We start from the raw sequence: 72,089 nt of genomic DNA, 5'->3' as shown, positions 1-72,089 counted from the left end.
CTCACGTGGCTCATATTGCCAAATTAATTTGTGTTTAATCAAATTTTCACATAGCAAATCTGGAGCCTATTTAATACTGGAACCCAGCAGCTCATTATTACCCCGGGGGGGCGGCTCGCAAGTTAATCCAGCCATTCTTAACGTATCAAAGTTTGTACAAGACAAAACACAAAATGGGATTCACTTTCCACTCTGCCAGATCACACCCGTCACACATGCTATTTTGCTTGTTGCCAACTTCAATAGCTTGAGGATGAATACCAGTTCTTACTTGTGCAACTCTGACTTGTAGATAGCACTGTAACATAGCAATTAGAACAAATACAAATAGATGCATAAAGTAATTTGGATCATTAAGGACCTCAAACTGTGGGCTGAAAAATGTGATATACTTGGCCTGAGCAGATTATATAATTTGGTTCTATTTGTATCTTCCTCCTGCTGCACTTAACAAGATGGATGGAATTTAGCTTTAGGAGTTTAAATTTGTACTGTGACTCCTAACAAACATCCCCTCGTAATTAATCTAGTTTGCAGCTGGTCACGGAGGCGTACTCATGACACTGCTATGAAGTTTCTGCACCAAACCTCCGTAGGAACACAGATACAGTGGTACATTTCTGCAGCAGTTCGTGAGGAGGAATCTTTCTTTGGTTTTAGAGAGATTAGAAAAGATAAACCGTCTCATTTACTTTGATTTACTCTCTCATCTACTCGGGACACGGCTTTTACAGGCCAAAAATCATTTGCCGTCATCCGCTGCCAATAATCTGTCGGTTGCTTTCCCCGTGTTCTGTCACATTCAGCAGGCCTTTCTGAAGGACCCGATGATGGATGGGAGCAAACAGCACAAATGGACAAAATGCCTCATGCTACAGTCTGTTTCTAGTAAAAGTTTTACGAGCGTGTCCTCTCCCTCATTGATGTTTTGTCAAGTGACTCAACGCGCAAAAAGCAGCCATCAATCTTGTGACACCTATGGAAGGAAGTGTCTTGGCCTCCGAAGCTGACAGGTTGACACATACGCAAAAAAATGGGAAAATCACAGTGGAGATTGATGCTACGCAGATTACATTTTATGAGCGGTCTGGGAAATATCGTTTGCGTTCTTCGTTCTTCGGAAAAAAAACAAAAAAACACACACAATAAACTGAGCCACATCTGTATTTTTTGTTATGACAGCGTTGTGTTACATGAACATCTCGAGGAAAAATGGAAACAAACCAGCAACTCCAGAGATTAAAATGAATCGTTTTTTTTTTTTTTAAACAAACATTTCAGTTAAGAAAGTCACATTATCTACATTTGCGTGGAAGTCTGTCACCACTCATTCAATATAGGGTTGTTGAACAAAGCGGAACATTTGATCCCGGTGCAGCTTCTGTTGGTGCCGATTATAAAGTAGTGGTGCCAACGACTGTTTCCTGGTCGGTTAGTGCCAGACAGGAATGCCTCATCGGAGGAATTCAAGGAACTTTTCCTGCTTTTCTTGAGCTGGCAGTGTTCAAAAGCTTCCCATGTGTGTCTAAGTCTTATTCCAAATGAGTGGGAAGCTTTATATTAACACAGAAGGGTGGATCAGAAGGCCTACATAGCCATGCTCTCACCACACAGCAATTCAGACTTTAAGTGTAACAACACATCAATGTTTCACTGCAGTCTAATGGGGGAAAAGCCTTAAGAGTCCAGTGAGTCTAAGTCCCCAGTTAACAGTGGTTGATGACATGCAGAATATTTGACTTTGTTGCTCCCCTGCTGTCCCTGAGCTTTGTCCCTCCACCTCCTCCCTCAATGAGAGCTTGTTAATTCTTGCAGGCTGGTTCCACATTGCCACACCATCAATCCGGCACAAAAACAGTAAGGCATTGTTCGATCTGCGGGACAGTTCGGACGTCTGTGTGTGGGCTAGTCTGCCTGGTACCCTCTCTTTTTAATAACATTTGCAAATTATCAGCAACTTTTTACAACCAAGGCACATTGCGGTCATTAGTCTTTTGTGTTGTAGCCTCTAAAGAAGGGACGCTATGACGTTGCCTTAATGGCCAAACTGTAGCCATGGCATTTGCCAGGTGCTTTGTCAGGCTCCGTTGCCACATTGTGGTGAACATAAATGTCAAACAATAGTCCTTTTTGAGTCACATCCCCAGAACTGTAAACCTATGAATCACTGTGGCTTTTTCTTGTTCTTCGAGGCGTTGTTTGGGTACAAGGAATTTAAGCCTTGGCAGTTCATTTTTGAACAAAAGCTGACGCTTCAGATTAGGTCTGCGTTACCATTTGTGCTCATCACAGTGTTACCCTCCAGACGCACACCCGAACCCTCGTCATTGCTTGATAATAGGAATCTTGTCTCCACCTGTTTATCTTTGCTCCATCACTTGATTTGCTTTCAGTCTGGTATGCACAGTGCGGCGTTGTGCACGCAGCAAGCCAGGCAATCGGGACACAGCTTCTATCCAGCAGATGCCAAGACTAATTCACACTCAGAGATGTCAGCACTAAATCTTATTTGCTGCTTGTTATTCTAATGACACATGGCCACGCCTTTTTGGCTTCTTTTCAGAGACTTGCAGTATGTATAAGCAGTCCACCGAAATGAAGACATAAGTTGGTCATACATAGATTTATTAGCATGCAGCCTACATATAAATTATCCAAACTAATGCTACAGCCATTTCAAATGTCCATATGTGTTTCACATGTTCTGGCTCAAATGAAGTTGTTACGAAAAATACTCAGTAAGTCTTGTCTGTGTATACAAAGTCTGATAAAACATATTCCTCTACATCACAGAGCTCCATTATTGTCCAAAAACCTGAATGAGCCACACTGTCAGTCTCAAATATACTGTTCTGCTGCCATAGATACCAACAAGAGCACCAATTTGTCTTAATTCCCAGCTGAAAACAGAGAAAACTGTAGGATAGAGAACAGAGTTTCACAGAATACTTTTCTGGTCTGTTTTAAATCCCTTAACACGGGCCGTAGGAGTGTTAAATGGTTCGCCCGTCTATCTGCGTTTAAGTTTGTACTCATTGGAAAGCTCAACTCACCAATGAAGTCTCATTGTAACTCAACAATCAGTAACACAATAGCTGTCTGGTTATGTTGGCAAAGGTGCTAATCTTCCATGTTTTCTCCATTATAAATCCATCAAGCATGTACACATAGGTGGTATGTTGCTCTCAGGATGACTTGGCCAATTAGGACCTTCCATGTCATGTCACATCCATGTCACAGCTGACAACAACAAGAGTTTGCAATGAAAGGAAGCGCCTTGTTCTCTTCTTTTGCTCAGATCGAGCCAGTTGCAACCAATTATACGGATGACTGGCGCTTCGTACAGCCAATGAAATTCAGAAAATGAGGATATGCTGCTTCAGAGGGCAATTTATAGCTAAATAAAGGAATTCAGTGCCAATAGGGCTTTTACACTGGGTTTTTGAAATGATAAGTACGTAGTATATGGCCTCGATATAAACATATAGTATTAGTCAAAATATGAATACTGATGGTCAAAGTATAGATTGCCTAAATATAGATATTTATCTAGATAAAGATAATAATTGGCCTTAGATTGGCGAATGAAACTTCTTCTTCTTCAAACTTCCTCCTCAAACCTGCTCAAGCTTTTGTTACTCAATGTCAGTGGCACTTACACTGATTCTGACTGCAGGGGATAAAAAGACCAAAAACCAAAAGAGACCAAAACATGCATGCACTCTAAATGTTTTAAAACCAGGTTTCCGTTTACTTTAGGTACGCCTTAGATAGGCAAATTTCACAGGAATGGAAAGATTTATATTGATTATGACAGTTAGGATGATTTACTGTACTCGCAGCTGAGTGCAACAGAGTTGTACATACATACACTTATTAGCATGCAGACTACATATAAATTCACCCAACAATGACTGCAGTCATGTAAAATATGGGTATGTGTTTCACATGTTCAGATCAGCCCAAGTTCCATCTTACCAAGAGTATACTGATACCATTATAGACAACTGCACAGAAGATACCCTTCAGACTGAACGGAATAGTGGTAAGCCTAAATATCTACAAAATAAGCTTGTGAACCAATGTTTGCCGCAGAGAATATCCAGAACCGTGATCAAAGTGAGCTGGAACAAGGCCACAGAAGGAGACTGTAGAAGAAATGCTGGCACTCGTGGCCCATGTTGTGGTCTGGAATCTCAATGAGCATAATGCAGGAAGCTTCTTTTTATGTGTGACTCCAATGCTTATACGTTTCTCAAGTATCGATTCAAGTGTGATTCGCATCCAGTCCACTTACAAATTTTCATATTTATGCCTGGGCGCAGTCTGCTCTGCCCGAGTTCAAACACAGACCTACGCAGAAACTATTTCAAGCGCCTGCCAGTATTCGAGAAGTAATGGCTAAAATGACATGGTTTGACGGGTCTTCTTTTCTTTATTGCCAAGAAGAATTTGTCTAACAGTCGTTTTTTTTTGCGTGTGATTGCTGCAGAATGAACTAAAACATGTTTGCTTTATAAATCTCAAAAGGAAATGATGGTACTTGGCCACATTTCTTTGAGGCAGTTTCCCCGAGGGAGGAGATGGGAGAATGCCCAACTTCAAGGCAAGACAACACGGCTTCTCGGCCCGCTTCGACGGGATGCAGATGCATGCTCTCCTAAAACAATACCGAGATGCATCCAGCTTCATCTAGCGCGATGAAGAAAAACGAAGCTTTTTCTCTGAAGCTCTGGTTGGTGAGTATTCTTCAGAGAATGTTGTAGTACATATTTCCACTCAGTGTTTCCATTACGAGCTCTGATGACGAACAGTGGTACAAGGGTGTCGGTGTTGTCATCTGCTTGGCAGCGGCAAAGACCGGGCCTTATCGCCACGCTACTTTGCCTCTGCGTTGTCCAAATATCCATTCCTGACTGGCGACATCCTTGTTGTTTTTCACTCTATCGTGATGTTTCGTGCTAGTCCCTCTTCCTCATCTCCTATGCAGTGTCTGCACTCGTCATCGAACCCACAGGGAGTATCAGGCTTCTAACCTCATTGAGGTGTAACTTCTCCCCGAACCAAGAGAATCGCGCTTCCGTCAGTAGGAAACAAAAGTGTTGGAGACATAAACAAAAGAGCCGTTAGGAGAACTGTTGCTGTAAATTGAGCCCTTAGATCATAGTAGAATTAGTTGACGGCACTGTTTTCTCTGCACTGACCCGGAGCCCAGAAATTGCAACCATCCTCAGAGTTTTTAACTTTATTTGATTTCGAAACAATTCATCTGTCACTTACATGTTACAGTTTCATCATTCATGCCTGCCTGGTTAACTAACTCTCTAACCCCTTTCCAAAAGCCAATGTGAACATAATGCTTTGAAAACTCTTTCCAGAACTTTTCTGTTTGCAGAACTACTGTCTTTTCAAAACAAAAGTGATCCCTTCAGATAGCAGCAGGCTTGTTATACTCAGAATGTTTTCAACAAATGTTTTAAGCAAAACTACGACATTGATTTCATCCTGTTTTCCTGTTGCAACTGCAGCTGCTGTTAAAGGATAAGTCTGACACGACTGTATATTTATTGGTTTTTAACAAATCTAGCAAAAAGTTCTAAACCTGCATTAAACTCATTCTACTAACAAGCACTGCAAAGCCTGATAAAGTTTAAATAAAAGCACACCAGTGAGCCCCACATTGCACTGGGTGACTTTGTTCTTTATGTGGAATTAGAAACCGCAGGGCATATGTTCATAGAAACAATGTCCTGCTGCCGTGCTTGCTAGAGCACCATATATGTATTAATCCATGGCTGAAAATAGTCCCCAACAAATGCAGTATTTATTTTGTTTGTGAAACTTTTGCTAAAAACAGTGCCCAGCCCCAATATATTTCACCTTTTTTTAAACTTGTATTTAAAGATTCAGGTCTTCAGTGGGAGCCAGTGGGCTCAGGACACAGGGAAGCTGCATAATTAAGGTGCATTTTGTTTTTAGTTGTCTAAACATGGATTTGATCTTTCTTTGGGTTTTGTTGACAACAACATAAATCAAGAACAGCGCCAGTCTTATCATTTCAGGTTAGCAGGGCTGCAAGGCCACGGACCATGATGCATCTCTGCTGTCTCACTGTGGTTTGTCACGGCACAATGTGGCCCTGAATCTGTTGGCGAAGGTTATACAAAAACAAAAAACAATGTAGGATACTAACGGTGCTGAGAACATTTACAGAGCCGATCTGCTGCCATAGAGACCAACAGGGGCACCAAATTAGTTTTAATCCCTGTTGGAAAATTGAGAAAACTATAGAATAGAGATTGTTGTTTTAAAGACTTTAGACTTTTTAAAAATGCAATTATATTGGAGTGTATATCAATCACAAAAGCAGGTACAATCAACACCAACAACAATTAAACAACAATTTACTGGCACTTCATAAATAGCCAGATTTACAGCCAAGTCAACAAATTCAGTGAAAGTAGGTATATTACGAACAGTTTGAAATTATAAATATAGTAAGTCTTCTCAATATAAAGATACAGTATATGCCGAAATATCGGTATAGATACCCAAGATACGAAAAAAGATGGCCTAAAAATAGATTCCCTGCGTATAAATACAGATATTAATCTGGATAAATATTGTAAATAGACATTTTTTTGGAGAACTGTACTTATGTACAGTATGTCCAGCAACATAAGTGCAGCAACATAAGTGTAATATTCATTCTATATGGTTAGCAACTGAACTTGGTCTAGGGTCTGGCTTCATGCTGTGGTCACATTGTGTTTTCCAGCTAATAAGGCCCAGATAAAAAAGACAGGACATTTACCCAGGAGACCACTTCTCGTTCCCTGTGTGAAACTGGAAGTGAACAGGGACGGACTTTAACTTACATAATGTACTTCAGGTATGTCACGTACATAGCAGTAACATACTTCCATGTCTAAACCTGAGCGAACTGCAACCGCTTCACAACACTGAGAACAAGACGATAAAGGGACAGTGCACCTGTCACTGGTTCTCTGTGCTTTCAGGAGTCATATACAATCGACCTATTCAGTAGTTAAGGTATGAGAATTGTTGAGTAGTTAAAGTACAGTTGCACACTTGGGCGTCAAAAGGGAAGAGTGGTCAGACCTCCGCTGCAGTGCTTCTGGCTTTGCTTCATCAAGCACTTGGCTGGTTCTGTGAATGGGAAGCCGGTGATCCTTCACCGACTTCCCATTCACAAAAACAACCAAGTATTTGTGAATGGGAAACGGGTGAAGGATTACAATTCTGTTATTGTGTAGTTTGGACTCCCATTGGTTGAGTGTACTCCATTTTCATTGTTTCTAATTGTCAAAATGATTGCCGTGGAAACCCATTTTCTTGACGATTGCTTTGTCTGATAAACATAATGGCAATTCATTGTTTCAGCATGCAACTGTCACTTTGACCCTGAACGCAAACTGAAAGAAAAACCGCAGTACCTATAGACTGGATTTAATCTGAAATATTACTATTACTACTGAAGTCAGTAATGATTTTTGAAAGTACCAACTGTGTTGCACTGAACCAGTGTCCATGAATCTGTCAAGGTGTCTGACAGTCAGTATATTAAAAACCAAATTATAACGGGGAAAAAACAGAGAGAAAAAAGGAAACCTTTGTCTTATATTTTGGATGGTTATGTTCCCGCTATCTGAATACAATGTGTATCATGTTCTCTCCTTTTGTGGCGTCATTGTGACATTCAGCTCCACACAATGAAAGACTGCTTTGCACAGACACATTTGCTCTCAGACGCAGAAACCAGACCCTGGAATGTCTGACCTGGTGAAAGGAACAATAGACAGAAAATGAGCCAAAGTATTGTATTTGACTGATAGTTCTGCTATTAATAAACCATTTTTTTCCCAAACCTGCAGCACTTGTCTATTTCAATAGACAATAAATGTGTCAATAAACATGATTTCCTATTCTAGGTCTGTTCATGTGTAACTGTAGTTGGCGTCTCAGTGAAGCCTGCAATGTGAGGGAAAGCAGTGAGACCCATATGGAAAAAGGCAGTGAGGTCTGTGGCATCATGTTTTAGCTTTTCATGGTGAAATGGTACAAGAGCATTATCAGATTGAGATTGCCATCCATCCCAAGCCGTTCCCTTTCACACTGGCCCCTACACCCCCCGCCCACTATCAGCTTTACTGCCATCAACCATCCATTCCTTTCCCTTAACTGAGATGCAGAAAGGGCCAATGTTTTCAGCGATGTGTTGGCTTATCGTCACGCCTTTATCAGTCTATCCTAACAACATGGCGAAAAGATGGCATCCAGAGCGTGTTTTAGCCTGTTCTTTACATTTTACTAGAAATGAGAGGGAAGTGCACGTTAACTGTCCTGTCCATAGAAAATGTGATTCAAAGAATGAATCCTCGTGGTTATTTAATTTAATTTGTCCAATGACGTCATTATCTGGTGAATTCCCACTGTCAAACAGAGACAACGTAAAAAGTTGGTGAAACGAGGTGTCCTCTGGACTGAATATCTGCTTCTAGCTGCTGATGGCGTCCTGCTACCCTGCTAGCTGGCGTGACTCGCGGTATCAGGCTCTGTCTTTGTTCCCACAAGTATGAAGGTTGAAAGCGTGTTTAATATTAACCAGGCGATCTACAAGCTCTGATTGGACACTTATGTTCTCCTGGTGCTGCTATGCTGGCACACAACAAAGCACTTCATCTCCCAAAGCTAAGTGTGTCCACGCTTTGTTTCTCTTGCTGAAGTCGCATTAGCTTATCACAGTTCGATCATATTGAACGGGAAAGCTGTTGAGCTTGGCGATTAGCTTTTTCTCCGCTTTGAAGCACTTCTATGAGGTTGAGTTGGGGGAATGCTTTCAGTTCTCGAGGAATTAAGATCAGACGCAATAGCTGTCTGCGGGTTGTCGCTCCCTTTAGTCAGAGGACATCTGCATTAAGTTGGACCTTTCTCAACATCTGCAGTTCGCACCGCAGGGCAGCTTTAACTTTTGTGGCTGGATTTAGTTCACGACATTAATAATTCCGTCCCAGAAATAAATGTTTACTGTACATTTACCTTCATGGTGACCTTGTTAAAACTCTCATTAAAAATGTCACTGTATGGTTTTCCCTGAGATGATGCACTTTAGTTTGTGGTTTAACCTCTCAGATGGATGCTGTTAACCAGATGAAGATACTTCAGATAATGTTGGGTATACTGACAGTCAATGGTGGCACCAGCCAAATAAGAGAACAATAGTGGGATTTTGAAAAAGGAAAGGACCACATAAGAATAATAGCAGTTAAGTAATGGATAACACACCCCTCTAGTTAATAACCTCTGGTGAGGTTTGTTAAAAGGATTTAACCTCCAGATGCAGCATTGCAACTGCTCAGTGTTAAGTGTTTGCACGCTGCAGTTTTACTGCGCGACTCCCAGGTGTGAATGCATATATAGTTGTATCAATGATGAATAAAGCAGGATGTTGTTGGAAAGCACCATGCATGCTCAGCAAGCCATCACAACCAGAGTCTTTTTTAACAAATTCAATCAGGAGAATTTGGATCAGCCTTGTAAAACTTTTACTGCACGCATCACATCATCCAAAAGCGACCCAGTAAGAATGTGGACTAGATCCAGACAACCATGAAGGTTTTGGTTACTGTGAAAAGAGAAAGAGAAATAAAATACACACCCCTCCCCCCGTGCGCATTTTAGAGCTATTGTTGATCAAAACTCGATCCCAGCCTGAGGGAAAACCAATCAGATTATTCATGAGGCAATCTCTGCGAGTATCATTAACACGTCATCGCGATATGTCTCCCCTCTTGCTGCTATCATTATGGCTAATGAGATTAGCATCACTGTGTCATTACCTCAGAGTACCTGTACATCATTACACTCGATGAAATACTTTATGAAACTCCCGACACATGGAACATCTTACCATACAGACGCCCATAGCAAAGACAGTGGAATATGCTTATACTTAGCAGGCGTGCAGAACTGATATTACCTCATGCTGGCTTTCTCACACGCAAAGAAAAACACGCAATAGTCTCTCACACAGACACACATACCTCCAGAAACACACTGATTTGAACTGTTTTCTTTCATTGTTACTTGTATATATATTTGTTTCCTGTGGAGAGCATACTGTCCACGAGAAACTGACGATGAAATAAACTTTATTTAAACCATTAACATATCTTGAGTTGTTTTATATGTTCGTGCCACATTGCAATATGCAATGCTGTTTCACTGGACTACTGAAAAAAGACTTAATGAAACTGATGGAAACACGCAACTATGGGATGTTTATGAAGTTTGACAGGAAACTCCATGCTTAAAATCATTTGTGACATTTGATTAGGCTCCATGTGGCTTGATTTGCCATGGTCCTGAATGCGTGGAAAGGGAAAGTAAAACTGGTTGAAGGTTTTCTTGTTATTTCTGCTATAATTGCTGAGGAAAAATACATATATTCCTATTTTTCATGCTCTCTGCATGAAGCAGCCAACTCGTCAACCATTGTGGGGTCATTTTAAAAAGGAGAAATCCTCTAAAAAGAAATCCAGCACCCACTAAAATGTGACTGTTTGAGGATTACTAAAAACACAACAAAGTAACTTTGTAGAAAAAGGCGGTTTTATCCTGACTGACAAAGGCGGAGAGAAGTCAGCGTGTCAGCACTTTTTGTTAGAGTGGCTCATCACATCTTGTTGTGGCTTGCCAACATCGCAGCGCCTGAGGTGCTGTGAGCCTGTCACGAGAGGCGCAGATAGTGGCTCACATGTGTAACTGGATCTGCATGGCACAGAGTCTGCAAGCGCTGCTGCTGCTGGGTAAAAACATGCGTCTGCAACGGCATGTTTGTGAAGAACCAGGAAAGTTTGAACAGGTTCAGCAGGTCAGCTCAAAGCCTAAAATACCATGAAACCGACCCCTACCTGTTAATTATGATAAATGTGTAATTCATTTTAGCCTGAACATGTGTTTGCTTGTGCGAATTATGTATACAGGATGACAGCAAGTGTGTTTGGCTTTTTTTCTAACCGGGCACAAGAAAAGGTGAACGCTTTCTATGTACTTGTGTTTCGACTTTTACCAGTAAACCAAAGTTTTGTGTTCTGTGAGGGGTAATTATATGTCAATATCTGGTAAAATATTAGTTTGTCGACTTGAGCTCTGTATCAACCTAAGTATAGCACATAGAAACATATGTTCCATGTATAAAAAAAAAAACAGTAAAGCTTCATTTGTTCACTTTCAGGACCGGTTTAAAGATTGCATTGAATGTCTTTTCTTACGTAAACCTCATTCCACTGACTGAGGTACCCACAGACCCCACTTTTTGTCACGCCTAGCAGATGCTTTAGTCTATCATTCCAATTTTTCATATGACTCAATATCATTGCTTTCTGTTTCTGTCTTAATGAGTGCATTTTTAAAAAATACCAATTTATTAGAGTCCTGTGGGATCCCAGTCAAAAGCATCCAATGAGCTTTTGCAGTTTTAGTAAATGGAACCGTTTATGGAGCTCATGTTTGCCATGGGTCCTAAATTGAAGTATCACACTCTGTCAGGTTGGTCGCTCTGTCAGTCAGTCATTCTGAAGGAGACAGATGCAGCAGGCACAGATTGCCTCACATGCTCTAAATACTGCTTTTCCTAAGGTAATATGAGGTTCAGTCAGAAATATATATGTTTATGCTGCTGGTCTCTTCCTGACTCAGATCAATTGTGGTAACACTCTTAAAGGTTTCTCTCACTATCCAACCCGGTCCAAACTTGACCCCCTGTGTCACTCAGCCCTCAGGTATGTCACTAATTCTAGCTTCAAGGTCCATCACTGTACCTTTTATGGCATGTTGGGATGATCATCCCTCACTTTGCGTCGGCTACACTGGTACATCTATAAAATTATCTCAGGCAAACTTCTGACTCACTTAAGCCAAAAGTTTTTATTTTTGCAAAGCAGTCATAATCCCAGACAAACAAACTGTTTCAGTTTAAAGTTGTAAAAGTAAACTTGGGCTGGCAAAGCAAGTCTTTGGTCCTGGAAATATCTGCAGGCCAAACTTGAAATTGGGACCTTTAAACGATTTTGGTAGCTAGCGCTCGGATTTTAAATACAGTATGTTGGTTGGATGAGAGATAAATGTGCAGCAAATAAAAAGAAACCTTACTTTTCTCCACCATGCTGGCAGAAAAATGCAGCACATTTGACTTTGCAGGACATAGCTGCTGTATATCTTCCGGCCCTCCATTTCCCAAAACGGTGGTTTAATGGTGCGTTCCGGCAGTCCTCACCGACTCATAAAGTTAGGAAAACATCACATGACAACGTTTAGCAGGGGTTTGCGTCTAGGTGGTCATCGGTCACTGGTAAATACATCACATTAACTGGACCAATTAAAATGCCACTGCAAGAGATAAATAACGTGAGACACACCTGTAACAGCAGCCTGGATATGCTGTTAAACGAATAGACGTTACAGACATTAACCTGAAACACTGACAGTTGTCTGTCAAACTCTGGCATCACACAACTTGTCTTCGGTTACCACTGGTATTTAACACTTTTACCAGCTGTTGAGCACACTCCCAGTAAGCTGGAATGACACTTCTTTGGTTGACAACCTCCCGAACGCACCATCAGATGGTGACTTGTTCTTGGCTCAGGATGACACACTTCCTAAATCCTCTAATTAAAACGTGCCCTGTGGAGTTTTCTTTTAAATGAACAAAAGCTAACTTTGCATTCAATGTTGCTCACCAAAACGCATTATGTGTATCCTTGGGGTCTAAAAAACGTGGTGAATGCTTTTTGTTTCTCCTAAAACATTTGCAAAGCCAATTTTTTAAGTATTTTAAATCCACGATTACTTGTTAGCCTAATCTCTGCTGGCACATGGCAGCATATCTTGGCATGTTACCGTCACCTGTTGATCACTGGCATAGTGTGAAACCATTGGCAGAAACGGGTATCTTGTCATCCGTGCTCAGGCATGCGTTTCGTTGTGCACGTGCACGGGATTAACAAAACTCACCCAGAGAAAAACAACTCCGTAGAACTAATAGAGGTCAAAAACTCCGCAGGGAACCTTTAAGTTCAGACATGCTGCTTTATCCCACAAACATTTGCATCCCTTAAAAGTAGGCTGCCATTTAATGGGATGTGGCTGCAGAATTACAAAAAAAAAGTAAATGTAGTTCAAAGTCAAACTCAATGAAAAAGAAATAATGTTAAAATAATGGTTAAAGTTTCTCTACATGTATTGATTAAACCCCTAAAAACTCATCTCTGTTCATCAAAATTACATATTTGGAAGTTTTTTTTATGGCTTAAAATGGCTTAGATGTAACTTTACACTTCATTTAGTACGTGTGGATCTATAAATATGTAAATAGTCCCTGCCTGTATCTCGACCCACCCTTCTGCCGCTCACCTGCAGCTCCAGCGTACCTGCTAACCTTTGATTCTGACTCAAACATGCAAACCTCTGCTTGTTGCTGTTGTGCTTGCTACTCCATGTGCCACAGTCTCAAGTTGTAATATAGAAGTCTTTTATCAATATACGTTTGAGCAAGAAACTGATCTCAAAGAAGAAGACTGAGTTGTACAGCGTCGCCTACAAGTCGATGTATCAGAATGAACGTATTTTATGTAATCAGAAAAGATGACGTGAGGCTATTTCTTTACTAAGTTGCATGGTTTGTTCTTCAGGTATGTGACCAATGAAAGCCTGCTGTCTGAATCCGTGTTTCTGAGCGTTTCATTGGCCCACTGCATTTCCAAAGCAGAAATGCTCAACAATGGCATAGACTGCTTATTTTGTTCCTGATATGTCTTTCACATGGAATGTGTAAAAAAAAAAAATATATGTTTACAAAGTTAAAAATGTAGCTTTCATTGGAGTGGGTCTAGTACAGCAGTGTTATTTTGCTTACGTTATATGTATTTGCCAAAGGACAGTTGGGTTTTGTAAGCAAAACTGTCCCCTTATAGCAGAAAAAAAAACACTTTTCCCTACACAAGTGAGGACAGTATTTTAGTGGAGAAGAATGAGCAAAGACAAAAAGATCATTTTGTGAACACAGAGGTGTATTTACTTTTCTTACCTGGACTACACAACATTTTCAATTGCAAGACTGGGCTTCATTCTGTCACTGACTGAGATTTATGCCGCTCACATTTCATTTAAAAAGCAGTGGAGCAGTGGAGAAAAAAGCATTTGGTTTTTCATTACAACAAGATAATTTTCATGTCATAACAAAATCTTTCTCTCATTATCACAAGATATTCGCATCTGAGCAAGACATGTTTCTCTTGTCGTTATTACATACCAACTTATCTCATTAGAAAAACAAATGTTTCTCCTCATAATGAGATAAGTATGTATGTCCTTAGAACAAAGACACTCATGTGCTGCCATGACAAAATAAATTGAAGACACTGACAATGACTTGTTTACATGATTTGATTTAGTTTTCCCTGCTTGGGGTCAGGCATGGCGGCATGCTGCTATTACTGAACACAGTTGATGTTATTGTTTCTTACAGATCATTTGTGCATGCTCACCATGATTGCTATTGTCAACACATCCCATGAAAAGACTAAAACCAACAATGCGTTAATGTACACTCAGTATTTTCTGATTTCCCTAATCCGCCTGCAGCACTGAGCCTCAAGCCCTTATGTTTCTACTGAATATGTAACACAGGTCACAAATATATAGTTTATATTGTAAAAAAGTTTTAAAAATGTCCTAAAGCAGCATTTTTTTTTTTTTGTCATTTTGACATTTAGTGCCTCAGTGAGTCTTTAAACCAGTGGAATGGTGTACGTGAGAAGAAGTCAAAATAAACTACAGTGTGTGTGTGTGTGTCCATGGTAACGAAGAAAAAATTCACAGAGTATAACTGTGTGTATTTTAATAGTTTGTTGACAGCAGTGGAGCTCTGGCACAGAGGAACATGATATATCAGGCTTTCATTCACAGGCAACACTTGTTGAGAGGATTATTTGGTCTTCTCATGGGATTGACTGACAAGAAGTCAGAAGTATGACTAGTTTCGTATTCACTGTATCGTCGCTCATCTCCACAATCTTAATGTGAAGTGAAAATATAATGTGCTATATAAATACGACAGGCCAGGCCTTCCCTTATCTCTTATCGTTTGAACGGCCCACAGGCGGCCTGTCGGAGAGTTTACTGTTGTTTATTGTTCTTCCTGTTTATTGACACAAATCCTACATTCGCGTTTATACTCATATTCTACACCGTTAGAAAGCTGAGTCGCTAGATGCAAACTTTTTCAACTATTTCCCGCCTTTAACACCAAACAGCAGACAAACAACCATTTTTTTAAATTGAGGTAAGATGGAGGCAACTCACCGATTAAGTCTCTCAGTGATCCACAGATCAATAATACTCCAACAAAAACGGCCTGGTAACATCAAGAATGATCCACACAGTCCACTGCAGTAAAAACATTTAGTCCAAAACATGTTTCCACAGAAAGCTGGGGGTTTTTTATTTTTTTTTATTTTTTTTCTGGCAATGTGCTCTACTTCCGTTTGTCTTCAGGGTTATAACTTCCTGTAGAGTCTCAGGTTTTACATGACACCCAATTCAACCAATCACGAATTGCAATATGAAAGCCTAGCAAGCAGAGAAGCCAATAACAGTCGGATTTGAACAGAAGGGCCTCCTTCCATGTGAGCCAATCAAACCCGAGTTTGCCAATGACTGACGCTTCAAATAGCCAATGGAACTCTGAAATGTCAACATGCTACTTCACTGACTTATTTAAAAATCTGGTCACCTCAAATCAAGGATTTTAGTGCAAATTAGGATATTACACACAGTTTGAAGTCAAATATACTATAATATACTAAAATATACAGCCAAAATATAAGTACAGATATTTAAATGTGAATGTGGGTGGCCAAAATTTAGATTCTATTAATATAAATGTGTGTGTTTGGTGTGTGTGCGTAAGTAGATAAATATAATAAATTGTTTTTTTTTTTTTGTTTTTTTTTTGGAGAACACCAAGATATACCATTAGAGAAAATATTCAGTTTCTGTGCCTTTGTTATCAGTTTTTATTGAACTTGGACGAGGGTGAGGCTTCATGCTGTGGTCCCACTGTGTTTCCCCGCTAATAAGTCCCAGATCGAGTCATCTGCAAGAATCTATTTGCAGAAAAATATTCAAGCAGAAATAAAAACCTTCTACTTCAGTGTGTTCAGACTTCTATTACTCAATGCCAGTTGCACTTAGTGTGATTCTGACTGCCGGGGATAAAAGTTCAGAGTGTTCTTTCAAAAGAGACCAAAACCATGCATGTGCTCCAAATGGTTCAAGAACAGCTTTCATTTTACTTTGGGTCTGCCTTGGATGGGCACTTTAGGCTGATTTGGTGTGGATGAAGCACAATATCAGTTGGTATTCTCTATGAAAAAGGGAAAAACTGATTCAGTATTTTCAGTAAATGATAAAAGCCAACATGTGATTCATTGTCGTGTACCAAGGTTAGATTAAACCATTCAGCGCTTAGTTAAAATGCTAAGCAGATGGAAAAATACACAAAATTAATAGTTGAAGAAAAGTGAAACACACACATTCAAACTGTATCACTTAGTTTTCTGGCTCCAACATCTTTTTTTATCTTTGGATCTTATTCTCATCATAAGAACACATGAAAATGTTTTTTGCTTTTTGTTTTTTTTTTGAATAAGGTAAGATAGTAGAGGATAAATCTGGATTTGATTTTGAATAAATTGCACTGAAGCGGATTTCTGAACATGTTGCACCTCAGTCCTCTAAGCAGAAGGTAAATGTTTCTGATGAAGCAGCACCTACATGCAGCTCCATCCCTCACTGCTGATGTATGGGCTCCTCCACAGCACAGAAACAGATGTTCTACAGGTTGCCCCGCTCTGAATGGGACCTATTGTTGGGGAAGAAAACGGAGCAAGTGTCCACACCAGGTCGTGGGTCGGGTTGGGCAAAAGGCACCAGCTTCCACAAGTCTTGACCTTTTAAATGAGTGCAATGTGATACAATGCATGGGTCAGCAGTCACATGCTGAAAGCAGGCCCACATGTTGACAAAGACCCTCTGACCCCCGCCGCCTCCACACGGCCCCAGCCCCAGCCATGACGTGTGGCGACTGAGACTCTGCTGGGTTAACAACCCCCTGAGGCTTCTGGGTAATTAGGGGACCCAATCATGCAGGCTCTGGGCCTGACCTGGAATGAGGATCGTGAGGAGACTAGTTTTGAGCAGGGACTTCTTGTCTGTCTTTGAGTCTGCTTTAACAATGGAAATAGGCATGCTTCAGTTTTACTTTTAAGTTAATGATGGAGGATAAATACTTTACCAGCTCCAAGCACCAATCCATATTTCATTTCATTGCTGTAATTTGACAACCAATGAATACAAGGAGCAATTCAGCTCTGCAACCACTGTTTTGCAAACAAAGAAACATGGATTTGATAATTTCATACAGGACCTGGTCTGGTTTCTGACCATACCCAATAATTTTTCTTTAGAGACATCTATTTGGCTTCCACTGTATTAAAATTGCTGTAATGTTTGAATTATGAATTACTCATTATTTGAGTTTAGGCCAGTCCCAGTTCCTATGGTTGTTTGGTTGAGAGCACAAAATCTCCATTCTCATGTGCCTTCATTAAGGTGGAATGACATTTACCACAATTTGGGGACTCCAAGATGACACATGATAAATGTTTGGTGTCTTGTGACAAATCCATTGCGTTGGTTTAAAGCTGAAGAAGAGCAGATGCACTGCGGAGAGTCCAAAATAGCCCCACCACACTAGAGGCTTTTCTGACTTAATAATGTCAACACCAGAGCCCTCACAAAACCAGATGGAGCCACTTTATTTGTTGGACTGATTGCACCTACTCAAGTTTATCTCCAGCAGCTCACATGGCGGAGAGAGCGAGAAGGGAGAGATGTCTGGTCCAGTCAACGTCGTAATTTATGAAGTGCTTTTAAAACCCGTGGCAACCCTGGTTCTGTGTAACAAAGCACATAAATGCATGATAACAACATCAGAGAACACTGCATAAATTTTAACATATGAGGCCACTTCTCGCTTTCTCTTTGTTTCTCTGGGTGGAAACACGAGAAAGACGGACTTAAAGAAGTATCACGAAGGGACTGACATGTTTCACCAAGAATGCAAGTTCTACATTATAGATATATATTTTTTAATTTTCATATCTTACATTTCATCTTTTTTCTTAAAGCCAGTGGTGGAAAGTAGCTAAATGCATTTAGCCAAGTTCTATATTGAAGAAAAATGTTGAGGTATTTGTACTTTAGTTTTGGACTATTTTCATGTTATGCTACTTTATACGTTTACTCCTCTACATTTATGTTACAGCTGTAGAACTTTTTAAATAAACACTGTACATTAAAACATACAAGCTTGTAAAATACAACAAAAAACCTCTTTCAAAAAAGCAAAGCCTTCCTTTAGCCCAATGCCACGATTCAGATGTCTTAGCAGAGACATTTTCCATTTCCTCCTTCCCATCAGTCATCTCACGATTTTCTAAGGACTGACCCCGACGTTGAGAACCACTGGATTAAACTGGCTAACTGTATATTAAGTAGTTACAACTAGCTCCACCTGCACCAGCTTCAGCAGTTAACAGCTGCTTATGCACTGATGCATAAATGTCAACAATCTAATAATGTCATATACAATGTTTATCAGTCACAGGGGCCAGTACTTTTACTTTTGATACTTTATGACATTTTGCTGCTAATACTTTTGTACTTTTGAACGCTTGTGAATGCAGGACTTGTACTTGTAATGGAGTATGTACTGTTACTGAAGTAAAGATTTTGAGGCAGGTGTGCAGGCTATCTTTCACACATTTAATATATACATAGAAATACTGAGTGAGACCTTTTAATTAATTTTTATTCACTCTAGTAATCACAAACTGGGAAATTAGTCTCTGCATGCACATGCAACATGCAGTGAACCACACAGGAGCAGTGGGCTGCCGCATCAGGCACCAGGGAGCATATTGGGGCCACGGCTGCCCCGCCCGTCGATGTGAGGTGGTCAGGAGAAGGACTTTGGTTGCTATTGGCAGGAGCAACCTGTTGCATAAGCAATAACTAGAAGAGCCTCTATGGACAAAGAATATTATTATCTTAGATACTGTATATGTTTTATATCTTCCTTTTTTTTTTTTTTTTTGAAAACTTCAGTTTGGAACCACAAACAACTAAACAGCAGAGTCCCGTATTTGAACCACTCCAAACCAACAAACATGTCCAACTGACAATTGAAAATAAACTAAAGCGCAAAAGCAGTTCTTGAAAAAAATACTTCAACTTTCAGCGGGACTCTGAAGTCACACAGTCTGCAGCCTCGAGACAATCCTGTCAAACAGAAAGTCTGCTATGTAAACCACGAGTTACTGCAGTAATCATGATCACATGGTCCCCACAACCTTGTTCAGCATTACTTTTGATGATAGTAATAAAAGGAAAAATGAAAAAGCTTGTATTTGAAATCTGGCACAATCCTGACAGACAGGTTAGCATTTTGTCCAGAGTCAAGGTTAAGGAAAGATCAGGGTCTTGATTTGATATGTCCACAGTGATGTAAGATACAACGTGTTGGTTAACATTTAACTCAAGCCACAATCTGTCCTAAACCTTAACCGAAGTGCTTTGTCGCATAAGTGGAAGCACAGACAGGACTGTGGCTTCCAATCCTCTTCTACAGTGTCAAAGTCCATCACTGTGTGCATTTGTCAACATAAATGAGAAAAACAATTTAGAGCATTAAAAATGTCCACTCCACTGCAGGTGGAGGTGGGACAGTGCTTTTTTAGGGAGGGGCTGCTCTTACACGTCCCCACTGTGGATATTAAAGAGTTCAGGTGTGTGACTGGAGATCTTTCCGTGGCTATCTTTTCCACTTCTCACCATCACCATGTGTAGCGGTGTGGCTCGTTGCAACATTAAAGAAAAGCCTGTCAGCCAAAGAAAAATTATGATAATTCAATTTGGAGATGAGGGAAAGAAACGTATTATCAGTCAAAACCAGGAGGTATCTGTGCCATGTATGTGCGCCGTCTTTTATGTCAGATGTTGCCCCCTCACAACAAGAAGGTTCTGGGTTCAAACCATCTTGGCGTGGCGTTTGCATGTGTGTACATGGGTTTCCCCTCACGTTGGGTTAGCAACACTGTATGAATGGGTGCTTGTCTGTATGTATCAGCCCTGTGATGAACTGGTGACCTGTCCAGTAGTATACCCTGCCTCTCACCCAATGTCTGCCCCCCCGGCAGCCCTGCAAAAGGTTAGAGGTTCAAGCAGGCAGCTTGTGAAAAAGTCCCGAAATCTAATCATTAGATTCACGTACATGGACACAAACGTTCCATTTTTTTTTACAACACTCTGCATGACCTTTAAACTGGTAAAGACAAATGTAGTATAGATGGGGTCAAACACAGGAGACTGAGGTTTGATTCCTGTCTGAGACCAAAGTCGGCTGTTCTTGTTTCAAGGAAATAGTTATTTTAACCCAAACCAGAATCTTTTCTTTAACCAAACTGTGACCGTCACCTGAAATGTTTCTCAGCAAGCTTTATTCTGAAAGTCTCACCAGATGTTGCATATTTATGATAGCAACGGCGGACGCGGTGCAAGCACAGATGATGCTTCCAAGTGAAATTCATTAGGTTGAAGGTCGTGCCGAGTTGCTAGATAATGGATGGAATGGATGATGTATGATTAATTAATGAAAGAAAATCGATACTGGACAAGAGGAATAATTCAGTGGAGCGGCAGAGGGCATCTCAGAGGTCAGTAATTAGAAGTCAAACCACAGACCTTGAGGTCTCTAATGTGATATGATTGAAGCTTATTTCGCTGGCTTTGAAGAAAATCCTAAAACATCATATTACGGCAGTGTGTGCTGAAACCCAGAATCTCCATCATGCCTCAATAATTGCGCGAGGAAGAGGATGTTCCACATGATGAGGAATGCTGAACTCATTACAGAAGTCAATTGTGCTTCATACTAAGTCCTTAAGACGCAGGATCCAACGGATGCGTTCTGCCTGTACAAACACAGTGGTTGGATTTGCTTACACGGAATCAAAGTCATGGCCAATCCCGTCAGACTCACGTAATATATCTCCCTCTTCCTCTCCCTGGCTTTCTGTCATCACTGACTTTCTGATGTCACTTTTATGGCGTGTGTCTCGCTATTTTACACCCTCATTTTGACTCTCGAAGCCAAGAGGAGGCTCACTGTTCCCTCCTGCTGATATGATGTGTTTACTTCATATTCATTGACAATATTTCACTGAGGCCACGGGACAAGAAGAAATGCAGAACTTCGTCCGTCTTTACAAAAACATTAAACCACTTCCAGGTACGTGGTTCCAGCATACGTCGATAGTCTCCCTTTTTCTTTTTTTTAAAACAGTGCGGCTCTGCGCTGCCAGAGGCTTCCTTGTAAGCTGGTTTTGAAAATGAATGCCTTTATGTTTTGGTTTGGACCCACTGAATAATTTACTATGTAATTACATACTCTGCAAAAGCCTCTGTGTCCACTCGGGCCCATTTGGGATCCTCTGTTGCATTGCAGTCACAACCAGAGCCTTGACCAAATCAAAACTCAAACCCACTCTCTAATCAAAAAACTGGAAAGCTCACATCCAGAGGCAAAGTTTCATGTCTGCAGTTCGCTAAATACCCTTACACCAACAATTGGGGTGTAATTTCTGATTTGCAGCTCAGCCAACTTTTTTTTTTTTTTTTTTTCATTTGAGCCACTGCAAAACAGCGCTTGGCTGAGACGCTGCACTCTGCGCAGTGCTTTAGCAAAACATGTCCCGTCATTACAGTTGGCAGAGGCTCGCTGAGAAAAATGACAAAACGCTGCAGCGAAGTTATCACTGCGGCTGATGGGGAGCACCCGCTAATTTAGGAAAACACAGGGAAAACTCTTCCCAGCAATATGGTCATTGTCACATGTGTTTATACATGATTGTTGAGACCAAGGGACAGCAGAGATCTTTCAGAGACTCGCTGAAGTGAGAGCTCTGTAATACTACATTAAAACACAGCTTGTTTGAATCACACCATCACTGATGCACATGTATTTTATAAATCACAAACACAGCAGTTGCTGCTGTTGATTAACACGTGTGACCTTTTTTTTTTTTTTTTACATGGCGTACTGCTAGATGATCAGAGTTTCAATCACTTGCCTTTTGAAAATTGGGTCAGTGTTTGATTTACCAGAAAATTGTGCAAACCTGTGTGAACTCATCCAGTCATTCATTATAAAATACAGTGCTTGTGCAGTGCTAATGAATATGTATTAAGAAGCCTATTGGTGATGTATTAAACTCATAGTGCATCTATGTGATATCAGTGATTCTGGGCCTGATTACTTGGTATCAGATCAGAACCAGATTTTGTAGTCTTGGCTACCTCTGGAGGACACTCTGCATTGTCTCTGGCACACATTTTTATTTGTCTGCAAACTGTGTATTTTATTGAACATCCCACATGACATGCAACAACTGATAATTATCTCTAAACCCGCAGAGAAGCTGTTTAAAAGGAAAGAAATCCTGAGCTTGTCAGAGCCCTAGCAATGTGGGAAATAGATACAGCAACAATGAATATTAAGGGAAGAAAAATAAGATTTTGCAACTGGATATGAATGAAGCAGGCATTCTGCACTGTTTCCTAAAGGTCAGACAGACAAGACAGTTACCATTTAGTAGTAATTAACCTAGCGACCCCAGCCCCCTTCCCTCCTGAGCAAAGCACTGAGCCACCGCCTTGTACGTGCTGCATCGCTGGAGTTGCACCCGGCCTGCAGCCCCCAGGTCTAACCCTCCTCCTACGAGCTAAGGCCAGTGAATGCTAAAAGTATTAACCAAACTGTTGAATTTTACACAGCTATTTACTGACTCTACTTTGACCGACTGTGTAACACTTGCCATGGTTGTGAGCACACAGAGTTACAAGGGATAAAGGACATTACAGTTATACATTTACCTCAATTTTCTGCTGCAGATACAGTAGGAGGTTTAGATAAAAACCGGGCAGTTCTATCGTTTTAAACCCAGTGACCTGCTAGTGGGTCAATCATTGCAAGATTACAGTGTGCAGCCAAACTTTGTTCAAACCCACAGAACTTAATTTTGAGCTCTAGTGGAGATCCCATATTATGTAGTGTGAATAAATTGATGCAGAACACATCTAGAATTTTTCCATTTGATGCAACAGTGCAGCAATAAAATCATGGCGTGTTCGATTGAAGTATTTCAATATGAAATATGAAATATAATGTACTGTAAAATGTATAATGTACAATGTTAATAGCTTTAATGAAGAGCTGATACAGAATATATATGACACTGTCAGACAATGCAAATAAGCAAAACATTATGTATATAGACCCTTTTTAAACACAGGTTACAAAGTGCTTTACATCAACATCAAGACAGAAAAAGAGGCAAAAAAAGGCAAAAAACCAAGAGAGAAACCTTCAAAATGCCACACAAATGCAACACACATGCGAACACAGCCAGCACCCGGATCAACCCTCGAAAATGACAGAAAAGCTGACTGAAAGAAATGGGTTTTTAGATGTGTTTTAGAAAAGTCAACAGACTCAGCTGATCTAACGGGAGGGGGGAGATTGTTCCGAAGTCTGGGTGCTGGGACAGCAAAAGAGCAGTCGCCTTTGGTTTTATGTGGTGCAGCCAACAGGTTTTGGTTGGACGACCTAAGTGGCTGCTCAGCTGTGTATTTAGCAGCTCGGAAATGTGGGCGGCAGCTAAGCCATGTAGTGCCTTCTGAGTGATTAAAAGAATCTTAAAATCAATCCTGAACGGGCGGCCAGTGCGAGGAAGCCGAAATGAATGAAAATGAATGAATGGAAAACGGAGCGATGTGGGATCTCCAGCCAGGCCTAGTTAGGAGCCGGGCTGCTGCAGTCTGCAGGCTGAAGACATGCCAGGGCAGTTTGACTAAAGCAAGTGAAAAGGCCAGTGCAGAAGTCAGGAGGGGGAAACTAGATGCGAAGGGGTGAAGGCCTGTGCGACTGGCCATGTGATTGCTCCACAGATTCTGCATGGATGCCAGTGTAGTGATGTTAAAAGCTACAAAAATAACACCTGACTAAAATGAATTTAATGGGAATGTTAGTCGGATATGTTTCTAGTCTGCAGAAGTGTTTACAGCAGAGTAAGACTGAAGATTACTCCATGTTTTCATTTGTGCATAATTGCACGTTGACAACATCTTGTTGTCATTTGCAAAGCTGTTGCAGAAGACACACAATACAACATGAAATAGGCAGTTTTCCAAGCAGCATGGTTCCGTGGATTCAAAAATCAGCCTGTCTGTATAGCAAAGGTTAGCATGCTCACATTTTAATCTAACACGGTGAATACGGGTAACATCGTACTTGCAAGCGTTAGCATTTAGCTCACAGCACAGCACCGTGGTGCAGTGCTGCCTGACAGAGCTGCCAGCATGGCTGTACACTCTTAATCACAGATCATCTAAATAGTTGTTCCTTAATGATATTTCCATTCACTGTTCGGCTGTCACAGTGTCTCCCTGTGGCTGGCTTTAACTCACCAGCACACACACGCACACACACACACACACACACACGGAGCCTGGCATGTCACTCTTGTATGTTAATGTGTTTGATCTGCTCTCCAGTTGAGTCCTGGTACTGAGGCTCAGCCAGCTTGTCTCCTATCGTCCAAAATGCCATTAATACCCAGAGGTTGGCACATACCTGGGCCGCCCGCTATCAGAGTCTTCAGCCTGGAACTGTTACTGTACCGTGCAGTAGCTGGCACCAAGAGGGCATGTTGGCATAGAAGTAGCCGGCCTTGCCCTAGCCCCAAAAAAGGAATGACAGGAACCCAGTTTGCTTGGGAATGTTTTCTTTTTCCCAAGACCTTTTATTTTATGACATTCATTAGACTGACATTTTTATATAAATGCATAAATGCAATTGACTGCTTGTTCTCTATGTCCACCCTGACATTTGCTAACAAAACCGTTCTGTTACAAAGCAGAATGAACTCAAAGTTGTGTCCGGACAGTTCTGATATGAGTTCAGCACTTCCCAAACACTGATGATTAATGGGGATTTTTTGCTTTGTTGCCTGTGTAGCTATTTTGCACTCTTGAAATGTTGCCAGCGGAGGAATTTAGTTTAATTTATAGCCGAGGAATTCTAATGTTGATCTTAGTGCAAGACATTATGGATAAGAGCATTAGCTAAATACCTAAACTGACAAATTGAAGACATTGTTTGGAAGTGTTTAAAGAACACTTGAGGAGTACTTGATGTAAAAATTCAAATATTTGTAAGTATGATTAGTCACTTTTGCCGCCTCCAGGCACACACATATTCACATATACACACATTAACAAAAAGAAATGTCCTTTGTCGGGATGATTGCGTAAGGTGGCCTGTCAATTACAAGCATGAGGAATAAGATAGGGAAATGCGCTGGAGGAGAGGAGAAATGTGGCGTTAAGTAAATCATCCTTGAGGTTGAAGGAGTGAAACAGCGGGGAGGAGAAACCGCAAATACATCACCTTTTAACGAAACCCCAGCGTTAGCCATTTCAACCTAAAGGTTTGGCCCGGGACCAGGCCACAAAGCGAAACCATCCCACGGCGCTCACACTCTCCTCATCTCAGGCTCCCTCTGGCTCCGTTTGAATGGGCTTTGTTTTGGAAATGCTTTAGACCAACCATACATTAATGGACTATAAAAAGACTACCACTTGTGTAAGGTTTTACACTTAACAGCCAGCTTATCTCGATCTGCAGAGTTTCCATCACAGCGCTCAGATAAGCCTTTCGCACCGTCTCGCGTTACAAGATCATGCAGGTCTTCTCATGGTCACATCGCGGCGACTCGCCGTTAATGGAAACCCGCAGGCCGCTCCTCACCACAAAGTTCACCGTGCTGTTGACAATGCCTCTATAGCAACACTGTCAACTATAGCGAGATGCGATCCAAGCGGGAGCGAGCTGAATATTTCTCACTATTTAGTGAATTAAAAGCTTTGTGAGCGCTTCCAAATGACCAGCAGTGATCCGCTGTTTTAGAAACGTTTTTTTTCCCTTTCAGATGTGAGCTGGGAATCGCTTCCATTGAGCCAATACGCAGTTAAAACCGCTGACTTTTCTTCCTAGTCATTTACAGAATGAGTTTTTGTCTGGTAATGTGGATTTCAAATGTTTCAAGGCTGATACTGATATTGATGTTTTCTTAGCGGAGCTGTCGATGGCTCATATTTTGCACTGATATTCAATACAGTTCATTCAAATCTGACCATAGTCCGGCCCCAAAAAAGTCAATATTTTTACTCTTGACAGCATTTATGCATAATAAGATACTAAAGCGCTCCAGTGAAACCCAGACAAATGAAGTCATTTTAGTTTCAGTGTCTTGTTGCAGCAGTCTTGTGCTTCCTTTCTCTCTTTCTTACTTTCCCTCCTGCGCACTCACATTTACATGTCCTTGCATCTTTCTTGCACTTCCACGCACATTATTGACTGTGCAGAGGACAGTTTTATTCCACAGTTTAAATGACAGAACGCAGACTGCTAGCCGGTTCACTCCTGGAGCCGCGCTGTCTCGTCTCAAGAGATACACACAACAACACCTTTCTGTATGCCCTTGGAAATGGGACTGTTTGTGTGCCCGGGAGTGTTTGTGTATCACGCACTCCTCTTGTGTATATGCAGAGTGATGACTTGACAAAGTGGAACAAGAAAAATTACAAGCTGCATTCTCTGGTGTTCGTTATTTTCCATCTATGGGGAGAGCAAGCACACAAAACACAAATACACACGCACGCACACACAATTTACAGTGAATTGGAGCAGTTAAACACCAAAGTGTCACCTCTCAACGTGCAACTGAACACATGCACACACCAACTGCAGTGCTGTGCATCACACGTGTGCACAAGTTAGTTCTTATGGCACATATGACAGTTTAGCATGTTTGGCAGATATCGCTGACACTGTCAAAATAAAATCAGTGGTTTATGTGTTCAGCAAGCAATGCACAAACCATGACTGGTGGTATGTAGTTAAACAAAAGCAGAGTTCTTGCAACTCTGAATGTGTGCTTTCTGTACCTCAGAGGATAATTCCTGTTTATGTCAATGTGGCATATTCCCCATAAAATGTGGCTATTGGGGCTCCACCGTCCACAAGACCCACAAAACAATGCACATCGGAGCAAATCGCATGAGCCTCCTGCAGCTTTCCAGATAACTGCCCTTTGCATGAAACACTCCGAGCGCTTGTCTCTGAGCCCGATTGAAAGTAAACCCAGAAAGAGGCCGCTGCTTCCGGGGCATCTTGGGTATTGTTTGTTTGCATGTGTGAGGCTTTGGATAGCTTTCCACGTAGCGTGCGTTCGTGCTGGAGGAGCAGTAGGAAACAAGTGCCCGCAAGTTTCCGAATTGCAAGAATAAAACGACAAGATACACACCACTCAGGGATTCAGATTAATCCAGTTGTGGCTAGTCGACCGAAACACTACACCGAGACATCACATTCTTTTTATTTTTGGATATTTTTTGAACCAGGGCAAATTATCCAACACGCTTGTCAGTTTTCCCCTCAGCTTCCATTGTAATTTTGGATCATAGCGGGTCCAGTGTTGATTTTGGGGAGGTGACGGCAGGACGATCATGTTTATAAGCGCAGCAAATCAATTTGTCACAGTTGGAAGTCTGGCATCAACAGGTCCCGCTCTCTGCTGCTAAAGCTGTCCTCAGTCGACTGTGGAGAGCAGTGAAACCACCTGTTTCCTGAGGTAAGTTCAGCTTTGATGCTCTCAGAACTGATCCGATACTGATATCAGATATCAGTCCAGTACTGACTCAAATAGCTGGATCAGATATTTTGATAATAGGGCTGATCTATTAAATTCAGTTCTTTGCTTATATCTACCTGCCTATTCGTAATAAGACTAAAAAGACTGATTTTCTTCCTTCTGTTGAATGTTTGTACTTGTTTATACTGCTTGTGTGAATTGTGTCTATTTTCTCAATTTGTTTGCCCAAATTTGTGACTTCATCAAGATTTAATATTTACATTTTGTCCTCATTTGTTGCAGCTTTATTGTTTCATACTGGAATCCTAATTCCTGGTCAATTTGTTGCTGCATGTAAAAGGTTTCTCTTGAATTGTAAATCCTTTTTTTAACCAAGTTGCTGGTGCACGAGTGTTTATTCTTTCAATAATAAATAACAGTTCAGTAATTTTATAGCTTTGTGTTTATTTGTCATCTCGTGTTTTAGTGAGTTAGAAAGTTCCACTCGGTGAAGCTCACAGCTTCCTGTTGAAACACTTGTGTTGGATCGGTACTCCGTATCGGCAAATTCAGGTATCGGAATCGGATCGGAACTGACAAAAAGTGGATTAATGCATCTCTACGTAAAACGAGGGCCATCAGTGACGTCATGTTGCACCATAGTACAACGTTTGCGGTGTGAAAAGGTCAAACATCACACTAGATGGCAGCAAATGCAGGCTTGTCTGTGGCTGTTCTAATTCCTCTTTGATTTCGCCGATCTCTGCTGACGTGAGTACTTCAGTAGAAGGAGTCTGGGAAATTGCACTGCCAGGTGATGAGTGTTTGGGCTTTTCCAAGCTTTCAGTCAGTTTTATGTGTTTACCACCACCCAAAAACATCATTTTATCACCAGGAATTTACTCTTTGATGCAGCAGACTTCGTTATTGTTCCTGTAAGTGAGGAGGAGGGTGGGACAGAGGGAGGAGCGGATGGATTGATGCATGAACTGATCTTTGGGGAATTGAGATTTGCATTGAGCAAAAAAAAAAAAAAAAAAAAAAGAGAGAACAGAGCAAGAACACTGTGTCCTTTCTGTCCTTTCATGTATAATATTTTACATCCTTAACTGGAGCTCTTGTTGGGAACATATTTTCCTTGTAATTTGTCATCCTCTCTCTTCGCCGTCGTCTCACGCCCAGCTGACATTCGTTGATGCGGCATTAATCCACGCTGCTTTACTGTCTTAATCCTTGTTCATTATCGCTGCTCGGGTTTGGCTAAAGGAGCTCAGATTTATGTCTTAGTTTGCCCTCGCTGGGTTTTGCTGCTCCTGTTGGTTTTGGAGGGAACGCTAGACTCACCACAGCGCTTCGCTCTGGAGCCGGTTGGTGAGAAGTTTAACCATCACAGCTCACCCTGTGCAGTTTCCACGGCTTCTGGATTAATTTGTGACAACCTTTTTTTTTTTTTTTCCAGGATCTGTCCCTTTGTGTCAAACTCTGACAAAAATCTCCGTCCGCTCCAGATGTTTACTCTCGAATGCAAGAGATGGGAAGTGATAGCATGGATGGAGGCATGTAAGGGAAACCAGAGGAAAAGCCATGGAAAAAAAACAGTCCAGATATGTAAACAGTGGTTATGGAACCCTTCGACATCCTCTGTAAACCAAGTTTTATAGAATCATGGCTGAATTGAAGTAAAGGAAACACTAAACATGTGCCACACTAATGTTGTGGTGAAAACAAACCCCATTTATGAGATGTATTCCAGAAAAATTAGAAATGCCCATGCGAATTCAATTTCATATAAGTGAGATTATGTAATTATCCACTCACTAATTCCATGGAGAACATTTTTTTTGGTATAAAGTAAATACTTCAGTAGCTCTATTTCTGGATTAATGCGTTCAGTACAATGGCAATATACGCTCGAGTCCTATATTGTGCTATTATGGCCATGATGACATGTATCTATCAGTTAGTGTGCTCATGTTCCTGATGACTTCAGTGTATACAGAGGACATGTGAGTGAGCTCCTCTGCAGAGCTTATCATTGTTAACAGTGCCTTCTAGTGGTCGACTGCTGAGCTAACGTGAGTAAATCACTTCTCTGTGGCTCCTCAGCCTGCACATGCAGGGTTAGGCGAAACAGGCACATTTAGGAAATGACAGAGGCCGTTTATCAAGCAGTGAGTGGATGTGGGAAGGACAGGCGATATAGCTTCCTGACACCAACGCTATTGCTTAAAGAAGAAAAATCTGCCCCTGAAAGCTGCAGGGATGGAAATATCAGGCCCCGGCTGGGCTGATTTTTAGAGTGCATGTGTGGTGCAAGCAGAGCACACGCTGAAGCAATCAGGCTTTATTCTGCATACAGGCTATAAAATAATAGAGCCCAGTTGCACTCAAGTTGTCAGGCTGCTGCCTCGAATCTCAGAGTTCGTGACATCCTCCCCCCCTTTTCTCTGTTTGTCTTTCTCTTCTGTGCACATGACTCTCTCTCTCTTTATGTGTGTGTGTGTGTGTGTGTGTGGGGGGGGGGGTGTTGGCATGTAGCTGAATTTCGCTTGATTTCATTTTCATGGTGTCCAATGGAAGCAACAGGTGCAGGTTTTAAAGGTGTGTAACGGACTGGAGCAGGTATCTGTCAGAGTGACCTCAGCCACGCTGAAGCAAAGAAAAATGGAGATGCTGGAAACGTGAAGACATTTTTTTTTCTTCTATCACCTTCAGATAAACGATTCAGTGATGAACACACGTGGTGGTTCCGGTTTAAACGTCTCTGTTCTGTTTGAGCCATGAACGCAGCGCAACGTTCAGCCGTCCCACCTCTCCTTACTGAGGATATTCCACTGAACCCGTGACAATAAGGCACTTATGACTCAAGCCCGAGGGGGGGGGCGGAGGGGGTTACCGATGATTTATTTTTTATGGCCGCGGAAGAATCATGATGTAAGAAAATGATTTTTCCTTGAGACTCGAATCAAAGCTTCAGATGTTTTCAAATCCATTAATCTGAAATTCGCACATTATAGTTTTTATTCAGGAACTAAGTTCGCACCGTGAGCCAGTGAGCTGTCAGAGCGCGAGACAATACGCACGATCTCAAGACTTTTCTTGGATTAAGCGCCATTTGTGCAGAGGCTTTCTAATCTTGGACAATTTGTTTGAATCTCCAGGAGAATTATCTCATCCACTGTTTAAAAAAAAGAGCCTGTCTGACATGTTGGTGATCCCGCTCAGCGCGCCGGGTTCCGCGGAGCAGCTCGGAGATGTTCCGGCCGGTTCGACGCCGCGGCTTCCGAGGAGCGCTGCGCTCCAGCCTTTTCTACGAGGGCTGCGTTGCTGTCTGCTGTCGCCTCTTGCACCTCGGCATCAGTTCAGCCTTCAGGGTGAAAGAGCGATCCTCCTGCTGCTGAAAAAAAAAAATGTTTGGCCGCCTGCCAAGCCGTGGAACAAGTGCGCCTCCCTTCCCTGCTGTTTAGCGTATTCATAGTCAGGGGTTTGGGCTCGGCTGTTTTTAAAAAGGCAAGGCAGCCCTCAAGTTGATCAGTCTGCTCAGAAAACTTGTGGTGGAGAAAGTACTGGAGTCCAAACTGAAGGGGAGAGAAACTGAGATCTTGTGCAAGGGACTGCCTTGCTCCTGCAGAGGACAACATCTCGGGAGAAATAGCGCATATATTTGAAATAGTTCATTTGGACTGTTTTTGCGCGGTGCACGGCGCAAAGCCTGTAATGAATGTTTTTTTTTTTTTTTTTTAAATAGATAGCCACACTCTTGGATAAAGACTCTTGGCTTTAGCTTTAAAAATCGGATTATCTGACTGAGGCATTGTGCTCATTAGACCAGTCTACTTTTTCCCCTCCTCTTCGCATTTGAGGTTTATGCTATAACTGAAGAGAACACCAACGATGTTTCTGAGTTTTTGCCTCTTGGTGACATTTATCTTGGGGCTGTCCGGGTGCTTGGGCTCATACGTGCCGTGCGAGCCTTGTGACCAGAAGGCGCTGTCCATGTGCCCTCCGGTCCCGGTCGGCTGCCAGCTGGTCAAGGAGCCGGGCTGCGGCTGCTGCCTAACGTGCGCCCTGTCTGAGGGGCAGGCGTGCGGCGTTTACACCGGGACGTGCACCCAGGGCCTCCGCTGCCTGCCGAGGAGCGGGGAGGAGAAGCCCCTGCACGCCCTTCTCCACGGCAGGGGAGTGTGCACCAACGAGAAAGGATACAAACCGGCTCACCCGCCCATAGGTAAGACGCGCACCGGCTGGCTGACTGAATGCATGCTCGGGACCAAACGATGAGTTGAAAATGTGGCTGCGGGTCTAAACGCATCGGGGACAGCGGAATCTCTCCTCTCAGGATCAGGGTTTGAGATCTTGTCCCGTGTGGGGATCCACTGTGTGCTGTTGCGTTATTGCATAGCGGGAACAGATAAAAGCCCAGCTGAGTCATGATAGATGGTAAAATAAATTCAGTTTGATCATCCTCCTGTTGCCTCCTCGTCCCGGGACCCCAGGTGGTTTCCTTTCCTCACCCAAGGAGCCACCGTAGAGCGCGAGTAGCCGGCACCAGTGCTCTCTGACGGGCCGTTTGTTTGACAGATGGTTTGAGGTGCCATCTGATTAACTTTTATCCACTGCCTTGATTAAACTGGCTGCAGGAGCTTATTCCTCCTCTGCTCTCGGGTCTTTGCGGGGACAGCAGCGCGCCTCGGCTGGAATGACACTGCTGTGCTATGCGGCTCATTATGAATCTTCATAGTAATAAGACGGGGGTGAAGCAACCCGTTCCCCGGTGCCGGTTCATCTGTTGCGGGCGGCTCGACGCTCCGCTGAGGCACGCACGCACGCACAAGCCGTGTCCCGGCTGATTCGATCATCTCCTGCGGGACAGTGGCTGTCAAAGTGCGGTGAGGGAAGAGCCAGGAGAGGCTGCCAGGGATCCAGGCAGTCCCCTTTTCTTGAATATTTACATGTTAAAGCAGCGTGGGTTACTGCGCGTGGTTTCATCGTCTCACCGAGTGACTAACTTTATGAAAAGCGGTCTGCGCACGACATGATAGCCTATTTATGTTCAGGATGTGAACTGTTGGAAGCCCTAAAGTGGAGGTTATTCTGAAAACTGCTGTTTTTTTTTAATATCCTGCTGTAACAAGTGTCTGTCAAACCACACTGTTTCCCATCCGCACAGCGGCGCGCATTACGCGTTCATGCCTTTTTCTCTTTTTTGCGCCTTTTCCAACATCATTCGCACCAGACTGCTCGAGACAAGAAATCTATCCGGACAGGCGGGACACGCAGTTTGCAGATTATGTGAGGAGGCGAGAGCTGCTTCTCCACAAACTTCGGGTCCCGTCTGAGCGGCATTTCACATGGATTTGGGTCCACCGGCCACCCCTAGTGTGGTGTTTAGAGTCGGATTACCACTAAACCTGCATGCGTGAGAGAGAGACGGAGAAAAGAGAGACAGACATAGAGAGACAGACAGAGTTGAGCCAATTAGCCGTGAATGATTTAAGACATTTCTTGGTGAGAGGTTCACTGTCACTCAGAGTTTTAGCAGCTTGTCATCAACTAGATAAGTAGACTGTGGTAACCACAAAGGTTTTGGCTACACGCCTCATTCTATAAAACGGGCAACCACTGGGCTCATTTTGGCTGTTGACAGAGTCATTAGGCTGTTTGCGCCCAGCGAGCAGCCCTCACCTCTCCGCGTAATGACACAATGCGGTTTGTCCATGAATGCCATTGTTCCAAAAATACCCAGCAGACCTTCGCTCGTGCAAAGCGTTGGTCGTTGAGCTAAAACGCAGCAAAGGTGGGCGATCAGATGCGCGCGCGTGTGTGTGTGTTTTAAGCGTGTGTGAGAGAGGGTGTTTGCTCACATGTATGCCTGGGCGGGGCTGTGTGGGTGTCTGGGTGTGCATTGTTGTGAGTGATGGCACCTCGGGCAGTTTTGTTTCACTCCGGCGTTGAACACACGCGCGCGCGCGCGCACGCGCGCGCACTGAACCTGACTTCTTTGTTGGCCCACAGAGGTAATCAGAGCATCTTTTCCTGCCTCTGGCGGTGCATTCATTGCATGAGCGCTCAGTCACAACGCAGTGATTCAGCAGAATGCCTCTGGCTCCCTCTTCGCTCTGAAGGGCCTTCTGTCAAACGGCTCCGCGGATGGGCACTGGTGAGGTGAGCTTCTGGTTTCCTGTGGTGTGGGGTTGCAGCTGTCTGCGTGCTGCACCAGCTGAGCAAGGCAAACACAGGGAGGAGGAGCTCAAGTGTCCGCCACACTGGGGAGGCCATGAGAGCTGCAGCCTACTAAATATTGACTGGGGCAGCCAAACAATGGGAGAGAAGAATCTTTGCTATCCTGTAGACCCCCCCTCGCTACTGCACATGTAAGAAGAAGAATCCTGGCCATCATTCTGCGTCTGGGTTCACGTCCCAGCGGTGCATTAATTCACATTTTGCTCCTGCGCAGTGATCCCAGGAGTCGTTTGGATTGTACGGCACAGGAGGTGGTATGTGCTTTGGGGGCACTCAGACTTTGTTAGCCCCCCTACGCATGAATCAGACCCTGGAAAGCCTGCCAACAGATATGACTTCATAGCAGCAGGCCCCTCGTCCTTCAAGCTTCTGAAAGGGCCTTATGTTTTAACAGATTGCTCTTTGCCAAGAAACAAAAGATGATTGGGGAGTGGTTCCAAATGCAGAATACTCCACACACACACGCATTCACACACACACAAGGACAGAAATACCATGCCCCCCCCCCCCCCCCCCCCCCCCCTTATTAGCATAGCAACAGGAAACCTGGTGCCTTTACTGACAACTTTAATACTTTACATTTGTCTTGGCTCCTTGCATGTGCGCAGATGTAGAGTTATTTCAGCCACAGCGACACTCTGAATAGTTTGTGGTTTTTCTCGTGTCACATGTCTTTGTCATTGATATTTACGATCAGAAGTCAAGCGACTGCAGACTTCTGATGCTGATTGTTTGCCAGAGAGCCTCGCATATGTATGGTCACACTGTTGCCTTCTCATTTTAAGCACCGTACAGAATCACTTGTCATCACATACTTTTAAAAAGCTACACAACTTCGAGGATCGCCATCTGCTTTTTCCGCGTCCGCAGCTTCACTGACACAGCTGGTTCTTTGGTTCGCTGCGGAAAAACTCTGATTACCTCTGACCGTTCACTTAGACTAATGACAACCAGCCACCATATTCTGTCCGCTGTGGACGTTGTGTGCTCGTACAGACATGCCACGTTAGATATAGCTCTGGTCACGTGTGGTCCCAGCTGCCCGACAGCTTCATGATGGGCTCATGCGAAAGGAAAGACTGCATTTGGCTTCCCATCCGTCTCACCTTGAACATCTGAGACAGCACAGTGAAAGCTTAGCATGCTGCAACTGATCTGTTGCAGGTGCTAGGGAGAATTATTTGAAAGGTCATTTTGTCAAGATATCGCACGAGAAAAGCATGCAATTCGTGGAAAACGTGATTCCAAGAAAATGCGGAGAACTCGGTTTGTTGTGTGGATATAGAACTGGTTCTGTCAAAGCATTTTGAGGTGCAGCGCCATGACAGTCTACAGTTCTGGAGCTGGCGCTGGCAAACTCATAACCGCTTTGGCACACTTGCCTGATTTCTCCCTGTAAAACTTTACAGTGGTATTTGTACAGCTTATTGGTCACTGACACCTAGCCTGCTGGTGGCAACAGCTGTGAAACAAATCAGCACCCACTGTAGTCTTTCTACACTGATGACCACATGCTGGGCTTTAAAATGATGTCACATGTGTTCAGGTTAGCACACCTGACCTGTGTGCTGTAATCTCACCTCCAGTACCTGGTTGAGTGCTCGGGCCGGAGTCGCCTCATTGTGTCTACAGAGGACTTTTTAAAAATTTCCAGTCGTGAGCAGAGTGAAAAACAGGCCTCTCAGCCTTTCTTGGAAAACAATAGAGGCTCCAGTGACTTCTCTGAAATGTTTGTGTTTCTTGAATGTGAGACAAGGGAACCTTCTATTGTTGCCTGTCACAATAGGTACGCTCATCTCTACCTTTGAATCGTGCGTACTCCAAAATACTTGAGAAAAAACATTCAATATCAGAAATATTTCACCTAAAAACGGCGTTCTGTTCGCACGGTATCATCATAAACAGGCGGTTTGCTCATTCTCGGGTGTGCTGTGATTCACGCCGTCATGCTGCAAACCCCACCAAGAAAACTGATGATCCCAAATGAGTGTTGGAGTTAGTTCTTCGCCCCGCTGTGAAGTTTCATGCTGCTCGGGGATCAGCTCTGTACGTCCAGGAGTGCTCGACTCTCGCCAAAATAGCTGCTTCTGCCACTGGGGAGTTTGAACATCGTTACACCCAGCAATTGTGCTGTGGTGATGCTGGCCCAAAAGGAGGCTGCGTCCGTCCATGTGGCTTGTTGAAAACCCGAACCCAGATGTAGGATGAGACCTCAGACCAAAATTAGGAATGTACAGTAGAGGAGCCGGGTGCCTCGCTCTGATAACTCACTTTTCACAGGACCGCTCGCAACACGGATCGAGCATTTCTTTGCTCTGCGGAAGCTGTAAACAGGCCGAGCAGTTTGCTTACCTACAGCAGCATTTCCCTCTTGGAAAGATTTTGCATCCTCTCATAAGTCCTGTTTTGTGATTTATAATCCTTGAATTGTTCTTGTTGCTATTTATACCATGCATTCAGAAAAGCAGGAAACTTTTTGATTGCAATGAGCATTTTCTGTGTGCACAATACCATGGGAAGAGTTATTTCCTGCATTTTCAGAAGCTGACTGAGACCATGAACGGGGGGGGGGGGTGCAACAGAAATTCCATCGAAACAACAGGACATCAGGGTCAAAGCATAATTCCTTTACACTTGGGGGTGGTCAAACAAAATCATGGACAGAAGTGCATATTTTCTTCCTGACCGACTAGTTTGGAATGGAGCCTTTTTCAGGCATCAATCTCTCGGTCTTCTCATGTAGCTGGGCGTTGTGCGCTGCTGTCAAGTCGTGTGCAGAGTGTATCTTACTGGATTTGACGGATCAAAACTGCTACTGGCCTTCCATGCCATGATGTTCGACTCTTGCGTTACTTACCTTTTCATTTGATCTGCTGCGTGTTTTGCTACACAACATTTCTAGCAGTTCGCTGCGAGTTTGACCTCTGCAAGCGACACACGTTTGGCTGTCGGGACCTAACTTTTGCGCTGCTGCACAAACATCCGCAGTGAGCTGCACGACTCCACTGCTTTGTTCACACCTCCCTTTCTGCTCTAGAAACTGCAGGGTTATCAGGCCACGGCCTTGCTTTCAAATATTAAGTAGCGGAGGCCGTCTGAGGCTGAAGGATGGTTTACTAACCTGGTGTTTTATGTGACACAGGCCCTCAGGCTCATTTATCCCTACATTATCTTGTCCTACCCCCTGTTGAGATTAAACAGCACCTTTATTCACTTCTCTCTTACATCTTGTAAAGATGTAATTTCAGATGCAGCGCGGAGGCTGGCTTAATCAAAGGCAGGACATAACAGAAGTGGTGTAATGCTGGGAAATCCAATGAAAGATGAGATAATCTATTGTCCTGGCTTTTTTGCTATCTAAATGGTATTATTGTAGTCTTAAAGATCCAGTGGACAGAAAAATCCAAAGAAGAGGTAGCTTATCTTTCATGCTTGGACTGCAGCCCGTAAGAAACTTGGGATATTCATGAAGCATAATTGTGCGCAGATGTTAATTTTTAAACAGAGAAGTATCAGGTGCACCTCCTTTGGCTACTCCGCTCCTCTCGTCCTAATGAAATCTTTAGCTCGAGCAGAGAGAGAGAGATAGCCACACAGCTTTGGGCTCTGCTGAATGGAAGAGCTGCACATGACTTGGCTCACTTGGCTCCGGTCCAGCGTCTTGGCTGAGTTTCAGGAGTTAAACACAGACCCTCTAAGCCTCCTTTACAAGCTGGGTACCCTGAGCATGGAAAAACTGAGTTTTTGTGGCTGCGCCGAAGAGCCCACTTCAGAAAAGATGAATTTGGTGATTTAGTGAGTGCAGGAGAAAATAAGCCAGACACCATTGTCTTTACAAAAGCTACATCATTTTTCAGAATGCGCCTGAAAAACTTTTCCTATCCCATCCCGCTCTAAAGAGACATTTTCTCGAAGTGACTGACTTGTAAGGTGAATATAATTGATGTGCCATGGCTCAGACCTTTCTTAGTCTGGCCATTTATATGCTCAAATGAGATTACACACGAAACAAGAATGCACGTTAAAAAAAAAACAGTCATTTTCAACAGCATTTCAACATTTCTTTGCCAAATATGTGGCATTTTAATCAAGCGCCCTGAGAAATTATTGGACTGCGCAACAGAAATAAAGAGCTTTTCCACAGTGGTCACATGCATGGTGTACATAGGAATGCTTGTTTGATGTATTTATTTATAGCAAGTAATAGCCTCGTAGTCTGAGCAGGGAGACACAAGGACATATCTAAACACAAACCAAGGCCTGCCAAGTCATGAGTTGTGAGATTAATTTCAAAGAGACGGCAGTGCAGCGCAGAGGCCAAAGACCCAATTCTGGTAATCACCCTGCCCCCCCACCCTCCCCTCCCCTCCCAGAGACTCCAGACGCTCATGCTGTGTCAGGCTCTTTGAACATCAGTTTCTCAGAGCTCGTGTCCTTGTTGCATCTCGGTGCCTTTCGCTACGGTGGCTGTGTACTAACGGGCCAGTCAGCCAACTTATGGCAACTTGTTAAATCATATTTTCCGACTCACTCCTGCATGCCCAACACAAGTATGGAAGCTGATTTGCCTTTCAGCAGCAGTTGGCCTGTAGTCTGCAGCCAACATTCCTCCCTGGTTCAGTGCGTCTGGCCCTGCGCACCACGGCGGGTTTCCTTGTCAGATAAATATAACCAGGGTCATCCACTGGCACCATCGCTTCAGCCAGTTGGGGCCTGGCGAAGTCCCCACAATAACTCTGTACTTATGGTACAGCTAAGCCAAGGGGGGGAGCTGAGGGCTTCTTTCTGTGGCCTCAAAGAACCTCTGGCTGGGGGTCCAGGCTTAAGAGGCTGAGCCCCAAAGATAGGAGGTTGTGGGGGTGGGGGGCTAGGTTAAGGATAAAAGACCTCAACCTGTGAACATCCCATCAAGAAGGACTTCCTGATCTCTGAGGCTGCAGTGCCCCCTTGGGGAGCTGAACTGCGTCGAAGAAGTGCACAAAATGTGACAGAAATGTACAAGCATTTATACGAGTCCGCAGAGCAACTGGATTTTCCTCAGCTCGACATTTGAATCAGTTTTAATGTGGGACACGTCGCCGTAAAGTTACGACACTCGGGGGCCTTAGTCCCTGTTAAAGTTTAGCGGTCCAGATAACGTGTTAGCACATTTTCCAGGCACAGTGTAGGCAGCCATGCAACGGGTGATGAAGTTTTCCCGACTTGTCGAGGTCTGCGGGCTGCCCGGTGTCTGTGACCTCAGCGGACATTAAAAGACAACGGAGGAGCTGCCGTTCACAGGCGGCTGTGTCTCGTTTTCGTGGAGGCGGATCAGCTCTAGCTCCATCTCTCATGACGGATGTTTTGGCATTGCTCTTCTAGAAGGTGGGGTTGGGTGAGAAAGTTGAGTTTAAGCTCCTGTTTTAGCTGTAGGAGATCATCAGCTGTTGATCAGAGCTCCAGTCTCCCCTCCTCTATAAACAAATGGGAAGCAACAGTTGGTGGCATGAACCCTGGGAAAAGCACCTGGTGTTGTGCTTAAGTGGGAAGGACGAACAAGCTGCAGAACAGGATTTGTGCAGATAGCAGGTGAACATATAATAATCAGTATCCTAATAAATATACAGAACACTGAATTGTTGCCTTTTCATATATTTGCCAGTGAGTATAAAATATTGCTAATATAAATCACAAATCTCTACATTTTACAGGCTCATCATTAACACTTGGTTGTCATTTATTAGCCAATAAATGAGCCAAGTGTCAGCCAAGTTTCTTTTAAATCTGCCCAAATCAGCATTCACTTGTTGATATTAACAATTGATGAAATTAGTATGAGTATGAGGGTCAATCTACCACCCGACCCTTCACTTCCCCTCAGTTTAACGGCCACCTTTCAGATCGCTGTTTTTTGTTTGTGCAAACTTAAACCCACTGTGTACATGCTCAGCACTAATCGGCAAGTCAGTTGGTGGTGACCAAAACAGAGCTAAAACAAAACTGAATATTTTCACATGCATGCTGCATGGATAGAAACATGACGCCAAAAGAATCCAATATGCTTTTGCATCTCTGATGTGGTGATAATATTTCAAAGATATGTTTACAACTTGTTATTCTGAGGCAATACTATTCAATCCATTCACAGCTCCCTTCATTTCCAACAGAGGGCAGGTACAACTTGCCAGTCAGTGCCAAACACCTCTCACATGGTTTATTCCATAATAAATAATCTGCCATACGTCTCCAGGTGTGAGTGCCTTAATGTGAGGCTGCAGCTTGGTTTTGAAATGTGACATTGATCGGCCGTATTTTATTTTCTCCGGTGCAGATCGTGAGTCTCATGAGGACGCCATAACCACAGAGATTACAGAGGAGCTGCAGCCAGCTAAAGTGCCACTGCTTCCCAAAGACATTGTGAACACTAAAAAGGTCCATGCACTACGCAAGGAGCTAAAGAGGAAGCTCGGCAGGCTGCGCTCCATGGGCTCCCCCATGGACTACTCCCCCCTGCCCATCGACAAGCATGAGCCTGAGTTTGTAAGTATTCAATGTCCTTTTGATCCTGTGTCATTTTTTTTCTGACTTTGCTGACTCCTTGTGGTTGTATCTAAAAGACAGCAATGCAAACCTCCTTATAACAATTTCCTCCATGGTTGCACCATAGCACATTTTTGAATTACTTGAGGATGTATTTCAGTTCCTTTGAACGGTCTTTGACCGGCCTGAAACACGTTGTCAACACAGAATGGCCTCTGATGGCTGCGCTGCTTGACCGTAACCCTGTGCTGTTTTTTACCCAAAGGGTCCATGCAGGAGGAAACTGGATGGGATCATTCAAGGAATGAAGGACACTTCTCGTGTAATGGCTCTGTCTTTGTACCTTCCCAACTGTGACAGGAAAGGATTCTTCAAGCGCAAGCAGGTGAGTTTGTTTCAGAAAACTCTTTGAAAACCCTTTTTTTTTTTTACATTTTGTATTGATATCTTCTATTTGGACTCGCTGTTGTCTCTTTTCCCCACCATGGAAGGTTTGGTCACATCAGCAATTGAAATGGCGACATGTTGTGCTGACATCTGTTCATTTCAGTGCAATCGCTAAAAAAAAAAAAATCAGCGGATTAGAAATCTGCAAGTGTCTTTAATGTTGCCTCAACCTTCCTTTGCTGCAGAATAAACGGCTCCACGAAGGAGAAAGAGTTCGCTGAGAGTTAAGAGGCAGGAGCCATTGATGCAAATACGTCTTTTGAATGAACTGTTAGCAAGCAAAGTGGTTTGAAGAGTCTTTGTGGCTATGAATGTAGCTAACTAGCATGTTGCTTGATAGACCAACGCGCCCTTTAAGTAGTCGCTGTATCACCAAACTACGAGCCCTTTTTGTAAAGACGTGGCAATAAAGGTTTGCCGCTTTCTGGTGTGACCTTTACCCTCAGCACCTTTTACCTGTTTTCATCGAAGCTCTAACCCGGTCTTCTGGCCCACAGTGTAAGCCATCTCGCGGACGCAAACGAGGCATCTGCTGGTGCGTGGACAAGTACGGCGTTCAGCTCCCCGGCACGGACTACAGCGGAGGAGACATTCAATGTAAAGACCTGGAAAGCAGCAACAACAACGAGTGAAAAGGGGCGGACCACCCTCGACCCACACCCCACCCCACCCCCACCCCTTAACCACCATGTGACCCAGGGCCCACGCCTCCTCTCTGAACCACACCTGTATGCTCCGCCCTCCGTTCACTTCAAGAGTTTTGTTTTTTCAAATGGAAAAAAAAAATGGAAGAAAAAAAATCCAAACGAAAGAACAGGCTGAAAAAAAGACACCTGTATTTTTTTTTCTTTTCTTTTCTGTTGTTGACCAAGCACTCATCTCCGAATGAGGGGAAAAGTCCCAGAAGATTTACTAGATCCCTTGACTGTTGCTCACGGGACCCCTCGAACGAGGCAGGTCCGCTGGCTGCAGATCCATGAAAATATATGCTCTCAATGGATATATTTTTATAGAAGCTTGGGGTTTCAACACAACACTTTGTATGATGTAAAATTAACACAAAATCATCGTGAAGAAACAAAAAGCATCAGGCACATTGATTGAAAACACATCAGTTTTAGGCTGTGGAACGTGATGCCACTGTGGAACTGACGATTGGCAGAGTAATTTGGTTTTTTTGTCTGTTTTCCAAAAGAAAAAAAAAAGAAACAATAGATAGGGATATGCTGTAACAGTTGACTCTATCTGGGTTTGTGGTTCTGTCAGAGCACTTATGAATAGGGGAACCTGCTTTGATATGTGTAACTTCACGAAATGATGCGTGCATGAATGCGTGTGTGTGTACAGTGCGAGTGTGTGGTGTGTATCAGCCTGTGTTGGTGTACGACGGAGTGAGCCTATTACAAAAAAAAGAATGTCCTTTTTTCTGTCTCTTTTGTTTGATTTTGTCACAACAAGTATTGCTAGCGCTTGAAGTGGTCTTGGGGCTGGCCTTCTCTATAAGCGATGTATGTCTCGGGACACGCTGTAGCGTTTGGAAAAAAAAAAAGAGCAAGCAGATCGTCACAGATGAACCTACGTAAGTGGCTCTTCGGCAATGAAGCTAGCCTGATATGCCAACTGTGCCTATTTAAACAGACACTGCCATGCAGGGCGACACAGAGCTTAGAGAGCACTGACTCTACCGGTGAAATAAAGATAAGTGTTTTCAGCTTAAGTGATGGGACTCAAGTTTGACTTCGATCTTTGGAGTTGAGTGCATAATCAAACTTGCCAGTCAGGCCAGTTGCTTCTCTGATTCAGTTGTGTGAAGTGTAGTTTTGTATGGTTTTGTTTGTGCTGTTTTCTTTGCCTTCAGTGAAGTAAAGACCGCCCACTTTTGAGCCATGTTCCTTTATCAAGTGGTTTCCCCTCAGTACTGCTACTACAGTGTAACCATGGTGTATTACATTACTTTTAAATATAGTTACTGAATGTTGTTCTTCCTGTAGAAACATAGTATGACAACAATGTAATTGTGCTTGGGAAAAGAAAAAAAAAGATTTTAGCCTGTAAAGAATTTGAATAGGTCCTTGTAGCCTGTCGGGAGTCATTCGACGACAGGGCAGTCAAAGAAGCTAACCCTCTGGAACCCTTCTGCTCACATGCCTCCACACGAAGGTTACGCACCCACATCTACGGGGAGCGTGGTCGAAACAAAAAGGTTGCAGATTGTAACAGGGTCATTTAGTTCTCTCTCGGTGTGCAAGTCACAGTGCCTTCCTACATGCAAATACATTTAAACAGTGACGTGAAAGTGACATGGATATGACACGGGGCAATTTCCTTTTCCAGACGTCCCCCCAGCTGGGGCTGATACTTGATACAACCGTCAAAAGGTTTAGGTTTAGTTCTTATTAAGAGAAGAGCAATGAATGGTAGCTCCTGCAAACGGTGTCAGAAATCCATTTGTAATCTCCGCCTGTACCTTGGGGCAATTCTGGACGAGAGCGATGCGCGAGGAGCTGCTGTGTGACTGCAGTCAGTTACGCCTCCCGCGTCTCTTTCTTTGACAACCAATAAGCTAAGATTCTTGCTTTTTCATGTGAATGCCAATGTGTATGATTGCCAGAGAGGGGAAGCCAAAGGATGTTTGGAGGTAAATCAAGCATTTCCTTCACTGCAGCAGAGGAGAAATGATAAGTGCATCCTGAACGGCTTCCAGTTGTGAATATATTATCGAGGCTTCTTGTCCCACTTCCAACACCAAATCCCTCACTACCACTTTCGAAAAAAAGCAGCTTGCACTTATTTCAGTTACTCACTATTGATATTGACACACAACGACGTCCTAAGATGTGGTATCATGAAGTTAGTGGAACAAAAAAAGAAAAAACAAACAAAAAAACAAACAAAAAAAATGCCACAAAAGCTAAATGTTGTGTTATCTTGTGCTTACCTTTCAAAGGTGGTGCTTTGAGGTAATATATGTCGACAGGGGCTGTGCAGCCCATGCCTGGGACCTCCAATACAGCAACATCTTTTAGGGAAAAATAGATTGAAAGTAACACACAGCTAGAGATGTTCTCATGGCCAATTGCACAGAGACAGAGAGGGGAAAAAGAGATGGAGGGGGAAGGAAAGAGTAAGAGCGAGCGCCATGGGCAGTGGTCATAATCAGGGCCTAGCCACTTCCCCGATATGGGGTCACCAATTGCATGACATTAGATACAGTTAGCAAGACAGTTACCAGGAGTCATAGAAATCTGGGGGATGCGATACTGGAACCAGACGTATCAGGTTTCACTTTGCTTTTATACTCTTGAGTTAAAAACAGTGAAATATCTGATATCTGGGACCGTTCACCATCTGGATCAATGGAGTGTGTGAGCACTTCAGTGTTCCAGGCTGGCCTGCAGGTTGAGGTTCAGGCTTAAAAAAAGTCTCGACTAGCGTCAGTGACTTCCTGTTCCCCACGCCTGTTTACGAGTAGTGACTTCCTCAGGTTTCACACCTCCTACTTGGTTTAAACTCATATTCACATTTCATACTTCAGTAGCACAGTAACTACAGTACAGCTTTTTTCTGAGTACATAACACTTTCTGGATGTAATGAGACAACACAATTGGTTTTCCTAATTTGGTGTTCACTGGCTTGTGAAATAGACCCATCGGTGGCAGGAGGACAGTGGGAAAAAATGGTCAGTATTTGGAACTACATAAGGCAAATAAGAAAAAAAGATAAAAAATCTCAAATTATTAAAGTGAATATCACTGTGTAATATTTATTCAACTTGTAATTTATGTACTCTTTTAACCTTTGTCTTTTTTTGTTATGACAAAGCATTTATTTAAATAAAGTTATGTATTCATTTAAGCACTCTGGTGAGGTTTTCATTTCTAGTGTTGCATCTTAAGAGGCGTAAGTAGCCACTGAATTGGCTTGAAAAGTACAGTTTGAAGTGCAATCATCCTGATAGTAAGCACTGACTAATCTCCGAGGCACGAGCTGATAAACCTCTTAGACATAAGTCTGAGACGAGGCTAGCCCACAAGGATCTCATGCAGCATGCAGGATGTGACTTTATGAAGCTTCGCCCGAGGGCAAGTCACCTGGTTTTCAACACCATAGTCAAAAAGATTGCACAGGAACAAGGAAGTCATTTAACATGAGTTTGAACTTCAAGGGGGGGGATAACATCTAGTGGGACCAGCTCACTATTCAAATGACTGGGAAGAAGGGATTTATAGCCTGGAGGAGGCTTCATCATGTTATGGAAAACCTACCTTTATTACAACTTGGAGCCAGAATGGACTCCCCTGGGACACGCCCGTTCCAGAGGACACACACATGCAGCTAAATGTAAGTGCATATACAGACACAAGGTGTGGACAGAATAAGAGGGGCAGAAAAACTATAGAAGGTCTCGTAAATGTAGCACGAACTGACTGTTGATACTACAGCAGCTCTAATGTGAAGCAGCTTTGATATTCACAGCCACGTGCTTGTGACAGTTTCTTCTGAAATACATTATGAAGCAGAATGAGATCACCTGGTTAAGAAAAGATTGATCACACTAATCAACAGCGATGATATTAGCTCTGGATCAGCTGTGTCCACCTCTGCAGCATGCATGGACGCTCACAAGGTCACAACATGGAAGGGTTCTGCGGATCTCTGCAGAGAGGTGTCTGGTCATTTTTATTCCCTCATGGACTCCAGGAAGTGACAGAATTGGACTTTTATTTTGGGGGGCCACCAAAATCTCTCCCTGGGGACCTCAAGACTTTGACCAACTCCAGATGTGGGTGACTGAAGCGAGGCATGAAAGGGTGGAGGGCCCAGCAGTTCCTGTATAGCGAGCAGATCAAGGCAGCCGTAAAGGTTGTTGTGGTGTGTGTGTGTGTGTGTGTGTGTGTGGGTATGCGTGTGTGTGTGTGCATGTGTGAGTGTGTGCGTGCATGTAACAGGGAGGGCACAGACTTTGACTTCAGGGAGGAGGAAACATGTGTAGAAGATTTGATTTGTGAGGCAGTGAACATGACAATTACTATTTGCCTTCAAAGAAACTGACAACTGCATTTAGGACTTCAAAGCATTTATGCCCCTTTTATTACATGATTAGGCCAACAACGTTGGATGGCTACACCTAACATCAGCTCACGCACCTCGCTCCATCCCAAACCCAGTCAAACTGCTGTGCCGAGCACTTCTGTGCCTCTCAGACCTCAGACTTTTGCACAAAGGTTGCATACTCTTTGTCTTCTGTGTATGCAGTAATGTGATTAAACAAATGCTCAGCGCTGTAAAATCACATGCAAACGCTTTGGAGATGCTTTCACTCGCTCGTGCATCGATTTGCCCGTGGCTCATGTCATTAAATGTGACTTTTGGAAACGATGATGGGGCATTTAAAGACATAAGTGTACAAATGGCATGCAGATGTTTACACTGCATAATTGGGATCTGTGCAAATCACTGCTTGTGCTCTTGTATAATGCTATCTCTTAAAGAGGTAATGGTGGTGCTTTTCATCACCGGGATGGAGATGAAAGGAGATTTGAAAGAATGTACAGCGGTTGGGAGTAAATCACATGACTTAGCGGCAGAATCCTCCAATGCTGGTGGTAGACAACGGCAGACAAGTGTCTGCTAGTTTTCATCCAAGCCCTTTCATCAAAGATGGACTTAGACCCGGAATCCCAAATGGAGGGTTCTTCAGCGTGGATCGGATGTGACTGTGAGAACCACAACTGCATGTTAAGTAAACCAACTTTGAGATTAAGATTTGACATCCTACAAACCATAAAAGGAGCATTTTAAGGCCTAGTTATAATGCTTCTGTTCTGGCTGTGACACATCGCAGTCTCTCAGGCAAAGGCGCAGTGCGTAGTCCTGTATTTCACCAAGGGCCTAATGGAAAAATAACTAATCTAAGTCTGACTGGGCTAAAAACAAGTGGTCAGACGGGTTGTCAACAAACCCTCAGGTTAGACGAATTATTCGGAAGAGAAAAAAAAGGCAAGCGGTAAAATTACAAACTGTCGTGACCATCCATCACAGATGCAGCCCGACCTCCTGGTTCAGCGTTGAGCCACCATTCTTGCTGTAGTTGTGATGGTTCTTGCTCCATTTGACTTAGTTTTTAGCGATTCATCTGATGATTATGATGCTGTATAACCTGAGAGATGGCCAGAGCTAATAACAAGGCTGAAGATGGGCGTGTTTAGCTTCCAGTCAGTTTCTAGCACGGCATGGATGTAGGCTACATAAACACTTAATGGCTTAAAGATATTAGCTTTTTCAGAATCTTCCATGCATGCCGTCTTACACAGTGTGCATGACCGCATCTGTGCAGATTCCCAGCACTGATGCTCTCTGATTATAGAGAGCTGAAGTCTTCCCCTACCAAAGTATTCTTGAATATTTTTTAGTTTAGTTTTTTCTAATCAGTCTCTCTACGAAGCTGAAACATAACACTTGGCTCCTTTGTCCATATTCAAAGATAAATGTCTCCACTGTTGCACTTCCTGCGAACATCGGAGCACCTTGTCATTTTAACGAAGATAAAACAACAATTATTTTGTTAACATTCAACAAGTACAGCTTCCGTGAGTCTTAGACACAGACCCACCATCAACATATCAAGGGAAGTTGTTGAATGCTAACAAAAGAAATAGTAGCTGAAAGTAGGGCAGATCTTCGGCTCTCTAGGCCAATACACGCACATGTGCTTTTGCACATGCACACACACACACACACACCCACACAGACAATCACGCAAGCACACACATACTCACCCCCACTCTTATTCCCACTGCTAAACTACCCTCCTCAGCCCATTGTGCTGATCTATCAAACCCAAAACAAAAGACACTTGTTTTGATTTGTTTTCAGAAAAGGCCAGCTTCAAACTACCATTAAATGTGCTGAACAATCCGAGGACGCCCGGGATCCATGTGTGACACCAAGCCAAGCTGTCAAATTTTTTAAAGCGAGCTCCCTGCCAAAAACCCCAGCATTAATAAGACAAAATAAAAAGAAAATTAGAAAAAAAAAAAAAAAAAACGGCATGTCACAAAAACTGAACAAAGCTGTAAAGCTGCAGTTGAAAGAGCGGTTCTGGGACCGGCGCTCCGCTAACTGGCACACTGGCACACGTATACGGTTACAAGGCCAAAGCCAGTCAGGAGTGCTCTCATATGATACACTTTTGGCAAGAACTTCAAAGAAGTCTTACTTTACACTCGAGTTTTGAATCATTTTGATCAGTGGTGACTTTTGTTTGGGGACTTTCGCACCATCAGCCACACACAAAATGTACTTAGGCTGTACAACATATAAAAACTTTATGCATGTCCTAACTGTTGCCTGCATAATCAGAAATGTCAATTCGTCACTGGAGAGTCTATTGGAAATAACCTCGTCTATACTGATTGACACTAATCAAGACTGTTTTTTTAACATCTGCCTGAATACAATACTGATGTCATACGTTCATTTAAAGAGTGACGTATGGGTCATGTGCAGAAATGCATTGCAAACATCAGCTGAAGCTACTTTAAGGCTACGTTTGGTGGCTAAATCGAGTCGATATCTTTGATCTGCCGGTGCGTCTGCCAGGTTTATTGTTGGTTTTGTTTCCTCGCAACCAACCTACAGTGACTGATGTGTCACAGCTCAGCGAGGAAACATTGTCCCTGGACCGTCCCTCACATTTGGAGCGTTTCCACTTGATCTGCTGGGTCTTTAGAGTGTATTTTCACATGAAACTGGACAGTTTTGGATAGGAAGAATGACTCCAGGGACCAGTAACTCTTTTACATGGCACGTGAGTGCGGCTTTAAATTTGATCTGAGAAAATTCCAAACCGGCTTTTAAGTCGGTCACTTTGACCTGAGAGATGCATTCACATGCACATTTAGTTGTTTCACGTCTCTCATGGGCTCATTTCTGCAGCTTGTGCCACACTTTAGAGCCCCTTCAAAATACGATCATTGACTTGCACAAATGAAAAAAAAAAATTAAGCAACTTTAGCTTTGAACTAAAATCCCCTGGAAGTTTAGAGAATCATCATAATGCAAAAACTCCAGAACCATCTGAGATCTCGGGGATTTTTGAGAATGCCACCATCACTTTAACTTAAAAAGGACGTGTTGACCTGCCAGAAGGTTACGCAATAGTGTTCTCATTCACATGCAAGCCTTTCCAAATATTTCCATAATTGTAGCAGGAAAAAAAAAAACATATAACACAACTTTCTGATTATGCTGCATCTGCTGAATAATCAACTTACCGTGTGCTTTTACATAGACTGCAATGGATTACAGATACATTTCTGCAGTATGATAAAAACATTCCATGTCATCCATCACTCATGGTGATGGGCTCAGCTGGCTAAGGGACAATAACAGAGGATTACTTACAGCCCACAGATGGCAGAGTTGTTCCAGCACAGCCTCTAAAAGTGGGACAATACTGTTCAAAGTTAGACACATTTCCATGATGGTCCCAATATCCAGTTTTGTCAGGGGCATTCATTGTCCTGAATAGCACCCCTCTGTTACGACCTCACGTTGGTCACCTCTCTTTAGGCCATGACCTGCAGCACAAGTATGTGTGTGCGTGAGTGTGTGTGTGCCTCTGCGTGCATTCGTGTACTTGGGTTGGTTTATTCATAGACACCTTTACCCACTTAGTATCACATTTGTCAATGTCAGCCCCCCATCCTAATCCCTCCTCATGTCAACACTTCATTAGTAACCCCAGCAACACACATGCACTCACACACACACACACACACACACACACAGTTGTGTTTCCATCATTTTTCAGGACATTACACAGACTAAATTTCCTGGAGACTTACCCTAAAAATAACCATATCCATTATTTGCCTAACCCTAACCCCCACCCTAACCTTAATCTAAACCGAACCCTTACTTTAATCTTAACTTAAGTCCTCACCCTAAGATTTAACAATTGCTACATGCCTAACCCTTAACCCGAGTCTTCACTCTAAAATTCACTGATTTATATTTTGGGGACTGGCCTACCTTATGGCGGACTGGTCACACGTGACTGTGTAAACATATCTATGTCCCAATAATGAGAGTAATGCGCACACACATGCTCACACACACACACACACATACACGGCAGTGAAATGAATTGTGATGCCACACAGCAGTTTCCAGCGTTATTACCGCAAGTGCAATTTTTCTTTAGTGACATTTATTTGGAGTTGACAAGTGTTAATAGAAAAACTGCTGACGAGCAGCAACAGCTCTCTGCAGCCAGCGAACTGATGGGCGTGGATCCATACAAACACTTGGATGGTGTCAGATTGTACTTTTAGACCGAAATTGACTTGACACTTACTTACTGTGAAGTGTCATAAAAATGGCAATGAAAAAGAACAAACAACTTCAGACCCTTTCAGCGAATGTCAGAGCAAAATAGAACTGAATTAATTTACAGCCAAGACTGTAGAGGCACAGTTGGTGCATCAACAGGGAAATTTTACAAGATGTGATTAGCGAACAGTGTGACAGTGATAAAACTTTTAATTATGTGCTTTCAAGTATTAACTCATGAAAACAAGGCTATACAATGTGTTGGCACTAAGAGTATTGATATGTACAGTGTGAGAATTTCCAGAAGCACCTGTAAGTCTTTCATCTCAGCTGAAGAAAACTCTTTTGTGCGTAGCATCAAATCTGGTGACCGAGGCTGACAGGGATCCAGTCGGCCCAACGCTGTGTGAATATTAGCATTCAAGTGTTCAAAGCCTCGAACACACACCTGCAGATCATCAAAATTATGTCTGAAATTGATGTCAACTTATTCACATGTGATTGTAATATTGCAAAGTTCATTAACTGTCATCCATCTATCAGTATCGATTGGTTTGGTAACAGTGGCAGCATGCAAATGTACTGTTTCAATGCAGCCTCACCACCATTAACCTTACTTCCAGCTGCAGCCGGCATCAGTTGTCAGCCAAACAGCTCCGATACACCAACTGTACAGTTGCTGCAGAGTACCAAACAGCCAACAGACAAAGTTAGCGAATTGCTGGTGCACAGAGTGGAGCATTTAGCAGCTTAAGAGACAGATATTTTTCTCAGGAGTTGTTGGAGATCAGTAGAGAGTGATTGTGGGACATTAATCTTGCTGCGTGTCGGTTAGAATGGGCAGTTTGATGACACGTTCGCCACAAGGAAGTAATATGTCAGATATTTGTTGTATTTACAGCTTGTTCTGCTGCCCCCAAGTGGCCAAACAAATCAATTAATGCAGCTTTAAAAGAGAAAGCTGCCAATACTATATATATTTTTAATTGTAAATTGAAAAAGATACAGAGCCTTCAAATATACAGACTTCTTTAGATGTTGATCAGAAAAACCTAATAAGGGAAAAATCCTCCCATGTTTCGTATTTTGAGGAAGACTAGTGAGACGCTGTTGCGGTAGGCATCGCTCTGAGCTCCTCCTGGAACTGGTTACAGTTGGGATCCCCTCTGACTTTAGGTGTCGCTGGGATCTGGACCCCGGTTAAGGGGTTAACACACCAGCACTCGCCCCGCTGGCCGTGGGTGGACATGTTGCACTGCGAAGAGGGAAGAAAAAACACAAACTAGACAAGTTGGAAAACACTAGAAAAAAGAGGGAGGGGTAAAAGATGCACAGTGGGAAGTAGGGGGTGCGTTAATGAAGCATGACGTACGGTGGCTTGAGATGTGTGTGTGTGTGTGTGTGTGTGCGTATGTGTACTGGTGGATCTTCTGGTGGCGTGGGGCCATTGGATGAGAGTGAGGGCCATGGCTCGGGTGGGACAGCACTCACCCAATAACAACCCATCCTCAGGTCATGCCCCCTACTCACAACCCATCCACAGCAACACATGCCACAACAAACACACACACACACACAGGGGCATGCCAGCAGACCAGCCCCCCCGCGGAGCCCCCCCTCTTCTCAGAAATGAGGTCGTAATTGAAGTGGACACAGTTTACGCCGCGCACGCGGGGCGGCAGCGGAGGGGTCGGCGTAAAAGAATGAAGAGCTGGGGGGAAAGAAAAGACTTTCCATTTTCTTCCTTCGATGAGAAAGAACAAAAAAAGTGACAGTTACAGTAATTACCCTGCGACAAGGAGGGACAACTCCAAAAGGGAGCTGAGTGTTCAGGAGGTACAGTGTTCCTCCCTGGGAACCAAGGACTCCAGTCCGAAACAATGCTGTTGTTTGTGACCAGTGATGAAAATTGGCTGAGTGGTTGAGAGCCCTGCTTTAGGAAACTGTGGCGCCCATTCAAATCTTCTTTTCTGCTCTACTATCCTCGCAAGAAAACACTGGATATGTGACCTTGTTTGTCCTCCTCCGTCCGATTTCTATGGATGAGCAGAATTCAAATTCAAGCCCCCGGTCGGAAGCACAGCTCGTTCCTCGGCTTAACAAAAGTCTTCCCATGAAGTACGCCAAACAGTTTTATTGCCTTGTAACCTTGAGCTCAGAAGCTGTTGCCTCATTCATGATGACAACATCTCCACGCGCATTTGTGTGTGTGTGTGTGTGTGTGTGTGTAAGAGCAGAGTGTTAAGGAAGAGGAGGGTGTGTGTGAGTTTATTAAAAAAAAAAAAAGGGTGAGGGGGTAGTTGTGTGGAGAGTGGTAGCAGGTGGGAGCGAGGGGGAGGTTGTGTGTGTGTGTTGGGAGAAGGAACAGGAAATCCTAAGGACAGCTAAGCAAAACAATACCGTGTGCAGGACTATGTGTTAGAGATGCAGATTTTAAAAAGTTAACCCCTTGATGCCTGAATTTATTTCGAATCATATTAAAAAAAAAAATCTTTATGTTTTTGCTTTCAAATTGATCCTAAATTAAGAGGAGTTTGTTAATTTTTCTGTAGCACATACAATAGATATAAATTTAGATATGATGCAAATTAGCGATAACAGGCGTAAATGCTTAAATGCAATAAAAATACTTATTTTTCAGAATTCATAAATGTGCATCATAAAAGCCATTCAAAATTCATTTATTTCATCAAAACAGCCACAAAATTGGCTTACAACCATTACATTGTAACAACAACACAACGGATGTAGTTTTCACTTTGACCGGTCCGACAAGAAACCAGTGCTTGCAAAAGGTTCCTAGGTGTGTGTTGGATATGCACAAACCGGCATTAGAGGAATGCATGCGCGATTCGGCTGCAATATGGATTAAAGCGGTATGATGCGAATTCGCGACTATCGGCATTAAGGGGTTAAAGGAGGGCAAACACGGAGGAAAACTGGTGGAAAAGTTGGACCAAACAAATGCCTCCCTGCACGCACAGGGGGGCTTTTTCCCCCTTCCTCCTCAAAAAAAAAAAAACAACAAACATCCACACAAGCACAGTTTTAAAAAATCTGACCATATGCAACCAGAGGTCCAACCGGGTTTTGGTTGACCAAAACCAGCCTGGCGGTGGTACAGTGTAACTGTACATCTGAGCAGACATGTAAAAAGTCCTGTTAGCAACGTTAGCATCAGATCTATTTTGGCCACGTCCGACACTTGCCTGTAAACAACACAGATCACGCTGCAGATTCTCCCTGTCAGCACTGCAAAGGGAGTTTCTGAACGTCGCATCCTGGAGTGAGTTTTCCAGAAGGTTCATGGCCTAATGCTGGGCCTACTCATAGATACTCAGAGAGAGCTTTGAAAAATCCCCGTGTCAACGTGCAGACCAGGCAGAAACTGCATGTAGGCGCAACGATCTTCGCAATGATTCGAGAAGCTTTTCTCATCGATGAGGTCAGCAGAATTTTAAAGCTGCCGCAACCTCTCGAGCGCTCTTGTGTCAGCGTTCGCCGTGAAGCAGTAAATCACCCGAATGCTGCTGCAATCTCCTGTCGCAACCCTGGACAAAAACCTCAACGAGCGACGACACGGCAGGTGTTTCACCTTTCACGGCAGATAGAAAACACCTGCTGCGCTCGTCACTGGTCCGCGCTGATAGGGGCGTGGCCAGCGTTGTGACAGTGTGACAGCTTGAACTGAGAGCGAGCAGCCGTTTCCTGCCTGTGTTTGTTAAATGTTTGAAATCTGATGGATTGAGTCGATGTGAAAGAACCATCATCTGATCTCCAGCAAACATCATCCAGAGTTTTAGAAGAATTTGTCTTACTAATGACATTTCAGCCAAATACAAGTGAGTTAATTTTTTTTAAAACCCAATTCTTCTTATTAGTAACTTCATCATTGATGAAGATTGATCCAATCTACTGATGAAGACTGTGACATTTGGCTGAAAGCGCTGGGAAAAGCAGATAAGTTTCACATTAAATTAACTTTTTTTATTTATTTCTAAGGTCAATTTTTACACTCATGACACAAATATCCATTCATTCCCTAATATGTTCCCTAAAACACAACGTATAAGAAAAACATGTTTGAAAGTGTCATTTTTAGTTAGTTAGTTATAGAACAGTGCTTGTGTGCACATACAATCCTATATGTAGGCCAGATTGGAGGGCAGATTGAGTAAAGGGAAAAGACAGAGGATCCACACACTCTTGAGACGTATTAGATTCATGAACAGGCAACATTTTGACCCAAATGGGCATGGCCGACAAACCAACTAGAAGGCCCTGGGGGAAAGGGAAGCTGCTGGGCCCCTTTTAGCCCCTGTTCCTCCCTTAAAACTAGATCCAAACACCCCTCTTCAGGACAAGGGCTTTAAGATGTGGTAAGAAAGCACAATCTTCAGCTTTCGGGACTCCTGGCGTTCTGGGACCTGAGGCCAGTTGCCTACTTCGCACGCAAGTTTTCATCAGAAAATTGCTAAAGGCAAGACACGTACGGACATGTACAGTATCGGCACCAGACTGATGACATAATGTGGACCATGCCAGTCCTGCAGCTGGTGCTGAGGAGGTAGAGGAGCTAAATGATGTGCCGGTTGCGTAAGCTGGCTTCTCCAAACGTTCTGGATTTATTTCAACAGAGACCGCAGCGGTCTGCCGATATTCTCAATATGGGATTTGATGTTAAGCCATTCTCGTAAACCTCTCCTGTTGTAACTCACTTTCCTACAAGGCATATATTGTTTGCTATTTGCTATATTTTGGATGTTTATTTGTCGAGATATTTTCCAGTCTTGTCTGGCTGCACTGGTTACATTTCCTCCATTTTTGTGGGATTTTGTTTCGCCCTTTACGATCGTTCTCGAGTCATTGTGGTCTGTTGATTCTGGTATAGCCCCCTGCAGTATATTTAAAACATATTTAAATATCCTGTTCTAATCATGACAGCAAATTGAAAGTGTGTTGCTTGATTTGCTCGCCATGATATTGGCCGTTTTTTCAAACATGCAGATTAGAGTGGGTGTGTAGGTGTAAATTCAAGCAGCCACAAACAGAGTGTGTGTTCAGGTGAAAGGGTGTGACGCGAGGCTCCGCCCATGGCTCACCTGTTTCAGGTTGTACAGTCCGTATCTGTCACAGTTTGGAAACTTGAGCCCGTACAGGTTCTCCAGCGGGCCTCTGTTATCCTGAGAGGTCATTCTGGAGATCTCCTCTAAGACCTTGTCCAGCTCCTGCTGACAGGCGCTCTGAAAGGACGAGCGGGGAGAAAATTATTAAAATTAAATTTAACACTGATAGCAATAATGACAATAACTATTCAGCACAGAGCAGATGTACAAATATGTTACAGAGAAACTTCAAGTCAATTCGATAAAACGACCAGAAGACACGGAATAGAATAAGGATAAGTTTGACTTCAGTTTGTGGCCAAGAAACGGATTCTGTCCAAGAAAAAGAATGGAGAAATAAAATACTTCTGTGTGTCTTGTAAAAATGTCACAAATATACACATTTATAGCTAACAATTTTATGGGGTGTAGTTAGGCAAGCAGAAAGTTCAGCCAATATTATTGATGTGCGTCTGGTGGAGTGGAACACGAGTGGCTAGACTGCTTTACACAGCAGGTGGCCATGGCCACACACACACACACACACACACACGCGTGCAAACCTGTGCAGACACATATTCATACACCTATATAAATACTGCGCACACTATGGAGGGATGTGCAGACACACACTTACCATATATCCACGTGTACATGCACACACACACTTTATTGTAATGCACATGCACACACACACACATGCACAGTGAGTGTATCAGGCTGCCGGTGGGATCAAAGGGGTCCGGTCTTATGATTAGTTGGCCGAGGATGAGAGAGAAGGGCAGGAGGAGGCGCAGTCTGCCACAGACCTTATCAGACATCTGAACATATGGATGAAAAGTTCTCTTTCTTCCTCTCTGGCTCGCTCTTTCACGATTGCTCTTACAGTCTTTGACTTCTTCTCTCCCACTCGCTCATAACGAAGACACACATGAACCCACACCTCGGTGCACGCACCCTCCGGTTCCACTGCTGCCGCCCGCTCACATGTATTGAAGGATATGCACATGTTTAGGCCATTTTATGTCATCCAATACTCGCATGCCATTTGTACGTTGCTGTAATTATTCCTTCTTTCCATACTGGCCTTCATTATGCGACTGAGCTGTGAGACACAGGGAACAAAACCCACGGTCCTTCCAAACGAAAAGCTTCGTGCTAATCTGAGGCGTCAGCAGTCTGAATTAGCCAAATCAAGTGGGAGTCTTTTGAAGTTGCGGTCCGATTTGTGTTTCCAGACGCAGCGTTTCCTTGGTGAGCGGTAGTCGAATCTAAGTATGTAGATTTGCAGAGGCCTCATTTCAGTTGCACGTGGTGCTGACTGAATTTCTAATGTTGCGGTCAGATCAGGTGTCTCTCCCCATTTATTTCTAAGAAAAACTGGATGAGGCATGTTTGCTTCTGGTGCCAAATTGAGCAAGCCTCTCTCAGCTCAATCTGAATGAACTTTGTCACACAAAGTCGTGAGCCTCTCCGGGGAACAGCGGCAGTTTGAGATTGACCTCTCATTCAGGGGAATACTGTTTGCTTGTTTTATGAGTGCATGGTGAAATAATGCAAGCAGCAGAGATGGCTGCAGCAGAGATTAACAGACTGCTGCTTTTAGCCCACTAACCCTGACAGCTCCCACAGTTTATGTCTAAACGCATGTGTTGTGCTGCGCGTTGAGTACATTTTGTCTGGTGAAATCCGGTCCGACTGCACCTTCGGTGTGTAGTCGTGCTTTTGTCATGCTGTGGCAAAACACAGGTGGGACAAGAAGTAGCAGTGAGCTGTGAGAATAAACTGCAGGAGCTAGCATGGAGGGCTAACAACACCGTTCAACCAGCTACCTAACAGGCTTTGGTGTGTAAAATCAGTTCCTCATAAGGTTTTCTGCTTCAGTGACAATGACGATGGACAAATTTGAAAATAAAAAGTCTTGGTTTAGCTTGATTACCATGCATCTTTAAATTTATCAAGTGGGATATCAAAAATTGAAGGAGGCCAAAAGTTAAGATGAAAACGGAATTACTGCCTGTGAAATCAATAATATGAACATGATCAGTTATCTAAAACAGATATATCTATATGTTGAAAGCAAAGAGGTACCAAATTGACACGACCCCAGCTCTGACAGCGAAACATGCGTTTTGTGTACAGTACTTGACCTCACATGACCACCCACAACGTCGTGCATCCATGCTTGACACCAGCTGTCTGAAGTTCCTCCCCCTGCCCAGCTGCACGACTCCTTCTTCTGCATTCCCTGCTTTGTTCCTTCTAATGATCTCGACAATTGTTTCGTACCTCCCGCTTGTGATTTTTTTGTTTTATTTTGTTTTGTTTTGCTGCAAGCGAGTGAGTTAAGTGAGGGAGAAAATGAGCAAAATGCGTATAATTGTTTGCCATGTTGAGACGTATGCAGGCCTCCACATGCTTAGCCCCCGGGGCAAGCTCATTTGCATGAAGCAGAAACAATATATCTGTTTGTACGCCACCCCATTAAGGATTTTCCAGGAACTGTTTTTATTGCATTGCCATTGCTTTTGAGACTGTGAAATGTAGAGTGAGTGTTAAAGAATGGGGGTGGGCGTGGGTGGGGGATGGTGGGGGGGGGGGGTAGTAATGTATAGACTGCATTAAAGTGCCAACATGCATCCCACTGTGGAGAGTAAAACAACATCGCTTTTCAACATGAAGATGCCTGTTATGAGCAATTACTGAAGCTCAGACAGCTGTCTTAATGAAGCCCACGTTGCTTCGCATGATTCAAAACATATCAATTAATCCAGAGGTAGTGCAAAACTCTAAAAGTTGAAAGACTTCGCCGTATTAGTCCAAAGTCAGTCTAAAATCAAGGGTTTCAAACACGAGTCCTGCATTTGTTGAGGAAGAGTTACTGTACTGTGTACAACATTTTCCAGCCGACTTCATTATCAACACATTATCTCACATCAGCTTTGTTGCATATTGACGGAAATATTCGCACATTCTCGCAGTTGAAGGTAGCAACAAATTTCTTTTCACATAACAGTTCAATTGAAGAGACAAAAAGCTCACATTGTAAGGACTCAGCTCCTGCAGTATGTGGACGCAAACGCCTGGTCCACGCCAGGAAAGCCCTCAAAGTTTAGGGTTGAAACTTTGGTTTTTTGGTTGAAATGAGGTTTAGTGGAGGTTAGAGTTGAGGTTAGGCACGTGGCTGTGATTAAAACCTCAAGGCATGAATGTTAGCGATACAAAGTGTGCATCTGTGTGTCTGTGCACGTGCCCAGAGGAGGGCACTACTGTACCACAGCACACAGCAGCTTGTTCACCTTTTGTCACTGCTCGCTTTTGATGGGCAGACATTTCCCTGCACTCTGCCGCACACAACAACTGCAAGACTGCACACAAAATCTGAGCTGGGATACTGCAGCGAGGAAAAATAAACATCTTTAGGGAGCAAATAAGGTCCTACGGTCATGCAGAATTATGCTGCACTAAGATTTTGCTTTGTTGGATTTCAATAGTTTTCTACTATTCTGCTTGTAAAACAAGCATATAAGGGCGAGTCAGCTGCCTCAAACTTTCAGCTCATCAGTGTCACTTATGGGTCATTACAAGCAAACCCTTAAAATCCTGTAAATATATTTATTTTTAGGCGTTCTTCATATCAATTCACTGGCTTCCACCTCTGCTTTTGCATGCATTTTACAGAGTTCTAGAAAGAAGGTTTAGTTCTGACCAGAGTCACTTTTTGGATTCGGAGCTCCTCCGGTTGATCCGCCTTCATCTTGGATTTGAGGTCATTCAGGTGTTGTTTCATGGCGGACTCCTGCCAGTACCAAGTATCAATGGCAGGTCTTTTGGTGAGTGGATTCTCAGTCCCGTGAACCTCTACAAACAAACAAAAACATAAACCTTCTTAGAAATACAGTTAATCTGCAGCATCTGCACATAAAATCTGTCTTGGCCTTTTTGAAAACAGATTTTATTCATCTCAAGCCATTCAAAGCTAATTCACCCCTTTTCTGGTTTTAATCCTAGTTTAACTTTCATTACTTTAAAGGATGTCTGGAACGCGTCTACTGATCTGTGTCTCTTAGGTACGTACTGTAGTTAATAGACAGATGTTACACACACCTTTGGGGACATTATATAGACTTACACTCATCTCTTTCAGACTTTAACCTAAACCTAACCTTATCCTAACCCAAGTCTTCACCCTAAAACTTGATGATTTATGTTATGGGGACTTTTGGTTTTGTGCATTTGTCCCAGTAAGGAAGGCGAGTCCCCACAATGTTGCTGTGTAAAGTGTAAACAGATTTATGTCCCGTAAGTGATTTGAGTTACTCTCACACACACACACACCTAACTTCTATTTTTGTGAGGACCATGACATCACAACTACATGTCAAGCCCTAACCTTGTTCTAACCCTTTGAAGCCCTTTGAACTTGTGAAAAAAATGCTCTCATTTTCCAAAAACGTCCTCACTCTGTTGGTTAAAAACTTGCACCACAATATAGCAAGTACAAGTACGAAGACACACACACACACACACACACACACACATAAACCTCACCTCACCCTAACCTGAACCCAAGTCTTCACCCTAAAATGTAATGATTTACATAAGGGGGACTTGTGTTTTGTCCCCATAAGAGAGGCGAGTCCCCTCACTGTCACTGTGTAAACACATTTATGTCCCCACAGCATGAGTAACACACAAAACTGCCTCACCACCTCTGCTGCTCACAAAAATACTCACACACATTCATCCACATTTATCTTTTCTTTAATCACAAACTGCTTTCAAATAAACTTTTTTCTAATAACAGGCCCTTTTACAAGTCATCGTGAGCCTGGAATTAGAAGACAGAGTCATTCTGTGTCCTCCAGGCATCCTGTGTCCCTCATACCTCATGTTACTGAGGCATTAATTGCTATGGTGACAGTGTGAACAGACCCGTTAAGCTGTGGAATAGCAGAGTGCTACATTCAGCCCTCTAAGGTTTATAATTCTGGGCTTGTGACGCAGTTTGCACGGGTCTCCTTTGAGCGGGGGGGGGGGGGGGGGGGGGGGGGGGGTCACTCTGAGTGTGTTTCCTGCTGCTCGTTAGGCCAAAGCATGTTCAGTATTTGTTGGAGGCAGGAGAGACAAAACACAAACAACAAGCTAGCAAGTTAATTCAGAACAGACAGACAAAGTATGACGGCGAATTAATACGGAGCGTCAGTCCCAAACACGAGACCTCTTCTGTGGCGCTAACGAGTGTGACTGTCGAACACGAATCCTTGGAGGGGTTACCACCGTGTAGTCATTCGTCAGCATAGTCATCGCAGACATAATGATCCGAGATCGTCTGACACATTTCAACAGGAAAACTGAGACTGAAGTGACTGAATTAAAGAGCTGAGCTCGACTGCTAGTCACTGGTGGTGAGTCCAGACTCGTGAGGAAGCACCTCTGATGAAGGCTTTTCACGCTGAGTAAGGATTTTTTTTTTTTGGGTACCTAACCTACCTGCCAGAGGCTGTGTGTGTTTATGTGTGTGTGTGTGTGTGTGTGTGTGTGTGTGTGTCTGTAATTAGCGCTGTAAAAACAGAAGTAGGTTGTAAATCACTCCTGAGAGGGAAAGCCCCCCCCCCCAGTGAATCCTCAAGAGCTCCTAACACATGCTAACACATGCTGTTTCTGTGCGTGTTCATGTGCGTGTGTGTGCACATGACTTCAGGTGCACAATCTGAAAAGTGTGAAACCGACCATGTAACAGACATTTGTCTCACGAGTCACATTCAGCTGTGAACGTTTGTTTTTTATTCATTTTTTGCCCAATTTGATCTGTTCTAAAAGCAGGAAGTTTGGCCACAAACGCTTCAGCAGTGGTACGTCTGTGGAAATGACTCGACCTGGATTTGTGTTACTTCTCCACACATCATGTGCCAAATGATAATGTCATTGTTATTTCTATAATAAAGTTTTTTTCTTTCCACATGTTTCGTGTAGAGTTGAAAAAGCAGCACAAACGTTTGCTGGCCCATATCGCAGCAGACACATCTGTTCACTTGCATATGTGAAATTCTTAAAATATGCTTTTAGCTCTCAGTGATAAAGATCAAAGACTATCATGGTTTAGCATGTTAGCATGCTAGCATTTGTCAATTAGCACAAAACATGAAGTGCAGCTGGTGCTGCTGGGAACCTCATCAGTTTTGTGTATTATTGTATTGTGCTGCTGTATATTGTGTATTGGACGAATGGAAATTTTAACCCGATGACGCTGCCAGATAAAAGGTCAGCGAATCACCAAAGCGATTGCAAAACATTTGTAGCAAATTTCATGATGATGACCATTAAAAAGTTTAATTCTGAATTAAAAACATCAGCCTGCTGGTTGAATGAGATCTAAAGTCAGGGAATCACCAGAGTTATAGGACATTTTGTGTATATCTATGCAGCAGTTGTGTTATATCACCAGATAAATGGAAACTTTGACCTGCTGGTGGCGCCACATTCATCCTCTGGAGCTTTGTGTATTTTTATCTGACTCTTGCCACACAAGGAAATCTCTCCGATCTGATAAACCAGTAAGAAAAGCAAGACAAACACTTCAAACTTTGTGGCCACGAACGGTCTAATTAAATTCACTACAGGTTTAAATTCCAACCTCCAGCTGAGCTCACAAGCTTGGAATCTTGGTCCAAGTTGTGTTGAGATATTCACCAACAGTTGAAGGATATCACGTGAAACATGCCCAAAAGACTTTTAAATTAAGCGATTTAAGTCTGTTGCTTGACACAAGGTGATATAAGCAGGTAAAGGTGTGAAAACCCCAGTTTATTTCTGACCTTGTTTTCTATCGACACTTACTGTATAGGAATTCATGACAGCATGCTCCAGGGAGAAAAAGAAAACAGCACGTCTTTAGCCAGCAGCTGTCATCTAAACACTGTGTTGTTGATTCTGTGTTCAGTGCCATAGAAACTACCTGTCTCGAGCTGTTCGCTGTGTTGGCTTTAGGAATTGCCTTTGAGCAATGCTTTCACAGTTCTCTCACAGAACAGAATGAGTAATGTCTTTCCAGAGTTGCTTAGCATTAATGTATTTGCCCTGTTATCGTATACACAGCGAAGCCGCGTCTCAAAAGCTTCGCTGTGCTTCCGCTGCCAAGAAAGTGGCCTTACAGTACTTCAAACCATTGTCAGCGTAAATGGTTCCTCTCAAGGCTCGGCCACTTCAAACACTTTGCAGCTGGAAAACAGACAAAAAGAAACTGAATAATGAAGAGGGCTTTGCTTAGCCAGAGGTCCCCTTCGAACCTTTTACGGTTACTTAGTTCTTTCAGCTCTTGATGTTGCTGTGCTTCCATGTGGCCATGTGTGTCATCCTAACCAAAAGACGATGCCTTTGTAGTTTAAAGGGACAACTGTGGCCAATTGCAGCTCCGACAGACTTCGTTAGACTTAAAAGACAGTAAGTGCAGGCTAAGGTCAAGGTGATTTTGTTTCACAAAAAGTTGGGGTTTTTTTTAACAAAACAAGTGATCATGGTTTCCCAGTGCTGTAGTGCAGAAAACCAATGTCCATATATGTTTATATGCCACAGCAGTTTCTTCTCTTTCACTTTAGATAGCATAGCATAGAATTTGCCCCTGACTCTGCAGTTTTTCCTCAGCTCTACAGAAGGTTTTAGTGTCTTTCAGCCCTTTGTTTTGGGCTCCCGGACGCAATTCTACTGTTTTGGTTCACTGTCACTGTTCTCATCGACCCTGTTTCCAGCCAGCTGTTTTCTTTCAAACTCTGATAAGCCCACGTTACACCACCTGCACCAAACAGCAGAGAGACTATTTTAACTGGTGAACATAATTGAGTATTTAGCAGATGAAGAGACAGATATATTTTGTAAAGGTAGGTGGAGACCAAGACTAAAGCTAAAAGGAGAGATACTGGACTTAGATTTGCCAGGTTGCCAAAAATACAACTCCAAACAAATGCCCACAAGTCAAGTTTAAGTAATAGCCAAAAAAAACAGCATGTCACACTTCAGTAGGCCACAGTTACAGGCTTTTATATTGAATTCAAAGTACAGAGATGGATGCAGATTTTTAATGTCGTAGTCACGTTGGTCAGGATGGAGGTAATTTAATTTAAAATGACATTTTTAACTATTAATTAAAGTGCAAGTGCCACACAACTGTACTTAAGTAGAGCACTTGAGTGAATGTGCTAGGTTGGCTGCGATAGTAAATTCTTTTATATTATGCAACAGGTAACTTTTAAACTTTTTTTAGATTGGCGCGAAGGAGGTAGGGCTTCCCATTTACACCTCAGGGTGAGTTTTCTCAGAATTGCAGGCACAAGCATGCGGCTCCCACCCAAAGTGATCTTCGCCTTTTCCTGTGGATGTGTGCTGCTCACACACACACACACACACACACAGTGTGCCCACACATCTACATAGAGTAATTAAAGACCTGAGAGAGCGAGTGAAGGAGAAGGAGCATGTCTCAACAGAGGATCACCTTCAGGGCAACAAGGGCAGTCGTAGACCACCGACAGCAGAAGAGAAACAGACAGAGAGACGCACAAGGAAAGTGCAAAGTACAGAGCAGGAGCTTCCCACTGGCTGCAGAAGTGGCTTATAGTGGCTGCGTAGTTTAATGGGTCTGTACATGGTGGTTAAATTACTCTACTGAATATAGGCATTGGTTTTGAATCGTGAAGTTCGGATTAGTTCAATATGTTTGTAATTCCGACTTGTACTGAGATGAATTGCAGATAAGATAGAAAGCAAAGAAAGCGACGTGTTTGGGTAAAGTGCAACGGTGACTGTGCACTTTCTACATCTGAACTTGTCAAAGTTGCTAAAAAACAGCTCTTCCTTGATTCCCAGCCTGGTCTCGCGTAATGGTGTACGAACAACACGCCAACATCTTCAGTCATTTGGTGCGTTTTCACAAAGTATTTTCTCCTTTTCACGTGACATTAAACGCCTTTCGCATGTCATTTAGGTGAGAATGTCGTAAGGGAAAAGATGTCTGGTGACGTTGCATAAAGAGCGAAAAAATCTGCATGTGGATGAGGCTGGGGTGGATGGATGGTTCAACACAGGACTTCCATCCAGTCAAACTAAAAGTTAACATATTTGATTTGTTCTGGCCCTAAGTTAACTTATGCAACATATTAAAGTTAAGTTACGTACAGAATGTACGTTAACTTTTTTAACCTTTTTCTAAACCCAACCAAGTAGCTTTGAGCGCCCTAAACCTAATCAAACAGCGACCGTTTCACAGCGTTAACCACATGTTTATTATTGTTACCATGACGACAAAGTTCACCTGACTTTGTCTTTCCTGCACAGCCAAAATTCAGAAAATGTGAACTCACTAAATGAAACAAAAAGCTCAAAATGCACGAGCAATTCCACGCCCTCACATTGTGATTCCATGGTAACAGAACATGATCAGCATCATGAGAAATCAAAGCTCCAGACTTACCGAGCTTGTTAGAAAGGGATTTTCAACATAACAAACATACTAAAACGAACGATGGCTGAATTCCATTTCGCTGCTTCACCTTCAGGGTCCTGGTAACGTGCACATGCATCTGTCACACTGTCATGACTTACTGCGACACTTGACCACAATGAAGTAATCAATAATGTTATCAAAGTGCTCTTTCTGTTTTGTTACAGGACATGACGGACGTCGTGCTGGACGAAGAGTACGCATTGCTCAACAGACCTTCCCAGCACAGATACAATCCATGTTGAAATGATAATGACCAATACACACATTGTTGTTTGGTTCATTTGGAGACTGAAGCTCAAACACACACTCATCACCAGACTGTGGACGATGCCTGAGAAAACATTTCCAAGTCGACACCCACTGCAAAAATATCTGAAGTGGAAACAGTGAAGATGATGTGCCGCTTCTTATATTACGACCTTTTCGGACTGGAAGGAGTCAAGCCGTGGATTTTAAACATCAGTCTTGCTGTGTTCTGTCACCTTTGCAATGTGGAAATTTGCACAAGTGTGGGAGAGTAGGAGGAGCCGAGACATGCCATAATAATGACATCAGCTGGGTAGAAGAGCAAAATGATGTCAAAACCGTGAGACGATATGAGGTGTGCTCATGTCACACAAAGCTGATGCGGGGTATTTAAACTCAGGCCACCATGTTGTTTATTTCAGGTTAATTCAGGTGACCTCCGGTGAGAATTAGAACTCAGGATCACATTAAATAACCATAAGGAAATGCTCTGTTGTGCAGTTATTGAGGGGTGAGAGCGTCATGTCAACCGCTTACAGGAAACGACCCCAAAATGTGCATTTTAATGTGTGCAAAGGAAACAGATGCTGACATGTGATAGCCAGCAATGCTCACGTTTGAACAGCCAAGCATAACACAGTGAACTGAGGGCAAACCGCAGTCTGATCTGATGCTCATTTTGAGCTTTTCCTTCATGTGTTCGAACTGGTTTTAGCACCAAAGGCGGTAAATCACAGCAGAGAGCGCAGACAAGTCCATCGCGCTTAGCTAAAGTTACAGGGTCTGGAATTGGTTTTGTTTTTACTACCCGTTCCCAACCAAGCTTCCAAGAGTCCTGAAGAATCCTGAAAAAAAAATCACCTCTTTTGAGTCTTTTGATTTGTCAGAGTTCACCCAAGATACATGATCACATACAGAAAGAGACTGATTGAGAAATTGGGTTACACCTGTTACAACGGAGTCTGCACGTTTCCCAGCATCTGTGCTGCTTCTTCCATATTCACAGCAGGCCCTAAGTTCAATCTGCTTGTCAGTTTTTAATTTTTAAACTCGTATTAAATTGCTGTCACATACCATAAACCGCAGCCTGCATCAAACTAAGACACTCTCAATAGGAGAGCTTTGAGGATATGCGGGTTACTGACGAGCTACGGGTTCACTGGAGGGATGCTGCTTGTTTCCTCTCGCAGATGTTGGCCTGCCGCTGCCCGCCAAACACGATGCATATGTCAAACTTCATTTTCAGGAATCAGTAGTGACCCTTTGTCCCTAATAACTGTAATATGGGAAGAAAAAGCCTGACAATTCTTTGTCCCCGCAAGATTTCGGGGTTGTTTATTTTGGGTGCTCATTGCGACCAAATGCGTTTGATGTCGATGTGGTTTTTCTGACGTTAAAGAGTCCTGCAGTGAAAATAATGCTTTGACTCAGCTTCTCCGTGAAGCTTCTTTAAGCGAGTTGTTTTAATATCATCTCCAGGTATGGTGACAGGTCAAAACTAGCTTGCTGGGTGATGTTGGCACACTTGCAGAATATTAATGAATATGTTACACCCCCTGATGAAGATTGGATGGGTTTGCATTGGATTACAGTATGCAGGTAGTCGGCACAGGGCCAGTATTATCAGCAAAAAAAAGTTTATACAGATCCCACGCATATGCAGTAATCCTGTATCACTTTAAAACGTGGCTGCACATGTGGTCCAGTTAGTCCTGGATTGTCCTGTTTTCAAGCTGGCTTTCCTCAGTCCTGACAAATTCATGTAAAACACTAAAAGGCCCCAATTTCCACCACAATTTAAATAATAGTTCTAATATTATACTTGTTTTCAGCGCTTACATAGATGTTTTGTCCCTCTTATTATTAGCTCACCCAATATAAAAAATAAATTCTTTCTAATGTCTCAAACAACTCTGATTTATCAGTCCATCCACTTTTTTGTTGAGGCTGTTGGTGATCACTGGAGTCACAGGCAGTGATGCTGGCGGCGCTAAGTGACAGTATGCTAACAGTCAGCTCCAGGGAACCATATGAGTAGATATCTGGGAGGAAAACGAACCATTTACAGTCACTGTTAGTCAAATAATTCTGGAAAGAGTGAAAGCAATAGTTAAAGTACCGCATCCCAGCGCCGTAAAGCAAACTGTAATCGGAAAATTAAAAGTTTACTGTAGCAGACATCCCTCAGAGGTCACTCTGAAGGGATGTCTGCTACAGAGTGACCTTTGGTTTGCCTGCTTTTGATATGCATTACATGCATTCATTTGAGGTCATGTTGTTGGCCTCCTGATGAATGCAAGATTACTGTAAGACCAGCAAACAGATCCTTTTAGATCTGTTCTGGTCTCCAGCAATTCCTACGGTGCGGTAGAGATTTATGATTCATGAAGGCACGTTTGAGTTGGTGTCTTATAAGAATGCTTGAATTTATACATTGACATGTAGTTGACCTGAGAGGCCTCATACCTTCACTTGCCATGATTTATGTTGAGCGGCTCCTGTCTGTCTGAGCAACACACACACACACACACACACACACACACACACACACACACACACACACACACATTGACAGCCTCCTCCTTGGAGTCGTGATGATAATGTAGGATACACACATGGGAAATATCTGGCTCTTTGGAACTGCTAAACATGACTATGATAACCAGCCACTTTCAGCAGCTGTAAAACCAAAACAATGAGCTGAAAGAGGATAAAAAGTCACTATCACACACGGTCATTTCATTGATTGTTAACATAGAATCACTGCAATATTAACTCACCATTTGTAGCCTGGTGATCCAGACTTGTCGCGACATCCACTTCCACTTTTTGCCCGCATCGTCCTAAACCCTGGATGAGCTGTTGCAAAGGAAAGTCGGCCTCCGTGCTGGGGTAGCACCTCAGGCCTCGGGAGCACCTCGGCGTGTAGACCCCGCAAAGCTCCCCCTCCTGCCTGGCGCACACGGGACAGCAGCCGCAGCCCAGCTCCCTCACTATTTCTGGACATAACGGTGTGACTTTGGGACACGCAGCGAGACGCTCCGCGGTACAACTTGGGCATCGGAAAGCCAAATCCCCGAGCAAGATTCCAGGCAAAGCGAAGTATGCAAACAGCAGCCCATAAGTAAAATATATGACCATTCTTAGGCTTTCTAGGTTTATTAGTGACTACTGAAAGCTAGAACGACCCTTGGACGGTAACAGTGTGAACCTCATGATCCTGAAAGTCAGCTGTGTGTGGGTAAACATCATGATGCCACTGACAGGGTCCTATCTGCTCTCATATTACCGTCTGACTGTATGTCAGAAACAAGAGAGTCCATGACTCGCACCATCAAAGTGCACATGATTGATTTTGGTTTGTCTTGTTTGTGCAGATGCAAATGCGAGCAGGCAAGTTTAAGCAGTGTGTTGGAAGACGTGTAGCGGAATCCCGAAAACCCCAAAAAGGGTTCATTACACCCACATACGTATGCTTCCAATTCCTATATTCTAATTCAATATAAAATTAATAGAGCAAGAGAGGACTTTTTTTCCCCTGTAAGATCAGATGACAAACACAAATACGACCGACTCAGCACCCTGCAAACTCAAAGCAAACCATAGAAAACCAGAGCTTTCCTGGGGATATTAAAGCTGGTGCAGAGTGTCTGTGATGTGGCCCCTTCATTTGTTCCATGTCAGCTGGCACTCAGTTAAAGGTGAGGCCAGGGGGCCAAAATTACTCTGCATTTCAATGTACCCCAATTATTTTGCCTAGTGGCGGTAGTCAATATAATGTGTTACCAAATGCATCTGGAAAAACCAAGTGATTATAGGCCGGCTGTCCCTCGGCATCAAGTGACTGCTGACTTGTAGCCTGTGGAGATGGGACAGTTGTGACTTTGTGTTGACCTCAGTGTGGTGTTTCTCTCCTCGACATTATTTTTTCTGTTCACCTCGGTGTTCTTTGACTTCGTCAGTCCTTACACAAGAGGATCAAAAATGAATCCCTATATAGCTTGATAGCTAGCTGGCTGCAGTCAGATACGACAACCTGTGCAACCTTAAATATTCTGACAATAATATCAGTAAATAGCAGCTTTATAACTCAACAAAGCCATAAGCCATACGTTTGTAAGTGTTTCTCAACTCAGATCTTACTAACATTGCTTGTATTTATAGTGCTGTGCAGGACATAACTGCTCTATGTGAGCTCAGGAGTGACTTTCTCATCTATACGCGTGCCAATAAAGTCAAAACAATATGATCTGAGTCTCTTTTTTGTCCAAATCTAGGCTTCTGGAAAGATGATAACACTGTTTGTATATAAAGACACATACCAGTGTATCCAGGCAACAGCTAAAGTGACTTTTAGTACAGTTAAATGTGCCTCCATTATTACTGTGACTTGCATCGATTATTTAGCATTGTCATATTTGGGTACACTTGCATGTGCATGATAATGCCACTACACTGTGACCATGACTGCACGTAAGCTGCAAAACTGAGAGCTCTCATGAATAATCCTCCTGATATGACCAAAGGAAACTGTGTTGAGCATTTTCCTGGAGTTAAAAATGTGGCCCTTAGCTCTCATGGATCATGGATTTCTGAGGCCACTGCATAGCAATTGATTTAAGTGTAGCTATAAATGTGCATGTAATATCTTTCCAGCCTGACAGGTAAAAAAGCACCAAAGGTAAATGACCATTAGATCATAACTACCGATGCTGTGTGGTCCGTGCGTAAATGTGCACCGCACCGCTCAGCTGGAGACTGCAGATGAGGTGCATCAATCATCCACCCCCCATTAATCATCGACTGCTTTAACCACATTAAATGCTGTATTTTGATGGACATTACAATCTATACTACATAAGTAAAGTTTATGGCAAAGTGAAAGCAGTTTGCTGGCGGTGACTTACTTGGTCTTTAACTCCTAATGGAACCATGAAAGATGTAAAGCAGGTCAGGTGAAGTACAAGTCTCCACCCTGTGAGAAAGAAGAGATCAAAAAAGAGATGGTCTACGTGGTCCAGATGGTCTTGGCCTTCACATCTGTCTGATCTCATTGTACCTTAAATCCCGTCCTGTGCTCTCCACTCTCAGACTACTCGACTGCTGTCTGTCTCCGTGACTTAAGTTTTCTCCCATCACGTCCTTTTTCTCTGAAAGAAGCTCCCTGTTGACATCAGACAATCTGACTGTGTTGAAGCCTTTTGATCTAAGCTAAAACACATCTTTTCGCCCTCAACTTCAACAGTTTAATTAAAGTGCGCCTCACCCAGAGAGGAACCAACCTGCAGCGGTGGATTATTCCAGAGAAGTGGAGCTCAGTGGGCAAAGGTTTGACACCAAAAAGGTTTGATTAGATAGAGGAATAGGAACCAGAACTAAGGGAACGGAAAGGAAAAATAAGGCTGGAGATATATGAGGGAGCCAGACCGTTGAAAGCCTTATAGGTAGGAGGGAGGATTTTGAAATCAGCTGAGGCATCAGCACCGGTTTTATGTTATCCAGCCTCTTAGATCTTGTGAGGACTCTGGGAGCTGCGTTCTGGACCAGTTGGAGACCTTTTGCTGCTGTCATAGGTAGGCCAGAGAAATTACAGTAGTCTATTCAAGATGTTATGACGGCATGTGCATTTCAGCCTCTGATTGTGATAAAATGGGGCGTATTTGGGCTGTTTTACAAAGGTGGAAGAAGGCTGTTTGTGTCATTGAAGTGTGGCTCAAATGTAAGCGAGGGAAAGATTTCTCTCACTCTTCTCCCTCGCTTTAGTTCTTCATTCTTTCCACTAAGGCTTCTCTGTGTCAATTATGTGCCCTCAGAAAATTAACAGCCATTTAATTTCCATAAATCCTTCACAATAAAGGTCGCCCATTGTTCACCCTCACACAGCACGGCAGGTAAAAGAAGTTGTTTATCTGCTGGAGGGGAGCTGATTCTCAATGTGGCTGCACATTTCAACTATAGATTCCTCACAATAAAAGTCCTCCTTGATCTTGTGATTTAAAAGCTTTTATCATGAAGCAGCAAAATTAAGAAGGTGTTTGGTTTTCATTAGCAGTAACTTAGCACAACTCTTTTCACAGCTGAAAGTGAAGTATAAATAAAGCAGATGAAAGTACAGACAGGGACACAGGAGAGAAACTAAACTTCAAACCACAGAGATTCAGTTAGAAGCTACAAAAGTGCTGACAGCTGAACACACAAGCGTTCAAGAACATATTTGTCTGTGGTCTCCTGCTCAGACATGAGCTGAGTCTCGCAACACGCTTGTTTGAGGTAGAAATGGGAAGTCATGAAGGGTTGGCCGTGGTTGGCGAGATGTCACTGCTGCCTGCTTGTAGGCAGGTAGGGCGAGCTTTGGACCAACTCTGGAGATGGTCCATGGACTCAGAGGCCCTCTATCAAACGATGGTGCAGCAGCTGGAGGACCTGAAAATATAGTTCAGTTAGTGGAGTAAGACATAAGTCAGGCCCTCCAGGCTGGAGCTGCACAGCTTGAAGAACAGCTAGAAGGACAGAAGGGAGTCCCTCACTGTCTCACAGGCCCCCGAAATCCTCCCAGAGGCTGAAGTCTCTGCGGAGGAGACCCTGTTGATTTTGCTGGAAATATCCTGGCTCCAAACAAACGAGCCTGCGCTGACATGGGAGGAGAGGCACAGCTGAGGCTGCATTTATGCTGATTAAGCGGCACAGTGCAATTCTGGAGCTCATTTTGGCACAAAATTGCATTTGTGTTAAAACTTGCTCAGACCATCTCTTATCACAAATGCAGATGCAGGGAAATTTTGGTGGCTTTCGTT

At 43.2% G+C, this 72,089-nt stretch overlaps 2 protein-coding genes across 2 annotated transcripts; one reads left to right on the top strand and one right to left on the bottom strand.

The window, feature by feature from the left end:
• Positions 1 to 31,447: 31,447 nt before the first annotated feature.
• igfbp5b (insulin-like growth factor binding protein 5b) lies at positions 31,448 to 44,958 on the top strand. The gene is made up of 4 exons (XM_041950765.1): positions 31,448 to 32,127; positions 40,453 to 40,661; positions 40,927 to 41,046; positions 41,606 to 44,958. The coding sequence occupies exons 1-4, from the start codon at positions 31,794 to 31,796 to the stop codon at positions 41,738 to 41,740; spliced, it is 798 nt and encodes a 265-aa protein (XP_041806699.1). The 5' UTR covers positions 31,448 to 31,793; the 3' UTR covers positions 41,741 to 44,958.
• Positions 44,959 to 51,541: 6,583 nt separating this feature from the next.
• On the bottom strand, positions 51,542 to 68,436 carry LOC121616147 (insulin-like growth factor-binding protein 2-B). The gene is made up of 4 exons (XM_041950811.1): positions 68,076 to 68,436; positions 59,260 to 59,411; positions 55,548 to 55,688; positions 51,542 to 51,700 (listed from the first exon to the last, which is right to left on the bottom strand). The coding sequence occupies exons 1-4, from the start codon at positions 68,434 to 68,436 to the stop codon at positions 51,542 to 51,544; spliced, it is 813 nt and encodes a 270-aa protein (XP_041806745.1).
• Between the last annotated feature and the right edge of the window lie 3,653 nt (positions 68,437 to 72,089).

Source organism: Chelmon rostratus, chromosome 13, assembly GCF_017976325.1.
Source record: "Chelmon rostratus isolate fCheRos1 chromosome 13, fCheRos1.pri, whole genome shotgun sequence".
Lineage (NCBI taxonomy): Eukaryota > Metazoa > Chordata > Actinopteri > Chaetodontiformes > Chaetodontidae > Chelmon > Chelmon rostratus.
This window is presented reverse-complemented; position numbering and strand designations above follow the sequence as displayed.

Excerpts from the sequence above, each read along its gene's own strand:
- igfbp5b (XM_041950765.1), top strand. The coding sequence starts at position 31,794 with ATGTTTCTGAGTTTTTGCCTCTTGGTGACATTTATCTTGGGGCTGTCC. Across the intron at positions 32,128-40,452 it reads ACCGGCTCACCCGCCCATAG|ATCGTGAGTCTCATGAGGAC; the intron begins GTAAGACGCGCA and ends TCTCCGGTGCAG. Across the intron at positions 41,047-41,605 it reads GATTCTTCAAGCGCAAGCAG|TGTAAGCCATCTCGCGGACG; the intron begins GTGAGTTTGTTT and ends TCTGGCCCACAG.
- LOC121616147 (XM_041950811.1), bottom strand. The coding sequence starts at position 68,436 with ATGGTCATATATTTTACTTATGGGCTGCTGTTTGCATACTTCGCTTTG. Across the intron at positions 59,412-68,075 it reads GGATCACCAGGCTACAAATG|AGGTTCACGGGACTGAGAAT; the intron begins GTGAGTTAATAT and ends GTTTGTTTGTAG. Across the intron at positions 55,689-59,259 it reads GAATCCAAAAAGTGACTCTG|AGCGCCTGTCAGCAGGAGCT; the intron begins GTCAGAACTAAA and ends TCGTCCTTTCAG.